This window comes from Doryrhamphus excisus, chromosome 20 (genome assembly GCF_030265055.1).
Source record: "Doryrhamphus excisus isolate RoL2022-K1 chromosome 20, RoL_Dexc_1.0, whole genome shotgun sequence".
Lineage (NCBI taxonomy): Eukaryota > Metazoa > Chordata > Actinopteri > Syngnathiformes > Syngnathidae > Doryrhamphus > Doryrhamphus excisus.
Window position 1 is genome coordinate 11,848,534 of NC_080485.1, and position 72,089 is coordinate 11,920,622.

At 41.5% G+C, this 72,089-nt stretch overlaps 2 protein-coding genes across 2 annotated transcripts; both read left to right on the forward strand.

Annotated features, from left to right (window-relative positions):
• Window positions 1-6,502: 6,502 nt before the first annotated feature.
• LOC131108084 (SLC35A4 upstream open reading frame protein-like) lies at window positions 6,503-8,378 on the forward strand. The gene is made up of 3 exons (XM_058058839.1): window positions 6,503-6,593; window positions 7,001-7,099; window positions 7,451-8,378. Exons 1-3 carry the CDS (start codon window positions 6,579-6,581, stop codon window positions 7,643-7,645), a joined length of 309 nt encoding a protein of 102 aa, XP_057914822.1. The 5' UTR covers window positions 6,503-6,578; the 3' UTR covers window positions 7,646-8,378.
• A 334-nt stretch (window positions 8,379-8,712) lies between these two features.
• On the forward strand, window positions 8,713-40,445 carry srbd1 (S1 RNA binding domain 1). The gene is made up of 21 exons (XM_058058835.1): window positions 8,713-8,853; window positions 9,122-9,183; window positions 9,364-9,703; window positions 9,769-9,975; window positions 10,463-10,629; window positions 11,239-11,356; window positions 11,438-11,576; window positions 11,693-11,789; window positions 11,871-12,060; window positions 16,968-17,071; window positions 17,194-17,301; window positions 17,897-18,054; window positions 18,272-18,362; window positions 18,500-18,607; window positions 26,624-26,715; window positions 28,985-29,067; window positions 34,541-34,647; window positions 35,413-35,580; window positions 36,015-36,158; window positions 38,551-38,735; window positions 39,763-40,445. The coding sequence occupies exons 1-21, from the start codon at window positions 8,830-8,832 to the stop codon at window positions 40,053-40,055; spliced, it is 2,985 nt and encodes a 994-aa protein (XP_057914818.1). The 5' UTR covers window positions 8,713-8,829; the 3' UTR covers window positions 40,056-40,445.
• Window positions 40,446-72,089: the final 31,644 nt, after the last annotated feature.

Genomic DNA, 72,089 nt, shown 5'->3' on the forward strand with positions numbered 1-72,089 from the left:
GTATTTTTTTTATAATCAATTAGACTGTTTTTGAAGAAAAATGTTTTGACATTATTAGAAGACAACATTTTCAATCATATAATTGCTTTCTAGAGCAAATCCATGGCTCATCTCCAGACAGGCACAAAGAGTGTTCACTCTGTGCTAGATTTCAGCCACTGAAATTGCTTTTGCTTCATAAAATAACAAAGTGAGCCCTCTTTTGTCAGTCATACACTCTCTTTGTCTCTGTGAGGGGAGGCGGGGCTGCTAGCATACACACAGCAGAAGAGGAGTAATGCAAGGTAATGTAGTAGAAGTCAGGAGGGAAAAATAGACCATTTGGGCTTCAAACTAAATGAACAAGGTAACAAAAAGGCAACACAACAGCAAAATTACCCACGAAAACCACCGACCCAGTTTTCCCATGAGGAATTGAGCGTTTTTTGGTGTTTGGTTGACAAAGAGAACAGCTCAAAATGGTGTGCGTTCACAGAAAGTCTACTTTGCTGCATTGCAAACAAATGCTGCTCTTTAATATAGTAGTTGAAAAGTCAGCATTTTGAGAAATGCTGCAAATGTTTGACAGACAGTACAGTACAGTACAAATTGCCCATGAGAAAATACTTGCCACAGACATCACAAAATATTACATTTATATATATATATATATATATATAATTATTAGGATATATTATCATGCGAGTGGGGCCGAGTGGTTAGCGCGCAGGCCTCACAGCTAGGAGACCCGAGTTCAATTCCACCCTCAGCCATCTCTGTGTGGAGTTTGCATGTTCTCCCCATGCATGCGTGGGTTTTCTCCGGGTACTCCGGTTTCCTCCCACATTCCAAAAACATGCTAGGTTAATTAGCGACTCCAAATTGTCCATAGGTATGAATGTGAGTGTGAATGGTTGTTTGTCTATATGTGCCCTGTGATTGGCTGGCCACCAGTCCAGGGTGTACCCCGCCTCTCACCCAAAGACAGCTGGGATAGGCTCCAACACCGCCCGCGACCCTCGTGAGGATAAGCGGTAGAAAATGAAAAATGAAAAAATTGATAATGCGAGTGGTTTCAAAATGCAATTGTTTTGTAACTCAGTTAAATTAAAAAGTCTCTTTATCCACTCATACATTTTTCATAGCAATTTTCTTAAAAATAATGCTAAAATCCCGTCTTGTAACGTTCTCATAGGCCTAATCTCATGTATCGTCTCAGTGTCTATAGTGGCATCTTTACTCCTTAGTGTACAGGAGGTTTGATGCCTTGCTTAAGAGCACCTAAACAGTGCTCCGTATCTCTCCAACAACCAGTCCCCCGGTTTTCCAATGATTCAAGCCATGAAAGACACCAACCATCCTTTTACTTACATTTTTACTATTTTATCTGCTGCTATTGTTCATTTCCCCGTTTCTTTTAAGTGTTTGCTGCCACACACACACATACACACATACACACGTGCACACAAAGCAGAGTGGTGCAGTGAGGCTGCAGTCTCGAGCTCTCGCTTTACCTCCTTTGCCCAGATGTGCCAAGAGAAGCAACAGAGCGCAGCAAAGCCTGCAAGTGTTAATTATCCTCCTCAAGTCTCTTGTCTCTGTCCAAACCCGACTCTTTGAAATAAATCACAGCAACAACCTGGAAGAAGCTTTGGAAGAGTGCATGCAAATGTATTATGCACAGCTTTCACTGCTTAACATGTTGATGTAGTGCTGCACTCGCAATGTCACACAAGACGTAAAACTCTAATGCATGGTGTCTGAAGACGAACGCTCTCTTGAGGCGTCACGTAACACTGCTTTATCAAGTAGTTGCAATACTTTAATAAGTCTAGCTAGTCTCCGTTTGTGCACTGTTAGAAATAATTGGCTGCAAAGAAGCAACACAGCTTAACTCTGTGAAATGGAAAATCCATTTTAATGACCTGGTCTCCACCCTCTGCTGTCAGTATTACAATACCAGCACATTCAACCTGCATGTACAGTATTACTAGATTGCCACATGTGGTTTAACAGTGATTATGCAATCACTATCTGTTCATGTATTATGGTATGTCGACAATATAGTATTGAGGGGTCCCCCTTTTTATGGTAATGGTAATGGTAATGGTTTAATTTCATTTGAACATGCATCAGATTACAATTGAATGCATCACATAATCAGTTCACAGTTCCACATGTCCGAAAGGAGTAGGAAGAAGCAAAGCTTATTAAATCCTACCCCTCCATCTGGTACTTTTACAATCAGTAACTGTTACATTTGTTCACTTCCTGCTTTCTTAATATAGTTTAAGGTTGTTTTTTTTATTTTTATTATTTTTTTCCCGTACCGAAGTACAATGCGATATGATCATACAATGACATAATGTGTACCATAGTAGCTGTCAATATCGTGATATATATATATAGCACATCATGACTGGTTCAAGACTCTTCATCCTTGTATTTAGCAAACATCAACTGCTTGTATTGTTTCTTGAATTGACTCATCGTTGTGCATTGTTTGATTTCCTTACTCAATCCATTCCATAGTTTGATTCCACATACTGAAATGCTATGGCTTTTTAACATAGTCCTCGCATATACGTAAGTGTTTCAAATGTAGTTCTTCCCTGAGATCATATTTCATGTGGAATATTTTTGTAGTTACAACCTTTTAAATTTTTTTAACATTATTAGAGCCCTCTAGACATCAAATAACACCCCTATAGTCACCTTTACAGTTGTATAACCCAATATAAGAGACGTAATAATAGAAAATAAGGCATCTTAGACACACTCCCATGTTAGCATTGACAGCGTACTTCCTGCGCTTACAAAATATCTTTGTGTCATTAATGTAACATTACCGACAGCTAGTGACCAGTGTAGAGGTAGCTAGCTGCTGTTGGCCACAAGTCAAAGCAGTCACTGCTTTCTCCACACTTCGAACCAAAGACGCTGCTGTTAACACTCAGTGAAACACAGTAAATTCTCACCGACTGACGTCACATACTTCACTTCCCTGGTCCCGCTCTTTAATGGCACACGCAACAACTCAGATATTACACTAAAACAGCATTATCTTTATAAAGGAAACAATTTTGTAAATCTCATTAGAATTAATGATGCAGTTAGTATTTGTTTATGCATTTTTAGAATGTACTAAGGAGGGCTGCTTGAAAAAAAAAAACATGCATAAATAAATCAGCCCAATTCATTTTTCATCAAAAACAATGCTGAGTCATCCATCAGGGAGCTTCACTCAAGTCCTGCTCTCTTTTATTCAATCTCGTTGCATCCACTCAACAGTTATGTACCGCATCGTTATGCGTCTGGCATGCAGGCTGAATGCTTGAACATGAGCCAAGCCAACAGAAAAGCCCTAAAAAGAAACCTGCCATGTTTTATGTGACGCAGAAATGCATCTACTAAATGAAAACCTTCCATTCCATTTTTTCCCCCCCACCATCAAACAACATGAAGCTCAGGGAGACATTTTTACGACAGTGTTGCCGCTGGAGTTAATAAAGCTAGTATGTGTGCGTGTGTGTGTGTGTGTGTGTGTGTGTGTAAAGGAATGAGCAGCAGAGATGATCACACATTAGATAGCATCAAGGCGAGCCCCCTGAGAGGTGGCATCTTATGAAACTATATAACTTTGCTCTTATGACACAAGAGGCACTTGGGAGAGAGTTGGTTTCCACGACCAAGTGAGGAAAACAATCCATACCTGCATATCTCATGTATACAAGAAACACACAAAAGGGACATTACTGAGTTTGGAAGCTTATATAGAATGGACAGTTCAATGGATGGGGAAATCTACACTATTCCAAGAAAAAGAAGCAGCTTTGAAGCTGAAATACTGATTACGCAACACTACGTTCATTAATACTAAAGATCCTAGTGTCAAAAATCTACATCATTTGATGTAGAAATTCAGCCTTTGTAGAGATAGATGGATGGTATTGAATATTATTACTGTGCTTGTTTGCAGTGGCCGCACGGTCAGGAGATCGGGAAGACTTTGAATCTCTGCTTGGGCATTTGGAGTTTGTCCGATTTCCTCCCACATTCCAAAAAACATGCATTTTAGGTCCTCCATAAGTATGAATGTGAGTGTGAATGGTTTGTTGTCTATATGTGCCCTGTGATTGGCTGGCCACCAGTCCAGGGTGTAACACATCCGAACACAGCTGGGATAGGCTCCAGCATACCCCCTTGACCAGGTGAGGATAAGCGGCATAGAAAATATATTTTGCAGTAATCTGTATAATTCTGAGAGCAGATTCTTATATATTGGTTGATATCGTCCAGTAATTCATTCCCACGACCGATATTGGCAGCTGCTCTTCCCTCATATTAAATAATGTCATGTAATCACCACCCTATTGCTTATTTTACTGTGATGTTAATAGAAAAAAATACCATCAACAAAATAAAAAACACCCCGATCAATAGTCAATTATAGTAAGTCCTACAACTGTCAGCAGCAGGTATGCATTATGGAGAGATGCACGTTTCTATGCGGCACAAACATCGTGTAAGGACAAAGCAAACTGCAAACTATAAAACGTACTAATGCATGATTCATATTAGAAGTATTACCAGGGCTAAATAGTCATTAGAAATTACATATTTACAGTCTGAAGGCGAAACTTGGAAATAATGCCAAACCATTGACAGACTGTTTGGAGCACGACTCAATCTGATGTGGTCTATTTCATGCACCAATATCAGAATATATCATATAAAAAAAATGTTGATATGATGCAATATAGTATTCAATCCAATGCATAACAAATACATCTATGCTAATGTTAAATCATATTGTCTTGTATTGATCCCATTACAATGTACAGGTGGCATACAGTTCTTAAAGTGATAGCACAACTATGTCAATATGATACAGTACCTCCATGCCTCGCTCCTGAAGTCCAACTCTTCACAGCTAGCGGTCCAGAGGAGGAGTGTGCGTCCTCGTCTTTCACTCCAGGATGTACACATCATTAAATACTCGGTGATAACCTTGAAGCAGGAGGTTAATGGACATTCTGTCCCGTCGAGGATTAAAAACCTCTTGTCATTTTTTAGAAGTTATTACATTCTGTATTGTTGTGTTCTTGTCTCAACTATAGTTGTATGTCAAGTCTCTCAACTTCTCTGGCCACTCTTAACTTTCACAGCCTTTCCACACATCACACAGCTCAGTTCACAATGCATTCCGTCAAAAGTGACACACCAAAGGCAGCATCATCAAGGAAAAACTTTTTTACTGCATAAATCCCGATTCCTCCGTGTGCAGGTTATGATCTGTTATAGTCGGAAGGAGAATTTATCAAGCATGTGCCTTCTTTTTACACCCTTTCTCACTTCCTGATGTCTCATTATCCACGCTTGCTCATGCAGAGCCTCCAGCAGCAGCAACCAAGCACAGGAGGACTCCACTTAATTAGACACATTTTCTTCCCAACGCAACTGCAGATATGGATACTGTATATTCTTAGGTGGACATACGTATGATCAAGTCTTTACACCATGGGTGGCCACACTTTTTCCTCTGGAACATGAAAGGATGGAAGGGACACTTTGATATTTGGTCAAATATTTCAAGATAACAAATGCATTTCAGCTTTGTGGTATAAAACATTTTTCTCATAATATTACAGGTTTGTTCTTGTACTTGTGACCTTTTTTTTCCTCATTGGATTTTTTTTCTACTAACATTTTGACTTTATTCTAATTACAACTGTGACTTTCTCTGAAAAAATATGTAAAATATAAAAATTTATAATTTATTTTACTTTATTTTTTTCAAATTGAGATAAAAAAAAATTAACTACTAAAATGACATTATTTTCACTCATAATATTCCGAGTTTGGGTTGTTTGCCTATATGTGCCCTATGATCGACTGGCGACCAGTCCAGGGTGTACCCCCCTCTTGCCCGAAGACGGCTGGGATAGGCTCCAGCACCCTTGTGAGGATAAGCTGTAGAAAATGACTGAATGAATATTCAGAGTTTGTTCTCATAAAACTGTCATTTTTCAGAATATTTCAACTTTATTCTTGTGCATCCCTGCTCTTTCCCGTTTCTGCTTTTGCATTTTACATATATTTTAACTTTCTTTTAAGTTTTTTTCTTGTGATTATGATTTAAATTTCACTTTATTCCTGTAATATTTACACTTTTCCCCCCAACCTAGTTTTCCACAATCATAACTTAATTTGCAATGCAGAATATGCTGTAGGCTAATGAAAAACCAGCCACAGACCGCAAATGACCCCCAGGCTGCACTTTGGACAACCCTGCTGTACAGTTGGGCTAGGCTCCTGCACCAATGAAGACAAGCAGTGTATTAAATGGACGGTTGGATGGTTATTTTAATAGATTACATAATATTCAGAAATGTTTAAGGTGGTTAATGTTGACCATTGTTTTTTATTGTATCAAGAATATCTAATCTAATGTTGACCATTGTTTTTTATTGTATCAAGAATATCTAATCTAATCTTGATAATATCACTTGATGATACCACAGGTAACCGCTAGGAGGCAGTATGGTCCATTATCGTCATCCGGACGGCAGACGAAGAAGAGGTCCATCCAAGCTAATATGGCAAATGACAAGGTCGGTATCCCTGACGTAATAAAGTACACAAACGGTTGTTTTTAGTGGCCGTAAAGACGCTAATTGTGTTTAAAGTGGGCGAATAAGCGTACAACGTTATACTCGTCACTGCTGGTGAGCTTTAACTAAAATGGCGACATAGCAAGCTGATGTAGCCGCATTGTTAGCTACACTTAGCCAGCTAACAACCGCTGTTCAATACCGGAGAAACGTGTAACATTGTAACATTTGTTTTGATAACACTTGTTAATTATCGATGGTCCAATAGTAGACAAACATAGCCACCCTACATGTGAAGTGAATCATTAACCTTTTGACCGCCTGCAACAAGTTTCTGCTAACATTTATACTGTGTCAGCTGGCGTCTGGTGGCCTACTGTATTAATGTTATTAATAAATATGTATAGACGCCTCTGGGACAGCTCAAGGACCTGGTGGAGCTGAAGGATCAGCTGGAGGACATCCAGAGGCGTATGGAGGATGAGATACAGGCTGGAGTCCCTGCTGTAAGTTGCCCCTAAATTTGAATATCCTTCATTTTTGTGTACCTATGGTCCTCATTAAGGTCACAGGTGAGCTGCAGTCTATCCCAGTTGGCTTTGGGCAAGAGGCAGACCCTGGATGCGTACTGTATACAAACAACTATTCATACTCATAAACATACACACATTTTTGCAATGTGGGAAGAGTACCCGAAGATCGTGCAAACACTGATGCCCGCATTGAGATTCCAAACCTTGATCTCCTGACAGTGAGACCAACATGCTAACCACTTTGCGGCCCCAACCTTTAACATCTGCATCCACATTTCCACTTTAAACAATTGATCCAACTTCCTGTCTCCTCCTCATCACCAGGGTGGCAGTCTGCTGGCTTCTCCTTTCCTGAAGGGCTTTCTGGCCGGGTACATCGTGGCGAGGTTCCGCTCGTCTGCACTGCTGGGCGTAGTGGTCGGAACGTGTACGGGAATCTATGCGGCACAAAACTACAAGATTCCCAATGTTGAAAACACGGTGAAAGACTACATAAGCAGTCTGAAAGGAGGGCGCTAATGAGAGAAGAGATCAGAATGGACATAAATGAGAGGAGAAGGCGCCATTGGTAACATATTGCAAAGGATTTGGGAACTAAACTGCTTCATTTTGTGTTTAGTTGATGGGTGTCTACTCTATTTGTCCTCTTTCTCGTTTCTCTTTGTTTTTCTGCCCCCTACTGGTCAGAGGTCAACTATAGCAGCACTCAGCGCTATGCACTTTTTGCAGGGCATGTGTATCCATCCCTACAGCTGTCCTTATAGGTCAACTTGGAACTTGAAACATTTTTGTCTCACATCCTGCACTTGTAAAGTCATTTTTCTACATGTATAAATCACTGTTTATGAATGACTTATTGATGCTATGCAAGCTGATACTGCAAAAGATGGGGAGTTCACAAGTGCAGCAGTTTATCAAAAGAGAAAAATATATATGCCAAAATTTAAATAGTTGTTGATATGTTGTAAGAAATACTGCACAAAAACATTATCTGATGTGCCTTGCCTGGTGTGGTGTGCAATATTATTCATGTTGACATACTGGAACATCGTTTATAACATACACTTGTTGGGATTTATTTTCATCTTGACTGGAAAGCCTCAGAAAATGTTTAGTTGCTGGAACTTTTGTGGATTTTTAGTTTGCTTTGCATGCTTATTTTTGTTGACAATTGAATATTTTATGTAATTTAGGTTCATGTAAGACGCAGGATTATGGTGCTGCATCTCTGCATTTTTAAATAAATGGGTACTTTGATTTTCAAATGGTGTTTTTATGTGATCTGCATTGTATAAAATAGTTAAAATGTATTTCACAGGTTGGAAAGATTGCCAAAATGAGAATGCATCCTAAAATGGCCACTACAATTTGTTTATATACATTTATATACAGCATATTATAAACCGATTCAAAGTGCTGCACAAAAAAGCACTTAAATAACTAATTAAAATAGTACTAATGATAACATGACTTAATTCTCGAGTGTGTGAAATATACAAGTGCAAGTTTAGCTCACTTTTTCATACCACTCAATATATTGCATTGCACTTACAGTATTGTTAAACTGCCACACCTCCCTCCGGGCCATTAGTGGGCGCTGGTGTGCATGTAGACCCAACTCTCTTCTCGTATTCGATATTAGATGAAGTCGGGACATTGCTCGTGTTGTTTCCCTTTAACCAACTTACTGCCAAGCGTGACTAATGTCAGCATATCGAGAAACAAAGGTAATGTTTGTGATATTTCCTATGACACACTGTCAAGCGAAAACGCCGAGCCTAAGTCGTTGCTTGTCGTCATGGCGGTGACATGACGCGCCAAATTTGAAATGAGTTAGCTTGGTAATGTTCAAGCTAACAAACAGGCTTGTCTGACGTTTGCGCTATTAGCAATATAAACAAACGTTTCCTGGTAGTAATTAATATTACAAATTAGCCAGCTATCGTCTGTGGAGTTTATGATATTCTCGTTATCTTTGTTTGCTTTCTAAAACAGATGAATCGACAACAAAGAGCGACTGTCAAAATTGTGGACTATGGAGAATGTGAAGATGGCCGGTGAGCATTTTATGGTTAACATTTTTGAATTCCCGCCTTTTCCCGCTGCCTTATTCTAATAGTTAGTGATGTCAAGGTTAGCTTATGTCTCTCTTGGCTTGTTTTTGGTGCTCCACATGGTTCCTATATCTCATACAGTACAGTATATCCTACTTTTTACTTATTTTTATGCCCTACTAGGGTCAGAGTGTTCTCTAGCGATGACCCCAATGAAGAAGAATGGAGGCCACCTGAGCCGAAAGCTCGCTGCCAGAACCCCAGAGCCTTGGTTGCAGGTGAGAAGTCAGCCGCTGCCAAGAGAGCCTCGAAAGCCAAGGAGCCTAAAGCAGCCAAAGTGCCTAAAGTTAAAGAAGCGCTGCAAAAATCTGATGCCAAAAGCAAGGCACCCAAAGGTCGGGCAGAGAGGAAAAACAACAACGACAACATGAATACAGGTGGAGGCAAAATAGACATTAAAAAAGAATCACCGGCCAGTCAGAGAGCAGCAGAGAGTGGACCAAGTGTCAGAGCAAAAGAGGAGGTATGATAAACACACAAAGATCTCATCAGGAGTTGATATGTCATACCTGTTTTTTTTCCTTACAGAGGGTTTCATTTACTGTGTCAGACGCCAATGAAGGCACATCATTTGCTGGCTGGACAGCAAAGAAAGAAGAAGCGGAAGACTTCACCTTTGATGAACCTGCGCTGAAGAAACAGAAGACGGGCACAGACTGGAAATCTGCTGTTCCGACAAAAGGATCTCAAGCTGTGGAGAAAGGGGACCTTAATATGAACTGGGACATGATAGAGGTATTAGTCTCCGTCGTCGTCTTCTTTCTCTTTCGGCTCTTTCAGCCAAGTACTTCTTTTGTGTATGTTATCCTTTTTACACGTACACTGTGACTCTGTACTTGTCCAATGTAATACATGCAATATATCACAACAACATAACATGGAGTGGCACAGGAGGAAGCAAACTTTAGCAACGCTTATATCTATGTGAGCGAACAGGCTAACTTTAGTCACATTTTAACAGCAACATTCTGCTAGGTTAGTCTGTTCGCTATAGAAAAATCAAAGGCCCAAACTTGTACGTAGCTTCCATGTCTGTAGGTGACTGAAGGAAATTACCAATTGGTGTGTATTTATCATTCACTCTTTTTAACATACTTAATAAATTCAATGTTGCATCAAGGCTGACCTTTAGTATGTATTTTCACTTGTACGTATCAACCCATATCATAACATCTTTTCCCGCTATATTCTGCAACTGCATTCATGACTTCTTTTCGCTCAGGTGTTGTCCACCCTCACGTGCGTGGAGCGATGGGTGTGCAGCAATGTGGTCACCTTACTGCGAGAAGAGAACACGGTACCTTTTATGGTGCGCTATCGCAAGGAGATGATCAACCACATGGATGCTGATGCCGTGCGGGACGTCCAGCTGGTGTACGAAGAACTATGGTGAGTAATCTTTAACTAGGGTGAGTGGCCGGGTGACTATAATTTAGGATATTATTAAAATTACGAGCCGCACGGTGGTTAGCATGTTGGCCTTACAGTCGGGAAGACCTGGGTTCGAATCTCCAATTGGGCATCTCTGTGTGGAGTTTGTATGTTCTCCCTGTACGTGCGTGGGTTTTCTCCGGGTACTCCGATTTCCCCCCACATTCCAAAAACATGCTAGGTTAATTGGCGACTCCAAATTGTTGGTAGGTATGAATGTGAGTGTGAATGGTTGTTTGTCTATATGTGCCCTGTGATTGGCTGTCCACCAGTCCAGGGTGTACACCGTCTCTCGCCCAAGGACAGCTGGGATAGGCTCCAGCATACCTGTGACCCTAATGGAGGATAAGCAGCGTACAAAATGGATGAATATAATTATTCAAGAGACTGTCATTTTCCCCAAATGCACAGTTATTATTTCCAGAGTGTTTTTTAAAATTTGGCCACTAGGTGGAGCCAAGGGACAATTTTTATTTTTATTATTGTTAAACGTTGCACTCTCTTCATCAGTCTATAATAATATTACAGTGTTAGTGTGTATGTTACCTGTAGTGTATGTTTTTCTAGCTTGCTGGCAAAGAAGACTCAGTCTGTGGTTAACACCCTGAAAAAAGATGGGGTCCTCACTGTTGAACTTGAGCAAAGCCTGAGGACCTGCCGTTCCGCTGATGAACTGGACCATGTGGTCAGAGTTTTACAGTCTTCATCTAATTATACATAGACACAAAAAAAAACCATGTGATTGACCCTTCTTCCGTTTTTGCAGTATACTCCTTATAAAAAAGGCTGTAAGGTGACCAAAGTCCGCAAGGCCAAAGCTCTCGGCCTTGAGGCGGCTGCCACCGCTCTCATGGAGTCTCCGCACAATCTGGATTTAAGCGCATGGGTTAAACCTGGAACCGAGGGTAAGAGACTTCTACAGTATGTTAAAACTGTGTCCACACCTCGGCCTTGGAAATCCGTCCATCCATTTTCTACACTGCTTGTGCTCCTTGTATTCATTTATTTCCGTATGCATCAGGTCTGTCATCTGTGAAGGATGTGGCTACAGGCGTTGAGCATATTTTGGCCTACACAATAGCCAAAGACCCTGAAACGCTCAGCTTTGTGAAAACATTGTGAGGTCACATCCACGTACACACATCTGCGCTGTCGTCTTTTTCCTCTGTTGCATATCTGCCTTTTTAATTCATGTCTAGGTGCGAGAACAGCATGGTGACCCTCCACTCGTCAGTGACCAAGGCGGCTCTCAAGGAGAAAGAAGAGCAGGAGAAGTCGGGCCAAGGCCACAAGAAGCCAGGAGTTCAGAAAAAAAAAAAGCAAGATGTTGACAAGTTCCAGCTCTACTTTGACTTCACCTGCAACATCAAGCGCATTCAGCCTCATCAGGTAGTCCACCTTCTAATTTACTGCAGACTAATTCACCAAAATATCATTGAATTTTATGTTAATCCAACGAAAAGTTATATCATGGCATATTATGAGTATGGCCTATGGTTCCTATTTTATTTTTTTATTTTTTTACAAATACTTCAAGCGATCGGCCACCGATCAGTATGGGACGATATCAGTGAACAAGCACGATACTGATCAGAGCACTGCTTTTTACTAAATTTACAGAATTTTATTTATTCTCATAAAATTGTGCCTTTTTTCTGAAATGAAATCACAGAGGACATAAGTGTTTTCACTTTCAGGACACATGCCCCCATACCAGCACATGCCATCTGTTTGCCATCGCTGCCTGCCTCGTGCATTCCACCATTGAATGTTAGCCACGTCAGATGCAGTTAGCCCCACGCCCCCCCCAATTTATTTACCCCCATCACCACCACCTTCCCTCTTCCCCTCTGTCCCCCCAGTGACTGGTGGGTTACTCAGAGTTGGTCCTGGGCCTCATGTGTCAGCACGGCTCCCATCACCCGCTGCCTCTGTGCCACACAAACACTGTGTGGCAACCAGGCTTTGCCCTACAGTCTTTAAATCACACACACACACACATCCAGCAAGTCCCCCTCGTTCTCTCCTCTTAACATATGTGACATGTCCCCTGCCGACATGCCATTGGATTAGAGCACTGTGACTGACAGGTGTTCTCCGGCTGTGACAGCTCTTGCTGCCAGGCCCACAGGCGGACCCCATCACCAGGAGAGAGAGAGAGAGAGAGAGAGAGAGAGAGAGAGAGAGAGAGAGAGAGAGAGAGAGAGAGAGAGAGAGAGAGAGAGAGAGAGAGAGAGAGAGAGAGAGAGAGAGAGAGGAGGAGTTGGAGGAAGGGAGAGAGCGAGCCCATATGAAGGAGGAGGATTGCCCATCACTTATCTCCATCCTTCCCTCCTCCCCTGCTGACTCAAGCTCAGCTATACAATCCCCCACCCCACCCCGTCCTCTCCCTCTCGCGTTTAATTCGATGATTCGCTTTTGTCACAGAGTGTTAATCCACAAACCGCCGTGACCCTGCTAGCTGTCGGACTGCGGCTAAAATGAACCTTTTCTAGCCGTCAAGTCGGCGGGAAGCGGGAGCAGGTGGGGGATGTGTTTTGACAGGAGGCGTGTGTGTGTGTGTGTGTGTGTGTGTGTGTGAGTGTGAGCGGGCGTGCAGACACTTGCCCGTTTGCTTCATCGCATTTTGGTAAACTCCAGCCCAGCCGCTTTCTTGGAGGGAATGATGGGGGGTGCCTTAAGAGCGCAAGAGTAGAATAGTTACTTCTCTATCAGTTTACTTGATTGGAAAACATTTGCCATTTTTAAGCAAATAACCTTAAAATCATATAATCCAAAAACTGATGTGAATTTCACAGGCTGGATTTGATTGTATTAAGAACCATATTGATAATCAAATTCAAAACTAGTTTTCATTTTCATTGATTTGTTTTTAATCAAATTTGTATGAATTCTGTATTATAAAGTGCTCATTAAAGCCACACTGAAAAGAACATAAGACAACAATAATGTCATAGTTTTGACATGAGCAGTCAGTTTAAAATAATTTGACAGGAGAAGGTAAATGTAATATTGACTGAAAAAAGGTAAGTTGTAATTATTGTATAATAATTATATATGTAATTTAATATGGTCAAAGTAAAGTCATAATTAAGTGGCTTTTTCAGAAAAAATGAAATTGTAATATGGTGAGAATAAAGTAATATTTTTTTGTATTTCTAAGCACTATGAATGGTGCTCTACAAATAAGCCTGCCTTACCTTGCCCTTGCCCTTTTCATAAAAAAAATATTAAGACAAAAAAAAAATCCATAATGTTTCAGTGTGGCCTTAACACATGACTTTATATTGTGCTATAGAAATGTACATTTTATTTACTGTTTTTTTCTACATTCAAAACTCAATATTATTCTCTGTAAAGAGAAAGAAAAAGTTTTTACGCGCCTTAGTGAATACTTATTGACTGAGCAGTTTGATAATCTAATCAATGACAATCCACTGATAACACGTCGGCGTCTTGAAGCAGAACTCTCTTGACATCTGTAAGGACGCTGAGCTCAGACTTAATTCCATCAGATTTGATTTTAAGGCCTCCATTTGAAGTGTACGCATTTAGCTCATAGCTATTACCAGCCGGCACACTTATGCGTATGCCAAGATGGATTTGTGGAGGCTGCGCTGGGCTACTTTTTGATGCCACTTGCGCGTCACTAAGCGCACCAGTCAGGGGCTTGCCTGCAGAGGGACTGGGGATAAATGGAACTGTTTCATCAATTAAACACTCCTATTTGATGGACAGGTGCGGAGAAACAAGTTTGTTTGGCTTTGTTGCATACAAGCAGCACTTGTTTGATGTGTTAGTCTTATACACCTTATATCATCATTTAAGAAATTTAAGATAGTAAACAAGAAATAACATTTTTGAAGTTCTTAGATCCCTTTTAACAGTGTCAGTGCATTTGTGGGTTCGTTTTTAGGGGCGGAATATGAGTGTCAGGGTCCAAACGTTTGGACCGAGCAAGTGTGGTATATGTGTAAAGATGAGTGGGCCTTGCCTTGCTGTTTTCCCTTGTGATGAATCATTCTTCCTTGTGCTTGTTTATCAACAATATAATATGTCAACACTTTTACCTTAGTGAATCTTTAATGTTTTTATTGTGTTAGAAAAAAACAAAACAATGTAGTGCACTAATTTAAGTTTTAATACCACAAGAAATGATATAGAAATGCACATTATCTTTTTGAATATGGCGTCCTTAGAGTTATTCTGTCTGTAAGAGCGGTGTCCTGAGACACCACGAGATAGGGCAAGATTTTAACATTAATTAAAAAAAAATCAAAAATATGACTGGACACACACAATAAATTATATTGTCTAAATTTTTTAGACAAAAAACACTCATAATATACAATAATAATAATCAAATATATCGTAATAATGCAATATTTATTTTAATATCTTTCAGTCTATAAAGTTGTGGAAGTGGTGTTTGTGACATGTATTTTCTCACAGGCAATTCATACTGTCTAACGTTTGCAGCATTTCTTGAAATGCTGGATTTTCAACTGTATTACCAAACGTCTCAGTGAGTATTGACTCTCTGCATCTCCTTGTGTAGTTTTTTCTCCTGGTGGAATGGATATATTTGATGTGGGCAAGTCTGTTCGTCCTGCACTAATTTGGTAATTATTTACTTCACAACACTATATCAATTTTTTTTAGGAGAAGTAAACATGGACACAGAATGTGTGTTTTGTTATCCCTAATCACTTTTTTGTGTTGAAATTGAATTACTTGTAATTATGGTAATTTCTATACAACTGTGTAATATCTGTATGAAATCCAATGAAAGTTATGTCTCTAAATTTTGTGAGATTTTTAATCACCGAAAATGCTTGTCGCCGATGTGCAGTATATTTTAAACAATATTTTTCAAATGCTTGAAAATTTAGTTGTATGAGATTTTTAAGTAACCCTGATGTCCCAGTTGTACCTCGGACACTGTGTGTGTGCGTGCATGCTTGTGTGTTTGAGTGTGTGTTTATACTTGTTCCATGGTGTGGATGGATGTGTTGATGACAGTATTCCTCTAAAGAAAGGCTGAGAGAGACAAGGAGACAGATCACTTGGCCCGCTGCCCTCCCTCCAGGGTGGTGGTAGCTGGTGGACGAATGAATGAATGCATGCATGTGGTGGTGATGGTGGTGGTGGTGATGATGATGGTGGTGGCGGTCTGTCTGCTCTCGTCAGGCTTTGGCCGGTACCTCGCGATCCGTCACTTTTGGCCTGACTTAATGCACAAACACACACTTCTGGCTGTGTCTTGCATCACCTCGTCTCGTATCGCTTTGTGTCTATGATTGTTTATCTTTGACAGTCTCACTCTTAGGCCTGTAGTTGGCCTGAGAAATATTGTTGCAGTCAAGACAAGCGCTGGCAGCAGCAGCATGCCAACAGAGGAGAAATGTAAATTTCATTGTAATTCAAGCAAGATGCATTTACCCTCACCCTGGCCATGCCACGAGCTGTGCTTTTTCATGTCGTGTGCGAGGGTGCTGCTGAGCGGTTAATGGTTGTAGCACGACACGGCGCGTGCGGGCCTTTGTGGGGCGGGGGGGGGTGCAGGCCCCTCGGTGCTCAGCGCTGATGGTGGCACAGCGGTGGCATTTGTCAGCTCGCTTTTTCCACTTGGGCTCCAGATTGACGTCTTGTTTCTTAGCCCTGTGCTGTGGCGGGCTAAAGGTTCCCCGCTGAAAAGGTCAGACACTTACTACTGTTTGCTTAACAGCATGTAACAGTTCCTTTGAAGGGGTGGGGGACAATACGCAACACAACAGGCCTGACCACGGGACATACCCCGAGGATCATCACTCTCAATTGTGTGTGTGTGTGTGTGTGTGTGTGTTAGTGGAGAGAAGGTATTTTGTTTTCTGTATGGTTGTGTATGTTTTGGAGGCACTTTGCAATGTTCGTAATGTTTCCTAATTTAATTACTTCTGGTACTTGGGTGATGTTTTTAAACCTTAATGCTGTTTCCTTTACTTAACCTTTTAATATTTTTTCAAAATAATTAGCTAGCTCTGGAATGTCAGTACAAAATGAGCTGCTGCTGGAACATGAATGTTTTTTTGTATCATTGTGTGACATAGGTAGGAGGAACCGAATCAAGCAAGCTTAACATTTTTGTCTGTAAAAGAGATGAAAGATGCAATAAAAACCATGGCCTTGTTATTTCTAATCAATTTACACCACATTAATTGTGTGTGAAAAGCTTAAAGTGTGCCTTGTATTCTGTTCAGTAAACCGATAATTTTGATCCATTAATCAATGGTGTTTACTTGAATGTCTGTGCACAGACTTTGGCCATCAACAGAGGGGAGAGTCTGAAGATTTTGACAGTGAAGGTGAACATCCCTGACAGTGTGAAGAGTAACTTCACCTGGTGGTGCGTCAACATCAGGTCAGACACAATTAAAATGCACACAGCATATCAAAAGGCACTTTAATTCTGCATGTTATTAATAAGAAGAATGTCAGTAAAACTGTGTTGACATCAAATGTTAACCTTATTTTCCACTGCAGATGGAAACCAAAGACGTATGCGAGAGAGGAGCATCACGCACTCATCAAGAGTTCAGTGGAGGATTCTTATAAAAGGCTTGTTTTGCCTTTCCTCACGAGGATGTACAGGTACATGAAGACGGGTTTTCCTACCAAAGCATGGATGTGTATGTCATTTGATTTAAAAAAAAAAAAAAAAGTTTTCAAAAAGTAAAATTATGAATAACTAAAAACAACAGATGGATCAACCTGTTTCTCTAAGATACTCGCTAGGGCAGTTAAGATGTTTGTGTCAGCACACACATGCAGTGGGTGACGCATCCCGGAAAATATTTGGGAACATTCCATAATTTAGTTACTTGACTCTGGAGCTGCAATTAATTATTTTCTTAGTCAATTCATCTCAAGGGTGTTGTTTTGATTACGTAATCACTTTAGTAATTAATTAGTCCTGAGACAGACCAAATCGATTAGTGGTGATTAGTGGTTATCAGGAAAGAAGCAAACATGTTAATCACTGTTTGCCTAAAACACAAAAATAATAGATCTGCTTTCATGGATCACTAAGGAAATTAAAAGTATTCACAAAAAGTATGGAATTTAGAAATGTCAAATTCTCAGGAACCCTGCGCTGACCTTCATCAATAATACAGGACTGTGCTTTTTTTTGTTATTATTGTTGTTCATTGTATCAATTGAATTTTGTTCTCGCTCCTTTTTTTAGAACCAAACTTACAACAGTAGCAGAGAAGGAGTCAGTCGCCATGTTTGTACGAAACCTACGCCAGCGGCTTTTGGTGTGTCCAGTTCGAGGCTGCGTCATGATGGGGGTGGACCCTGGCTTTGCACATGGCTGTAAGCTGGCAGTCCTCTCCCCGACTGGTAAGACAACAGTGGATGAAGGTGTGTCACATTTTATTAATGTGCATATACCTTTCAAATCAGCAGCAAATGTAAATACCTGGTATGTTGTACAGTATATGACCATTATACTGCATATGATCCACTATGATAGACACCTTGCTTTAAGTAAACCTAATGTAGATAGAAGAACTGCCCAGGTTTGTCTTTTAGCCTGTCCTTGTGTCTTTGCTGCCAGGTCAGATTCTCCATACTGACATAGTCTACCTGCATGGCTCCCGCAACAACAAAGAAGCAGACAAACTGCGTCACCTAATGACAAAATACAGGTACTGCAGCATGTCTATCATTAATTCACTGCCACCTGTGTTGTTTAATCTCATTTAATCTACTCTGGGTGTTACTACCAGCAAAGGTATACCTTTTGTTTATCTCACTCTTTGATATCCTCTCTTGTCAATACTAGCTGCAGCAGGGTCGTTATTGGAAATGGGACAGCGTGTCGCGAGACCGAGTCCTTCTTTGCTGACCTTATTGCCAGGCGCTATTTTCACCCACTGGATGTGTCATACTGGTAAGCTCTCCCATTAGGCATTATATCCTGCCAAACATTGATTTTGTTTTGTTTTTTTCCCCACAAAGTTTAACTTTGAATTTTGACAACTATATAAATGTATTTGTTCAGTCTGTTCTTCTAAACCACTATATGCTAGCTGGTAGTGTTCTTTTATTTATTTTTTTGTTTTAGAAAAGTGTAATTTGGAGCTGAAGAGGGACACCGCCTTTAAGTAGATGAACATACTGTATATAATAAATAATAGTGAGGAAAGGGTGAGGGAGCAGAGGGGTTAAGAATGTAGAAAAGCCAAAACATGGACAAGAGAGAGAGCGAGCGAGAGGGGTGCATGCGAATCGGAATGTGTCCCCCCCAATGAATATTGTCTATTAAAGCCATCTGGACTTTGTTTCGCTTTGGGCCAATTAAGGAGACGCTTTGCGGTCCACGTTGTCTATAACCAAGGCCCAGTCCACACTTCGGCATACAACACCGCGGGAGTTTGGTCCAAGCATAATAACCACTGGTCTCACTTTGCTCCGTCTCGCTCCCTCTCTCTCTCTCTCTCTCTCTCTGTTTGTTGACTTGGAGGTTAGCATTGGGACCGCAGCCTGAAACCATGTAACCGGAATGCGTGTCTCCGGGTTCATGTGCACTTCAGCAGCAACACCTTTGCTCTAATAGCTTACTTTGCGTTCTGTTTTCAAGAGCAGCCTGTGAAAGTGAGGCGTTATTATATTAAGGTGATTATTTTGATTAAAGATGTATTTTCTGTTGAGTTGCAAAAGCTATCTTCCCCCTCCTCCTATGACTGGCACTATTTTGACTTTTCAGAACCGGCACAAAAGTTTGGGACTTTTTCTGATGTGGTTCTGGCTTCATGTGCTGCTTTACCCAGCAGTAGTAAAAACTACTTAATTATGCCACTGTGACAAAAAGTCTCATATGAAGCCTTTGATGGTGTCTTACATTTTTCATACCATGATAGTTTGCTTTTAAGAATTCAAATATGAATTACTCTCCATTAATAATAATTTAAGCGCTTTTGTCATGTAATTAATTTGCCGACCTTCTTGAATCAAGACACCATGAACATATCCAGAGGGGAATGCTGCCCTGCCAGTTTAGACCACTACACGGTCCCTCAGTGGTGGATAATGATTGGGGTGCACAGCTCCTTTGGCGCTACATTTGCCGCTAACTATGACCGTCGTTCTTCCCTGCTGACTGACCCGCAGCCGACCTCGGCGTGCCTCGTTACCCCAGCAATAAGCAATGATGTCAGTGACATGCAATAACAACTATGCAAGCGAGATAAGCAGCATGAGGTCTTGGGCTCGCCGGGACTGCCTTCATTACAATTAAGTCACCATTTTTTCTGGAATGCTTTGTGACACTGTGCTTCTTCTCAACAGTCATCATTTTTGGTACACTTGTAGAGTTTAATGGGAGGGTCGATCTGACCGTTATTACTGTAAATAATGTCTCATAGAAGTGAGTGCATGCCCTGCACTCTTGGGCCTCACCATTAGTCCATTCAAGGCTGCAGCTTCATTTGCACCGTCTGCTTCCTGTCTCAGTGTGTGTTCGCCACCCTCTCCGTCTGTCCTTCTGCTTCAGTGCTCAGCTGGAATGGCGGCCAGAAATGGCAGCCTGTGGGCAATCCTTACTTATATTTGTGTGCGTTTGTGTAGTTTTAAGGGCCTTTTAAAATCAACCGATTTTATGTGGTCAGGCAAAAACTTGATCTTTTTTATATTATTCGGAACAGCATTGTGCTTATTATGAGACAGCTGATTATACAGCTGATTTGCTACATGCCCACTACTTGAATAATGAGCTTGTCACTCGAATCACAGTTTAATTATTAGGTTGCAAAAATTGCTAGACCTGGACTCCTTATCTCACTGTTAGGCTTATAACACCTTTTACATGACATGATTATACTTGAACAAGTTCTTGAGGAATGAGCAGTGTCCCGCAGGACATTTCGGCAGCGTGGGCTATTATTTCTCTGACAAGGTCTGTCTGTGCCCGCGACGGCCCCCTTCTGCATCCACATTAGCTTTCTTCGCCGTGCAGCATGGCCCCCAATAATATGACGACCTCCTGCTGGATGTCAGTTTGTGACACACCCGTAAAGAAGAGCACCACTTTTTTTTTTCTTTTTTTTTTTAACCTTTGTGGGGTTTTTTTTGTGTGTGGCTCTTCGATGGAACTCAGCAGCATGACCTTGTCTGTCATTGTGCTTTAGCGCTGACTGGCAGAGCACACACTGGCTTTGTCAAAGCTCATAAAACAGCTCAGGCAGTGCAACAACCGGTGCAGATGTGCCTCTGTGTGAGTCTGTGTGGGTGGGATCGACGAGGGGTGGGCACTTTCTGAATCTTTGTGTTGGGCTAATTGGTAACGGACGCACACGCTCAGCATTGTGCGTCCCTTCTTGCTCCATCATTACTTGCTAAAATCGTTTTTTTTTTTTTTTTTGGAGAACATCACACTAATTGCAGTAGCCTTTAGAATTGGACCCCCTCACTTGATCCTATTGCGTTTCTTTAGTTAATTGTCTACACTTATAAGTGTTTGTCTTCACTTTCCTCTAAAGAAAATAATCTCACATCGTAGTTGCTGGCGTCATTCAACCCTGTCTTTAGTTTATTTGCACCACAGTGGATGTACTTTGTGTGTGAGCGTGTTATCGGGGCTGTGTCCAGAAAGAATGACAAGTTGACAGTGTCTGGCCCTAACAAGCTGATGCTAATGATATCAGAGGGCAAAAATATGGCGGGTGGAGGAGTTGCGGATGTGGGCTGGGTCAGAAAGGTCTTTGGGCAATGGTGATGATACACACACAAACATGAGAGCTCCAGGCCGGTAAAAATGACTGATTTCTTGGCCACTTGCTCTGTGACTCCTGAAGGCAAGAGGCCAAATGACCCTGATAACCTCCCCATCCCACTCTTTAATAAGCTCCCAGAAAGCCAATGGAAGTGGCTCACTCATTTAGAATTGTAGCATATTTTTTTACTGTACTTGATCTGCTTTGTTTCATGGATTGGTTACGTTTGTTTTGGACATGCACCGTTGTCTTCATGTCTTTGCCTCAAGTTGTGCCCCGGCTGACTTTAAAAAGTGGCAGGCCATCTCTCTTTCAAGAAGTAGTCATCATCCTCTCCTTGATTGGCTCAACTGTCCGAGAGCGACACATGAAGCTGCAGGACGACACATGCCTGGATCTGGAAACTGGAACGATACGCCCTTGACCGTGTCGCCCTGAAGCACACACTGGGATGAGATCTTTTTTTTTTTTGTTTATTGGCTAGCTGATGGAGCTGCAGGACAGCCGGGTGCAGAGTGTATTCATGACTGCGTGTGAAGGCGGCGGTGTGTATCCTCTGACATGTCCGGTGTCCAGGCTGGCTCCCAAGGGCCAGGCTGAGTGAGTGATGAACATGCACTGGCAGAACCAGTGTGGACTGTGAGGCCGATCCAGGCACCCGGGCCTCACCCAGGGATTCAGAGAAAGTAAAGCACAGGAGACAAGACGCATTTGAAGACAGTGTTTGCTGCATCTTCATTTCAGAGGCATGTTGTATCACTCAAGGGTAGAGTGGAAAAAAAATATTTGCAGGACCTTTTTCTCATATTGTACTGAGCAGCCAGAACTAAGTACCACTTTTTCACAGTATGTGAGGCTATATCGCCATATGTTTTTCATTCAACATCGCTGGCACCCTTCTAGGCGGCATCACCAAACTAAACTAAACTCCTGTGGAGTTATTCTCTTCTTGCATGACAACTCTTTGACCTATTTCATTTCTGTGCATCATCAGACATATTTTTCCGTTTTTTTTTTTTTACTTATTGTACCGTTTGCGTACCGCTTTTGCTGCTACGCTACCACTATGTCCGCATCATAAGCAGCATATGTTTTAACAAATTTTGTGAAATTTTCACTTGGCAGTTTGTGGCTTTCCCATCCTCTTCTATGCCACCAATGAGCTGTCCTGTTGTGTCTTACTGGGGATCCTCTTCTGTCCCCTCTTTTTTTTGTCATTTGCATCTGCCACCCAAGCCAATGAGTCCCTGTGAAATGCCATATGTATGTTCGGTCTTTAGTGTATGTTTGTGTGTGTGTGTGTGTGTGTGTGTGTGTGTGTGACACACACACAGTCCGTCCTGCAACACGATTGACATGACTGACTGTGAGGCTTTGCTCTTTTCAGACGTGCCTCACACTGGCAGTTGGAGTTTTTGTGTGTGCATGTTTGCGTGCCTGCCTTGCCTGCCTTCTAGCATCTTTTGCTAGAGACTGACGGCCCTTGACACCTGCCATTTGGACGCTTTTCTCTGTGAAAAATGTCATCGTCTTCAAACCCGACGTGTGTGTATGTGTTTTGAGGGAGAGACAGAGAAAGGAGGCATCCCTCATTTTATGTCCCTGAGGTGAAGCTTTGCAGCTGACTGAACAATGGACCAGAGCTGTTTGATCAGCCGGGACAGAGCAACTTGTGTGTGTGTGTGTGTGTGTGTGTTTGTGTTTGCTTTTTGTGAACACGTTTTGGAGTGCTAATTTGTGACCTCACAGCTACTTTTAACACACTTGGAAGGGGATGGTGCCAATCGAAGCATTTAATTTATTTTCAACATGCATATATATTACGTTGGAATATATCACATATTAAAATTCAGATTTCCACATGTCCAAAAAGGAGTAGAAAGAAGCAAGGCTTATTTAATCCTACCACCTCTTTGTTTCACATCAATTGCTAATCCTGTACATTTGTTCACTTCCTGTTTTCAGCATGTATCATCATCACCAATTGTGAAATAACATAAGAAAATGATAAGGTTGTATAACACTGTGCTACAATAGGAGTTAAGGTTTGTAAATCAATACCAATAATTTATATAACTTTTGAATCATTAATAAATGTACAGTAGTAAGTAATGAAAGTCTTTGACAGAAACACAGCTGAGTGAGTACAAAAGTACCATAGTAAGTGCAATACTTGTTCAACATAGCATCGTATGTACAATGTGGTTCAAGATTCTTCTACCTGATACTTTATAAACATCAACTGCTTGTAACGTTTGGCTCATTTTTAGTGCGTTTTTCGAGCTCTTTACTCACTCTGGTCCATAATGTGATTCTGCATACCGATATGCTTCAGGCATGTTATTGTTTTAAGTTTCATAAGGTCATATTTTTCATCTTAGGTGTCGGACCAATGCCTGTTTACGACTTTAAGTGTATTTTCATCACTCTGCATGCACTTGTTGGCTGTTGCGATAGATACTTTTTTGTTGTTGGATTTCAAACCTCGTTGGTGCTTTGCACTGTGGCTCAGAGAGAGACTTTTCATTCTGCTTAATAATCCACCTGTGTTACATACATAATTGTACAGTATATGCTGACTGAGCAAAACAGGCCAATTTTCCACATTTGCCTCAGTCAAAGTCAGTAATGCATGTGTTTTATGTAGGCGGTAGGTATCTAGGAATTAAGGTGCACAATTTATAGTAAATTATCTTTTAATTATTGTCAATCTCTTCTGCTGCTCTCTAGTACGGGTGTTTTATCGTTTTGGTAGTCTGGATTTTTTTCCAAAGTGTCCAAATCTTTTGACAGCACTGAAATGGGGGAGTTAATCCCAATGAAGGAAATTGAAATGAGTCACCAAGATGGCTATGTCTTACAGTTAAATATCAATATTAACAATGACGTCTTTAGGAAAGACAAAAACTTCACTTTTGTCCTCTGTATCAGATTAGTCAGTGATATGATTGCCCCTCGTCTTTTCTGACTGATCTGATGCGCTGTTTGTGATTTGCATCAAGGCTATGCGTGCACTCTCCCAGGCTCTAATGAGGTATCAAAGTGTGTATCCGTCTCCTCCCATGTTAAGCCTCGAGAAGGCAGGGGTCAGTCATTTTGTGTGTGCATCAGGCCCAAGGCTGTGTCCCTCAGTCCACCAGTCAAAGAACAGATAGCGTAGCCGTCTTGTGACTTTGCCCCAGGGAGGCACGGAGGTCTACTGGCAGGCCCGTGTGTTTAGAGGTTAAGAGGGCGCGAAAAAGATGGAACCCCCCCCCTCTCCTTCCCCATCCCACAGGGCCTCTAAGTCATCGCTTTACAAGCAGAGGCAACCAATGACTTTGGCTGTGTGTGTGTGTGTGTGTTAGCATGTCAAGCATGGATCCAGAGAGGCCTCAGAGCTGGCCAGTAGACAACCTTCTGCTGGCTGCCAGGCTGATACCCTCGTCGTAACGACGGCCAATGATGCCACGGCACTGAGGGCCCAGAGCTGTATCTGTGACTGTGCCGTTACCCAGCAGCCCCGCTGTCGGCCTTAATTCACTTCCACATAATAAGACTCCCTTATTATGCTTTGTGATATCTCTTCATCACTTGCACCTGTTTTACTCATTCTTGATTGAATTAGGTACGTCCCCCCCCTCCTCCATTGACCAAAATGGAGTGTTTTTTTTTTTTTTAACCTGCTGACCTCACTGCAGCCTTGCCTCATTCTGCATCTTTGTGGAGATGTTTTTGTAATTGATATTTAAAAGACTTTCTTCCTGTCTCATCACATTTAGTCATCTTGGTGAGTGTGAATGTCTTGTGTCGTGTGTCGTTGGCTTAATGACCAGCTCTGATTTGACCCCTTTGAAGGTCATGTGCCAGTGCTCGTTAGTGGCGTCACCATGGCGATATGTCAGCTGTCAGCACGATGGATTGGAAGCTGACAAAAAGAACAGTGGGGCAGTGTGGGGGGTGGTGGTGGTGATGAATAGGACACAATGACGAGTGAGCACGAGTCCTTTTTTTTTTTAAATTGTGTATGTGTGTGCGTGTGACTGAAAGAAGGTTGCATTCTAAATTGTGGACATGGAGGAGGCACTGACCTCGTCACGTTGGAAGGCCCTGAGGACATCCCCCACCCATTTTGCTTTATTCATCAGAAGGACTAAACAGCGACATGACAGCTTCATTGTACCTTGGTGGCTTTTTGTATACTGTTTATTTAGTTATCATCCAAACATAATCATCATTACATTGATTTAGAAGTTGTTTATCATTAATTTAATATTGAGACTTTTTCTACAGAACACAAAATTGCACATTAATTCCCTACAGCTTTCATGCATTCATGAATGAATGATTCCCTGCATCATATTTTTGTGTGTGTGCTTGCCATTTTAAAATCTGCAGTATTTGATTTGTCAGATAAATGAAATCATTGTGCTTTTTCGCACACAGTTTTGTTTAAAATATGTTCTTTGTAATTTTGGAAATGACCTAAAGCAAGATAAAGCTCCGAAAATGCTATCAAACTACAGATCTACATGCACAAACGTCTCATCACCTATTTGCAGTACACCACACTGACCACGAGATGGCAGTAGTGTCACATGAACAGAGATGAAACGTTTGACTCTTAGTATGGGCGTGTTTAGTCATTTGGGGGCAAGGCAAACCTACCTTAGGGGCCTTCTACATCCTTTTACTCCACATTTTTACAAAAAGTGAGTATGTAATTTTTCATGCTCATGAAATCTGTTTCTTTAAGTTGCTTGTTTCGCAGTCATGTTTACATACTCCCCCACAAACAACACGAAATATTCATGTTTATCATATTTTGACAAGTGTGAATATGAGAAAATTATATATCCTGAACTAATAAAGTCCTTAATATCCTTAAGCAAGAGTGTTTGAATACCACAAAGGACCTAAATCAGGCCATAGCTTCTGCAGTTACCTGAAGAAGAACCCATAAGATGTATTTATTTAACACTTCCTAATTGTACTGTTACTGTGAAGCCAGAGTGGTGATAATTTGTCCATAATGTCAGATTGAATGAATGAACATGTTAGACTGGTCATCTGCTTCAACCACTGTATGTTGTCTTCCTCTCCCCTCACTACCTAAAATTCCCTATTTGACTGCTCTTCTTCATCACTAGCGTGTCAGTACTACAGTATTTCCTCATCTATTGTGTTGATGAGTTTGTCTTCCTTTCCCACACCAGTATTACCAATGAGGCTGGGGCATCTATCTACAGTGTTAGCCCCGAGGCGGTCAAGGAGATGCCAGATTTGGACCCCAACCTGAGGAGCGCAGGTAATGGTTAACTCAACTACCATGGTGGAGGATGTTCATTTGCGACAGATAATGTGATTAGTCAGCAATACAACTTAAATATATAAACACCATCAATTCAAATATTACAACTTCATCTGTTACACAAAAAGTCTATTTCTCACAAATATTATTTGTAATTTGGAAATGGTTTATGGTAGAGACGTAAGGTAGAGACATAACAACTCACCAGCAATGGGAAAGTAGCTTAGCCTCCAATTTATTCATTCCAAAAATAAGAATGGGTTTGAAATTGAGGAAAAGGGCAAAATAGGCAGCCAAAAATGTACCACTTCCACACGGAATACCTGGCTATAGTCAACCACAAAAGAGGAAAACTGCAAAAGAGTGAGTGAGCGATATTTGAACCGTGTTGTAGCGAGGGCCGACTGGTGGACTTATTGCATGCTCCTTCAATGCTTAAAACATCTGCAGCATAAAGCTGCACATTGTGCAGTGGCCTTTTATTGTGGCCAGCCTAAGGCACACGCTGTCTCACGAGCATCTTGCCCCACCTGTGCTCACGAACACGGATTTCGACAGAGTTTTGGACAATACAGACCTTTTGTGTACATAGAAAATGACTTAAACCTGTGAAACATTCACAGCAAAAACAAGTGTTCATTTATATTTTTCAGTATAAACATGTCAGTAGTTTTACTAGCACTTTTGTGTACAAAATGTACTTTAGCATTATGCAGTGATTCTATAGATTCTTTTGCGTTTGATTAAATTTCCACTCCAGCAGAAAAAATGCCACTATACCAGTGAATATCTGGCTTTGCCATTAGATTTCTCATGTCTCTGTGGCATTCTTCCACGTACTCCATCACTGAAAACACAGCAGAATAAAAAAACACTTTTGCCCAGAACAAATGTTTCCAACAGACTTCCTCTATAAAAGCCTTAAATCAAGAGAGACGGAATTATTCCTTACCAGTTTCCTGTGATCAGCAGCACTTCTTTTTTTTTTTTTTATACCATTGAGCCAGCAGCTGAATTTGGACTGCAGCAGTGACACTGTGGTAATATACTTGAACCAGGCCACAGAGGGGTGATGGGGCTGTTCTGTGCATGGAGCTTCCATCCCTCCCACCTACAGTTGAGATAAAGGACACCTATAGCGGTACAGGACAATATTTTAACTAGTCAGCAGGAGGACTGTTTTTCTCCTCACTTCTTTGTGCACGTCTCCTCTGCCAACCCCAACCCCTATCCAAAGTCCAGAATGTAACAACAGGACATGGAAGGGGAGGCTTGAGATGAAGAAGGTCACTCGTTCGTACCCTCCCCAGTGTTTTACCTGGTTGCCACAGGTGACAGATGAGTTTAATCCAGCGTTCTCTCTTTGTCTTCAGATAAATAACGACACGCATGCAAAATGAGCTTTCTTTTTTTTTTTTTTTTTTTAAACGCACACGTGTCTCTTACTTCTGTTTTTCTCTTGTATTTTAAGTAACACAAAACTATAGTGCCCATAAACTTTTAATAAGTGCCGAGATAGACTGCAGAGAAAGTATAGGAGCTAGCTTTTGGTTGTGCACTGAGCAAGGGCAGGTTTGAAACTCCATTCCTGTCTAAATATTATCTCAGGCTGCAGCCTCCCACCACAGCGAGAGAAGAGAGAGGAGAAGCCATTGATTCCAGACATACTCCCTCCACTCTAGCACATCCTTCTTTTTTTCGGCCTCTGCGTCTCATCCTTTCTAACAAAAATGTTACCACAAACACTACTAGCTCCATGCATTGTCACAGGCTATACAATTCAGGAGTTTTATGCTGAGATTGTTAAAAAAGTTAAAAAAAACATGGTCTGTGTGCCATTGTGATGTCATATAATGCAAGTGTTTGAAATAGTTTATTTTTTTGTCAATTAGTCTTGTCAGCATCAACATGGACAAATATATTTGCGGCACAAGCACGCTAACGAATGTCTTCAGGCTCAGCCCTGCATTTGCTACAAATGTGTTATCTTTATTTGCGCTGGCTGATTGAGTGCTTCCAAAGGTGTGTGTCTTCCACATCTATCTAAATAACAGATGTAGCGCCTCTAATTTAAAGCCACCTTTAATTATTATTGGGTTGCAGGAACGGTGAAATTGGATTCGGCCTAACCCCTCAGGCACACGTTGTTAGAACATTTGCATTTTCACTCATTCTAAATAACACAGCTGTGAATATTCCAATAAGCATCGTGGATAGTTGAAGTTCATGAATCTCAATTGATGTCTTGTTGGCGTCTTATCTGCAGTGTCCATTGGAAGACGTGTCCAGGATCCATTGGCTGAGCTTGTGAAAATAGATCCAAAACACATAGGCATTGGAACATACCAGGTAAGATACTTGACCTTTCAGCACTTACATGGGAATTATACTTTAAAAAAAACCCATTTGACAGATATACTGCACACTACTAATTTGATTGTGTTGATTAGGCCTATAGTATTTGAGCCTGAAGGGAAAAAAAGTAGAAGTAATGAGTCTGTTTAATAGATAAATTAACAGTAGGAAATACATAGAAGAGGCAAACAGATCAACCATAATGGAGGCCTGTGTGAATAGATGACGTTTATGGTGGCTGCTAACTTGATTAATGACCCTGAGTGACGTAAGTTTGTGTGTGTGTGTGCATGCTATGTTCACAAAAACAAGTTATTTCACTGCACTTTTCATCATACCACTCTGCAGCCATCTTAGAGGAGACAAAAGTGACAGGAAAACAAATCATGCTTGACAAACAATTTTCATTGGCTCGCCTAATGGATTAATTGTGAGTCATTGCCCCTAAGGGGTCAGGAAGAAGTCCCATATTGACTTTAGGGAGGGAGGAGAAATATGGGGATTAAGACAGGACAGCAGATGGTGACAAAAGTCAGTGGAAAAAGCGACAGGAACATTGACGGGTCAGTGCAGAGTGAAATTTGATGAAAGTCCATAGGTCATATTGTGTAAGTGCTTGTGTGTGTGAGTTTGTTAGGTCACAGGCCTGCGTCTCTCATCACATGGCTCTCCGGGGTGCCGGGGGTGCAGCACCTCCCACCCTCAGATCATGTGACTAGGTCAACAAATGATAATATACCCGGGTAAATAAACCCCGGGTGCTGACAGATATGAGACGGCACATCACTTTGACCCGTGAGCGAGAGCTTTCTACACGGTGTGTGTGTATTTAAAGCCCCCCGTATGTCAAAGTACCGTACAACTTTGCGTAACGTTATATTTTTTTGCATGTTTTCCTGTGTGGTTTGTGACATTCTGAGGTCTCTTTCTGAAAGATTATTGCCCATAAGGCCCAAAAAGATGGAGGGCAGATGTAACTCTAGCATCGCTGGCACAGCGGGATCACACTTTCACTTCTCCCTGCTTTAGCCCCGGTTGAGTGACAGCTCTGAGAGAATAGAGGAAATGAGCTAAGGGTGAAAAAAGTGAGGACCATTAAAATCAGATTGAGTTTAACTATTGCTGTGGGAACAACGTTTTTCACTGCTGCAATGCTAGCACAGGCAAAATACTTTGTTAGACATCAATGTCCACACAAATGTCTTTATGAAAACACGATCACATATAGTGAAATACATGATGATATAGTCATTTCAACAATTTTAAGTTTCAAACTGTGATTTAACCCCCAGACCCTTATTGGGTGTGGTCTTTGGATAGCTTCTTCATCTGTCAGTCTCTTGCCGTTTCCACACTCACACATGCAGAGTGCTGAGTAAGAAAACATGGCCGGCCCATGCCTGCCGGATATTAAATCCACTGCCACTGCTCCCTTCATTTGTGTGTTGTCACCCTCCACTGTTTACGGAATTCAGGATTTCTTGTCTGGATGGATGGGTGTTGCATACCCTTGATTTACCCCGTCTTTCGGAGGTGTTAGTCGTAGCTAAGGGGGACTAAGCTAGGTTAAAGAACAACTGACTTGAAGTGCCTCAGACTTGCTCCTGCACCCGCGTGGATTTTTCAGGATGAAATATCAGGCTGAACTTAAAATGCATTATAACCTTTGTAGATGAACTTAATCTGACCTAAACTTTTGAATGCAAGATGTCCAACTGTTCAATGTTTCTGGACTTTTCGCACAACATTCTCTTCTCTAACAAGAAGCTGAATGGCAAAATTCCCATCGGTGTGTGATCCCTGAAAAGACGATAGATTTGCTCCTTCAATTACAATTGGAATACAATAGTCTCTTGTTTGTCGTGGTTAATTGGTTTCATACTCGACTGCATGAAGTTAATTTCTGTGAAGTAGGATTCAATATAAAAATTTTGAATATTTTTGGGATGTATGACGTTTAGAATTACATTCAGCAGAGTCTGTATAAAAGCTACAAATACATAAGGGAAGATGAACTCATTCATGATATTCAAATTTTTTGTATTCATTTAATGCAATGTGTAAAATCACTTCAGCTAAGTTGAAAGGCTGCAAAACACTTAAGCTTTTTAGTGTGCATGCGGGTATGAGATGCAGCCTCATTCTACACAAGTAAAACAAGATACTGATAAGGATTTTAATGTAAAGATTGCACAGTGCATTTCAATGAAGAGCCACTAGGTGACAGAATATGCCTGAGTTTAGCTAGACTTATTTTTTTCAAATAGGTCAGGAGTAATTAACTTGCATATGACCTTTTCAATTTGTCAAATGCATTGCAAACATTCAAACATCAACAATCAAAGGTTTCGTACATATTGTCTAATGTTTCTGGCTTTTTTTTTGTTGTTGTTGTGATTATTAAAATCCGCACATGTCAAGTCCACAAGACTGCGAGGACCTAACAGTTGGCTTCTGTAACATTTACAGGCCTAAGGCTCTTCTTAGTGTCTGCAGCCTGCGTGGCTCCAGCAATATTCCAGTTGCCAAGCTCATCATTGGTGAAGGGTATTTTCGTCTCCTGTCATCATCGTCCATCAGCACATCACATCTCAGCAGTTGACTTATTTCCTTTTTGCTTTGTCTTTCGGCTTCCTCTTATTTACAGTTTGTGGCTGTTTATCTAATGTTATACTGGCAACCGCTGTTCCGTACGCGGTTTTCTAGCAGGACAAAGGCAAATTTTGAAGCTTATTTTAGTGTACAGTATACAGTTTATCTCAGCCCTGATGTGGTAACTGCGGCATTTAAGCAGTCAAGGTGCAGACAGAAGGTCTGCCTTGAGGTCTGCGGCATATAGGTTGCCTGCCTACGGCTAGTTTGTAACCAATCAAAATACACACTTGATGATTTGGAGAAAACCAGTGACTCTGGCAGAGCTGCCGACTAGCCCAGACTGACGGAAATTGCACTTGCCTCTCGACATCCTGAAGGGCTGAAGTTAAAAATCTCCCAGATTGGGATGTTTTTGCGTGGATATGAAGTACTTTAATTTGGTAATCTGCTGGATCGCACACACCCAGCACGGCTGTAGGTAGGATGCAGATGAACAAAAATATTTTTATTGTTTTAATACCAATTGTGAGTTACGGAAACCAGCGTCTTGTTAATGACACAAAACAAGCTTATCGAAGTAAGCTATGAAAATAAATGTTACAAAAATGAGTAGCTCTATGCCATTTTCATTTTGTAAAAGTAGCTCTAACAAGAATAACGTTGGTTTCACATGTTAAGACATCTTCATGCACAAGCGAGGAAGGAAGTAAGACGTCCAAGAAAATGACAGAAAGGAAAGCGTAAATGAGGTGTGGTATGCTCATTGTGAAGGAAGATGCCCATCAGTCAAGATGGAGATATACCGATACAGAATGACATGCTCCACTGATATATTTAGTGCTTACTGTAAACCAAGGAGGGTACCATGAGGTCTTGGATGTCATGACACACTGAATGGGTTTAATAGGGCAGAACTGCGCCTTTACCTCTCTTCCTTTCTGCAACATTGACCTGTTTCACAGTTTTTTTTTTTAAACACTCAGTTGTCAGTCATCAATGACCTCTTTTTGTGCTGTTGTTTGACCGGTTATATAAACCACTGTGGGGTCCAAACAGGAATCACACACTACAAGTTTAAAGTCGGTTTCAGTTGAGCACATTTTTTGAGTGTGTCACAGGAAGTGCCCTATTCTCACCTGCTCTAATGTTTCATTAAGAATGTGGGAACACTTCATCGGTGCCTTACTGCAGGTGAAGACTCACCTCCACCTTTTTTTTTCTCATGTGAAAACATTCTTCTCCGGTGTAACGTTACAGGTGATTTCCTCCTCCACTCTGCTAACTCTCCCTTGACACCTCCCACCTTGTGTATCCCCTCAATCGTAGTCATAAATCATTCATTTCTCCTGCATGGGCATGCCTTGTTTGTTTTATTGTCCTCAGGTCGCCTCCAGCTGTGCTGCCTTTCAGGATCCTTCTTCATTCGGCATCAAATGGTTCTGTCATCACTGGGCATGGGCGTTTGGATCAGTTGCCTTCGTTAATGATTGGGGGAATTAATGCTATTTATTTTAATTGAACTGTTTTTTTTTGTACTTTGCATGCATTTTGACACTTATTAATTATGCTTGTACACTTTGCTGCATTTTCTTGCATTTCGTCAATTTCAGTTTCACACACTGGATTGCTCCTCCACGTGCAAACTCTGTTGCCTAATGTGACACGCACATCCAGAAAAAAAAAAATCAAACCTAGTGTTGAGGCAACATGGATCGTAAAGTTGTGATTGGTCATTTCTTGTGTGTGTATGACTCGTTCAGTACAGTACACCTCCGTGAACACCTGGTCCTATAATTTTGGATTAACATTCACAATAAAAATGACTGTTGAAAAGCAGCGAGTACGTCCAGCTGCAATAACACGCCACTTCTTTCTTTAATTACATTTGTGCACTTGCGATGAAGGAAGCTAACATGCTAAATAGTCCATAGTTGTAGTTGCTCACAGAGTTGACATCATGCCATAAGTTGCACGCTGGCAAAGAGCTACGTATAAGGCAGTAGTGTGCTACCCAGGGACCATGTATGTCCTGTGACTTGTTTTTCCAATTGGCTCGAGGCACATTGTACAAAAATAAAGTACGGCAAAAGGCATAATGTCACAAGAAAAAACTGAAATGATACCAATAATGAATGATACACAAACACACATATATGATGTTTATTGGCCTTTTTACAAATTGAAAAATACAACTCAAACACAGCCTGACTGTGTTTAGTCCTGACTCTGGGCACCCACAGGAGTGCAGAGACCCGAGTATTGGACTAATATGGTCATATTTTCTTCTAGTCAGGACTCGAGCAACAGCAGACTAGCACCAGTACGAGCCTGGAGTTAGCCTGTCAGCTAATCCTTGAGCAATTGCTGAGGTGTCCAACTCTTTGGCCATCATCAGACTTGATCTAATCTCTCCTATCTTTTTGCTCGCTACTCTGTCTTAATAAGGAAAACATTCCATTCCTTTTTGGACATATTTCCAAATTGTTGTTGGGTTGGTGGCTGAGACCGGGTTCAATTAGAGGAACTTTATCGATTGCCAAGCTAAACATTCACTGTCTTTATGCCCTCTGTATGCTTTCCATCTGTCAATCAGCTCTGTGATTTTTTTTTTCATGTTTCTTTTTACAGTCGTTGTCAATCAAATGTTTCTCGGTGTGTCAGGATTTGCTTTGGCCCAGCTGCTGTTAATCTCTTTTCAGGATGAAATTTAATAATCCTCCCAGGGGATGTTGTGCCTACAAGTTTTGCCTAAATTCCAGACAGATAGATATATCAAAATATGGTTTATGAAATTCTGTTCTGTGAAATGGAGCTTACTTGTTCTTTGTATCAGTTTTCCTTCTAACATTTCATTGTTTGTGTGTGTTTCCAGCATGATGTTTCATCCGGAGCTCTGAAGGCGGCTCTGGATGCTGTGGTGCAGGAGTGTGTGAGCTTTGTCGGGGTCGACATCAACATCTGCTCTGAGACTCTGATGAGGTAAATGACACGCTCACGCGCACCAAAAATAAATGACATAAATGCACATGCCTTTCCCTCAAACGCACGTAGACAATCAAACACGGTATGAAACGAGCTGGCGTTAGGCTGCCAGGGCCGCCATCAGGTCATCTGTTTACCTGTCTGCGCTGCAAGTGAGCTTTTTTCGAGCTCTGCCAAGAAGTCATGCTAGACACACATGCACACAAACCCTTACAGACGCGTTGATGACTGAGGTATTATGTGAAGTGTTGACGCAGCAGCGTGTTTAAGAGTCAGTGAGTCACAGGGCTTCAGATCACCTTTCTGTATTGCTCAGACAAAACTGGACAAATGCCCTCAAATTTGGCTTTATTGTCTTTTGTTAATGTGTCCATTTAGTTTTCACACACACATTCATTTTCTACCGCTTTTCCTCATGAGGGTCGCGGCGGTGCTGGAGCCTATCCTAGCTGTCTTCGGGCAAGAGGCGGGGTACACTGGACTGTTCGCCAGCCAATCACAGGGCACATATAAACAAACAACCATTCACACTCACATTCATACCTATGGACAATTTGGAGTTGCCAATTAACCTAGCATGTTTTTTTTATGGAATGTGGGAGGAAACCGGAGTACCCGGAGAAAACCCACGCATGCACAGGGAGAACATGCAAACTCCACACAGAGATGGAATTGAACCCGCTTTCACACACTGACATTTTTTTATTTCTATGATTCAAATTTAATGCACAGCATTTCTCTCGTTTCTCTGTTTTCTTCTAGGCACATAGCGGGCTTAAGTACGAGCAGAGCGCAGAATATTGCCGAGTGGAGAGAGCAAAACGGCCCCTTCATCAACAGGGAGCAGCTCAAACTGGTCAAAGGCATAGGACCAAAGAGCTACCAGCAGTGTGCCGGCTTCATCAGAATCAACAAGCAAACCATGCACAGGTGCATTATTTGTTGGTACACTAATGGTACACTAATCATAAAGTGGGGTTTAAAGTGCAACAATGCAGACAAGTGAAACAGAGTTTAAACAGTGTGTTTGAATACCCAGTTGAAGTACAGCATTAGTAGCTTCCCATCTCTACTAACAATGGTGACACACTGCTTTTGTCTCATCCACCTGTTTTTGACAGTTTACGTATTTCACCAGGAAAAGCCAAGTGTTCCCACGCCGGAGATTTTCTAACTGTGGCTTCTCACAATCCAAAAACTAATCTACACTGTATTTGTACATTGCCATCCCTCATTCAGTGTTCTTTCTACTGGCAAATCTGCAGGGATGTTTTATTATTTGTATCCCGGGGCATTTTACTGTAGAGGTTTGTAAATGATGGCTTCCTCATAGGACTTTTATGCATTTGTCATGTCAACAACAGCGGCAGGTCTGCACCTCATCCAGCAGCCCCGAATAAACCAGCAGCAAAGAAGGTTAAAGGAAAGTCCAGTGTCATCATACCAACACATTTCAACCCTCTGGACCAGACCTGCATACACCCAGAGTCCTACGATGTGGCACAGAGGTACATCACATACACAGACACACAGCGACACACAGACACTTGGACATCAGCCTCTCCCACAGGCTGAAGCATGTTTGGGCAAAGATGGGGTTGATTAGGACAGCGTCTCACATTGTGCTGCTTATTCTGGCGCAAGGATTCATGATGTGATTTTCACAGAGTCGCTTTCCACTGTTGCCGTTGCTCGTTACTGTGTCTTTGTGAGCATCTGTCTTTGTAGGCGCTATGATTGTTAGCAGGGCTGATGCAGCCACCAACAGCATGTCCAACAATGTGTGTTTCATGTGGCATGGGCGAGTGTGGGGGATCCCACTCTGCTACAGCTGTGGTCACTCAAGTGTGTTTAGTCTACATACATTCTGACACTAAAGGCTCTGATGTGCCTTTTTAATGGCCTCAATGCAAGTTTGTGGCTGAATGTCTCCCTATGCATGTGTGTGAAGATGATGCATGTATTTTTACTTGTTGCCAACCGATTATTTCCAATCACTTTCTCTCTAGTCAAATTCAGTTTTTTTTAAATCTATTTAAATCAGGGAAAAAACTACCACATGGCCAAGTATTGTAAATGTAATACAATATAAAATACAGTCCATAACCAGAGAGAGCCTAGCTGAACGGCATAATACAATTTAAAACTGCAATAGAGGATGGTTTAAGAATGTGCGTGTTTGTCTGTGTCTGTGTGAGGCGTGTAAGGAATATCATTTTCATCACATCAGGGAAACGGGATCCTCCATAACTGGTGAGGGCCCACACATCGCCCCCCCACTAGTAACTGAATACAACACATACACAGGGATGAACACGGAGGCACAAACATAACTTAGTGTAGCCTCGTGTAACCCACATTCCCTCTCTTATAGACAGACAAAAATATTATATTGACATGATCAGTAATGGAGCAGGTGCGACCATTAAAATGTCACTGAGATGACACAGAGGTTTAAATGGATGTATGCGTTCATTTCTGGGAAATTTTTGTTAGCAGTTCATTGCAGTGTGTGAAAGTTATCCTAAGTAATCCTCCAAATTCAACATGACAAATGATACAAGAGACTGGGAAAAAATCAAATAAGCATGACAAATTATTGATGTTTTTAGACAAAGAAAAAAATAGTTTTAAAAAATAGCAAGATGTCAATGGAAAATCTTTACATTTCTCCGTCATACAGCACGTCCTCACAGTAGGCCCTCTGCCCGTCACAGCTGTCTCATACAAATTTGTACACAAGCCGTGTCCTCTTACATCCGCACTTACATCCCCTGCTACTGCCAAATAAGCATTTCTCAACAACATTTTCTATGAATCAACTTTGTGTGTGCCCACCTGTTCAGTCCGTCACTGGGGCAGCGGGTGGGAGTGGGTGGGACAGCTGGGGAGTCTGTTTGGCGTCAGGCTACCAGTGCGCGACATCCATCACAGACACCACCCAGCTGGTCCACGCTCGCACACGCATGAACGCACACACACACGCACATATATACAGGCTAATACATTCCCATCTATCACCAGATGTGGAAAGTGTAAATAATATAAACCCTTATACCAGGGTATCGGCAACATTTACCATCAATGGAGCCATTTTGCCTCCTTTTAGACTGGAGTTGCAAAACATTACTCAGCTTAGATTTTTTACCTCTTACAACAACATAATTCAACAAACGCAAGTGCAGTAAATTAAAATAAAATGTAAAATGCTCTCACAAGGCAATATATCCCTTGCACAGCAGTGCACAACACACTTTTTACATTGTGGTGCATTTCTCTAAACATACAGTATCTGCTTTATGGGACCTAGAAAAAGTGTGTGGCTGGAATTTCAAGAATTTCCATCAGGATCAATAAAGTATCTCACTAACCCAGGGGTCTGCAACTCTTTTAGCCTTCTGTTGTGGCTCCAGCTGGTTTATGCTTTCCATGTAGTCGGATTTCAGTCTGGTGGTCGGGGACCCCTGTGTTACAATACATTTATTGCAAATGTTGATCTGAAGTCATTGATAACCATGACTAATTGCCAGGTGGCAACAAGTGTGGCTCATCATGCCACCAGGAGGAACAGGAAGACAGAATACGCTGAAGGAAACTATGTACCTGTATGTAGCGTTGCCTTCAATTTATTGGTCAAATAGGTTTTATAGCTCCAAGTAGGTTTGATTTTGACGGAAACAGGTAAATATATATATTTTTTTGTGGCTTGTTTGTTTCTAGAGGCCTTACAGTAGGAATTGACGAAACATCCTCACCCAGCTTTGCTTTTCAATCATCCTGTACTTATTGTGCTACCTACATGTCATTCGCTTTTTGTTCACCATTAAACATGTGTCCAGTGTTTGTGTTAACCTCATGTAATGACACATTTTATTCTGCACCTCCCTCCTTCCTCTCCAGGTTTCTTAGCCTCATTGGTGGCGGTGCCAACCAGATTGGAAGTGCTGAGCTCAAACAGTGTGTAAACAGGAAAGTTGGCTCCAGCAGCGTCGAGGAGCTGTCCAAAACGCTGGGCACCACACCTGAGACCCTCCAGCTCATCATAGACGGCCTCACGCAGCCCCCAGGGTTTGACATACGCCAAGGTACAGTAGGTCCTTTTCTGTCATGCAGAGGTCTTGCAGACTCACATTTTAGGATTCAAATTTTGTTTTAAAAGATGCCATAAATAAAACTTAGGTTTATCAAAGTGATGTTTTAGATTTCATATGCATTCCTAATGATGAAGGAACTAAACATTTTGCCGAATTTGTTTGTCAGTGGGAATTTTAAATTGCACAATGTCTATATAATGACACATGATATTAAAGCATAACATGTAGCTAACTCTAGACATCTTCCAAAACTTAAATAAAGAAGAGTTATGCTTGAGTTATGCAACAAATACTGCACTTAATTTGTAAACATTATATAATCTTGTTGAATTAGAAAGCCCATTAAACTATGAATTAAAATACACACATATTACACAGCAGAGTCAACAAAATAAAGCATCATCATTATTGTATGACATGAATGATGAGGTGTCACATTAAAGTGATGTCATCTCTCAGCATCACATGTATTTAACGAAATAATGTACATAGCTGTAAAAATAATGGAGATTTCACATTTCCTGACAAGTCACTTAAAAGTAAAATCCTTTCCACGGCTTTTTACCAGCACCTTCTTTCTTATGGTCTCATTTGGCAACCCACCAAAGGTATCCATGCAAAAATGAAGGAATGTTCCATCCAAAAAAAAAAAAAAAATTCTCACATCCAATATCTTTGGTTGCAGAAGACCACACTTGTCCTCTGAGTCGTGTTCAGCTGAGTAAACAGACTAAAACGTGCTGTTGTTAGCATTATTGGGCCCGGCTGTATCCTTAGGTGCAAGTCTTTGTTTTAAAACTACAGAAGGGGGAATAGAAGAAGTCTCATGTACAAGCTGTATGGACAGATGTTTGGAAGAGGAAGATGAGGAAGCATGTGTAGACCAGTATTTGGTTACTTTGCGAAATGTAATACCCTTTGTCATGTCTAACATGCCCCCTCAATTTCCCTTGTTCTTACCCCCCCAAAACAGCTAATTTTATGTCATATTTAAATTTTCTCTCTTTACCATCTCCAGATTTTGGGCAGGAGGACTTTAAGCGAGGCATTGTATCCATTCATGACATCCAGGTGGGCACAGTCCTGACAGGCCGGGTGGAAAACACATGTCTATTTGGGGCTTTCGTAGACATCGGCGTTGGCCGTGCTGGTCTCATCCATAAGAGCAACATTACTTTGGATAAACTACCCGTCACTCAGCGCCGCCGCAGTCTGGTGTTGGGACCTGGGGAGAGGGTGGAGGTCCGGGTGTTAAATGTGGACGCTCAGCGGGGACGCATCGGCCTGGACCTTATCACGGTTCTGCAGTGACTTTCACTTTATTTATTCGTTTTTTGGAAGTGTTACATTTTCTAATAAATAAGAGACTAACTGGACTACATAATTCACTCTAGATTTTTTCCAATGATGAAGCGGCCATGATGAAGCCGTAAGACACAGGACATGTGGATTGATGGAAGATAAAAGAAGACAGCCATTAAAAAAAGTCAAAACATGTAGTTTTGACTGTAGTCAATACTGACAGTATTCCAGGGGGACAAGTGTAGGTTAGAATTGGAGATGCGAGGCGGGGAGCACGAGTCTATTTTCTAGACTGCAGCAAAGCCTGGAGGCTCTTTAGGCACGGTCCCAGACATAATTATCCCAGGACACACATGCTAATCAGTTGCTTCAAAATTAATCCCAGGCTCCCCATTCACATTATCTCATTTGTTTGTTTTTATAAAAGCTGGAGTAAATAGAAGATGCAAAAAATATAATATGGTTCAGAGAAAGCCAGAGGTCCCCTGTGCTGAACTTGATACTGAATGCAGAATACCTAATCACCGTAAGGGCCTCTGCCTCCCCTTGGGCTACAAATAGAATACATTGTAGACGCACAAACACAAAGAAATATTTGATCAAGTTTAATCACATGTGGCAATTTGCTTTCAGATGGGCTGACAAAGCTCGACTTGCATAATATAGCCACTATTTGCACAATCATTTCTTTTTTTTTAGAGAGAATCGCATTTTCCTATCTGCATGCCTCATTCCGTGTGACGCTAACTTCCTTTGACATTGGCTCGTACACTCCAAATCAAAATATTGAGACGACTTGAAAAATTGCAAGAATGTGCATTTTGCATTGTTGGCTCTTAAAAAGGTTTCAAGTTTGAACTTCAAAGTGTAAAATGAAGGAATGGAACGAAACATTTTGACACACTTTTCAGGTCTTCCATTTTATTTTCAGGCCTTTATGATGCAGCTCAAAGCTCCAAAGATGAAAAGCGTTTCTGCCTTTGTCATCACAAGGTATGACAGAAAATGACATTGAATCCACATTTTTCTGCAAATTTTGTTTGATTTTCAATGCAGTTTTCAACAAAAGCCAGCTCCAACTTTTTGTCTCATGCTTCCCTTTCTTCTTTTTTTATTTTGAACCTTAGCTCCAACAGTGCAAAATGCATATTTTGGCAGTTTTCCAACCGGTCTTAAGATTTTGACCAGGATAGTACTGTATTTGTTTTGATCCCAAGTACTGCTGCTTAACTCAAGCTCTTGGTTCAGCCTTCCTTTCCGAAGAAGAGACATATGTTTACAATTGCATGCAGCTTCCCTCAGCATCCTTCCTGCTTTTCTCGCCTTTCATTTTCCCTCCCTGTCCTAAATGTGAGGGCGCAAACATTCCGCTTTCACTGCCCCTCTGAGTTTGATTCTGACATAGAAGAGCAGTACAAATCAGTAACAACAGGAGTGTGTTTGCGGTTCTCACTTCCTACCTTTCAGCTTTTTGTGATCCAGCCCTTTAAGCGAACGTTTGGCTATTTGTTGTTTCAAAATTCATGTTCATCTTCCAACGTCTCATTGCTTTTCAAGCTCATCCTTCTCTCTAAGAGACTAACCACCTGCCTGTGAAAAAGCAACACACGGATCAAACTTGTGAAGCTGAAGCTGGCCGCATCCAATAATAACAAACATCACACTGATGATATAATCAATGCTTTTTCCAGAGTTGCTACAGGCGGATCTCCAGCCACAACACTTACACAGCCCATAAGGCTTAAGAGGATAAGATCTAATACATGGTCTTGCAGGGAGAACCTATTTATTAGTCCTTAAGTGTATCAAGACTTTAGGATTGCATAAGGCCCGCATTTCCATTAGTGTCCTCGCCACATTGTGGTTCGAATTTCATCAATCAATTGTCAAGCAAAATTTTTTTTGCTTTATTTTGCTTAGAAATGGCTAAATGAACTTAAACGGAAATCTAAGGCATTGCAGTATAATAAGATGCATTCAAATTGTCATTATGTAGTGTTTTATACTGTTCACTAGGTGTCAGTAATGTTCAGTGAGACCTTATTGCAGGTTTAAATTATCTCACAAAAGGCATGATAATAATAACATAAGCATAATAATATGGTCTAAACTCAACGCCAATCTCACTTCCTGTCCACACATCCAGACCACATTTTTTGCAATGCATTCGAGCATGAGTTTTATGTATTTATTATGAGTTTTGAGCTACTCTATAGGGTAATATGAGTGGTAATGTGACGACAGTATATTAGTTTTAGTTCATGTCCAGAGGGGTCCAGTAATGTCAAAACCTGAAATTAGAAGGTTTTCTATGCTCTTACTGAAAATATTCAATTTATAAAGAAGTGCTACTGCTAAAAATTAGCATTTGAACTTTATGTGACAGCTTATGCAATCAAAATTAACACTACGGATTTGGCTGTATTAAAAAAAACTGCATAAGGTAGGTCAAACTTGCAGTCTTCTAATTTTATACGCCTGTGTACATGTTTACTCATACAATGTAGCTGTTTTCCACAGTTTTTGTCAGTTTTTTTCTCTACTGTCAATTGACACCTGAAGTCCTGTTGAGAGAGGGTCGAGGATGGAGGAAAGATGGATGGAATGAGGCAGGAAATGAAAAGGCTCTCTCCAGTTTCACTCCCTGTGACCTCATCAGTGTGATCATGGGTTTTATGAGCTTTCCCTCTCGACGCCCACACACCACCTCACACGTGCCAGGACGGACACACACACACACACACACACACACTTGTGGCCATATGTATTCACCCCACCTGTCCAAAAAGATTGTTGTTTACAATCAGGGTCTTATATCTCTTAATGACCCATCAGTATGCTTCCAACTTTGGGGAAAGGCTATTTTCCATTACTAATGCATCAAGCAAGGCATTCTTGTATGGGATTAGTGTGGAAGACCTTTGAAACACCTCACAAATGTTCTTCTGGGTAAATGGACAACAGTTTGGCAACCAAGAAGAGTGGAAGCATGTATCCAAACCAATAGATGCAACTTTTCAGTTTGCTTTTGATTTCACTTCCAGACCTTTCTATTTGACTGTGGCTCATTTTTAGAGAACTATGGTTAAGCCAAAGTGTGTAGGCAGGATGGCGATGTCTCGCATCTTCATTAGTGGACTCTGCTGATGCAGCCCAGTGGACGCTGTCAATGTCAAATGCAAATAATCCAAAAAATATGGACTAATTTCTAGGTTGTATATGAAAGGGCCCTTGAATTGGTACATACACGTTTGGTTGTGATGCCATTGACCTTCGACTGCAGACTGCAGACTGAAGGACGGACAGAGATTGTAAACAAACAATGGAGGGCATCCAGCTTTTGGTGGGTTTTTATTATGAAAAGAAATGTCTTTGGTCTTCTTCCCAGTCCATTTTTCTTTTTCTTCGTTTAACCTGTTTTTGGTAGTTTAGCCATGCATTATGTGTAGACAATCCTGTCGACCAATTGCCGTGTGTTTAGGTACCGTATTGTTGTGGTTAGTTTAGCCCAGTCGAAGGATGCTAAATAGTGGCATATTGTGGGTCTTTTGTTTTTACTTTACATTCTGGTTTTGTTTTGTGGAAATGTGGTTTCAGTAGCTGACAATTTTCTTGTGCTTACTTTCGTGTTGAGGAAGTAGGAGTTCTGACTACAACCATGTGTAAACTGACATTTTTATTAGTGACATGATGAATATCTACTTATTTTTAACCTATGACATTCAGCTTTTGGTGTCTTTTTGTTTGGAAAAGCTTAACTTTGTTTGAGAAAACATTGATTTCATCTTCCTTCCAGTCCATTCTTATCACAGGAGTGACAATTCTGTCAACCAATCAGTGAACTGAAGTGTGTTTAGGTATTGCTGTGGTTGGAAGCCCAGTCGAAGGGTGTTATCTGGTCTTGTTTTGTAGAAATGTTGTTTAGCTGACAATTTTCTAGGGCTTACTGTTCCAATTTCAAAGTTCTGAACTACAACAATGTCTCAGTTGATGACCGTAATATCTTTTCTTAAACAAAAGGCATCCAGCTTTTGGTGGCTCTTTATTCGAGAAAGATTAGCTTTGTTTCAGAAATGATATCTTTGTTTTTCTCCCCAGTCCATTCCTGTCACACTGGATTGACAATTCTATCGACTATTGCTGGGTTTCGTACCCAAATTGAAAGATTTTAAATAGCGGTATGGCAAAGTTTTGTGGAAATGTGGCTTGGATAGCGGACGGTTATTCTAGGGCCCCCTTCTCGATGTAGAAGTCTGACTTCTCAAGCATGTGTAAGCTGATATAAGAGCGAGATTAAAAATGTCTACTCCTGTACTCCCACCCCTTTTGGCTTGAGTGCATGGTTAAACACACACATGTCGCTCCCTCCCGAGTCACACAGTGAGATCCCGTCAGGGACAACAAGGCCTCTTCCTGTTCCCGGGTCGTGACCGTGGTTGGTGGCTCGAAAGTGATTGACAGCCGAGTGTTTGGGTTTTAGGCTGCCACCTCTTGGGATTCAACATACGGCAGTTGCTTGAAAGGCATCCAAATACTTGGGCCGGGAATTCTCCCACACAGAGTAGTATCAGAGCAGTGGATGTGCATATCTCACATACATATCTCATGTCCATCCCACGGGGAAGCCCAGTCTGAGACCACGGTAACATTGTGTCTGCTGGGAGGAAGGAAGTCAGAACTCGGGGGGGCGGATTTACTTGCATTTAGAAGCTGCTAAGTCATGAAACAATACAAGAAAATACAGGATCATGATGATGATTTCTAAAATCTGTACAGAGGATGTGGTATTTCTCATGACTTTATGAAACCTATGACATTCATATTCATATTCCATGTATGTGTCTGGAATTGACTTTTTCATGCTTGCTTGACTTTGACATGTCAAACACAAACTAAACAACAGTAGTCGGTAACAATTACGCTACAACTCTTTTTGTCTCGGCACTCTCGTACACTCAAGCTGTAGTCGTTTGTAGCTAATGCGCCCCCCCCCCCCCCCCCTCAGGGCGAAGGCGGGGGTTTAGCGAGCTTTGGCACTTGTTTGTTTAGCTGTGTGTTTTTTTTTTTTTTTGCGAGCTCTTAATACCGACGTGTGATAGTTGCTTTGAGTAGCATTAACGCACGTGGGAGCAATTTCCCTCACCCTGAACGCAGATTAGACAATAAGTTACAATTGCTTGAAATGGATTTAACTTCCTGTTGAAATCTTATAGCAAACTTCAAGAGGCTGTGAAGATAACTGAATGCATGGACACATCAAGGAAAATGCACTTTTTAAATCAAATCAACTTTATTTGTATAGCATGCAACACAAAGTGCTTTACAGAATTAAAACAATTACCACAATTAAAGGGAAAACAAAGAAACAAAAGAAAGCCCCTCCCTCCCACCCTCGATACTAGACACACACACACACAATCACACACAATCACACACAATCACACACAATCACACACAGTAGGGAGACATGGCATGGCACTGAGAATTAGGAAACGCCACCTTTGGGGCCGTCCACACTGGGAGGAGCCGCAGGCCGTGCCATCGGGGGACCAGCACCCGGGTCCCCCGACTCCGACAGACGTGCGGACCCCCACATTAAAGGGAGGAACCCCCAGCCGGCCGGGTCGAAGGGACCCAAGGATGGCACCCCCTCAACAGACCTGACACAGCCCCCAGTGTGGAAATACTGGATTTAAAAACTAAAGACTAAAAGCATAAAATAGGACTAAAAAAAGATAAAAACATAAGAAAAAAATGTTACTTTACCCATCATCTACAATCCTTATGTGGGACATGAACACATGTCTTTTCTATGCATTCTAAAGATATCAAAACAACTAAAAAGTGTCAGTTAAGTATTTCCTTTTCTCATACATATTGTTATTGTTTTACTCTGGTCTGCATAAATGTCTCTAAGTCTAATGTCTTTAAGTAACGGTGACCGTTTTTTTTTCTTCGGTCAGCCATTAATAACACAAATCATGTTTGGGCTCGTTCATGTCCAATATAAACCTGGACGTGGAAAATGTGTCAATTCTACATAACATGAAGAGAGTAATGCATCCTGAGCCTTTTATTCATTGTGTCCGTCTCACCTGCCTGTGGACCCCCACCCCTCACCCCCCCTTTCATGGTTTGGCCCACTTCCTAGGGAATGTACTTCCTCCCCGACGCATCTGTTCCACTACACGGCACCCAATCAATTGCAAACTCGATATGTGTGTCGATTTGCCAGCTCGCCGTTTTCATAGCTCCAATCTGCGGTCATGTGATGCTGTGGAGGCAGTTGGCTATTTGTCATGTACACTTAAATGTATAATTGCGTGTGCTGTGCTGTGTGTGTGAGTGGTTGTGCATGTGTGAGGCGATGCATTCGACTGAGCGGCATTGATCCTATTTGACAGCTCACAGCGTTTGTATTATGTAGACGCATGTGTTTGCACATATCAGATTGCATTTATTATGACACACTGTATCCTTTCTACTGTCAATACTTTGAGCGGTACTCGACTTTTTTCCCTAGCGATACATGGTTGAAGACACGTTTGTTTAGTGCATTTCCAGATTTCTATTTGACATAAATCAGTACAAGCAAGTGTTCTGGACGGACACATTAGTTGTGAAACAAACCCTGATGTTGCATTTTTATTTTATTTTTTTACACTTAATTTCCTCTTTTCCTCTCTTCTCACTCACTCACTCTCTCGTGTTGTTGTTTCCACTTCCATTTGCATAAACCGTGTCTCGCGTTAGAACCGGCGTATGTAACAGCGTGTCGTTTTGCCCGCCATTTCCAAAGCAAACAACCTTACCATAACAGTGGAACAGTGGTCAAAGTTCTCAGGCTGCCACCGTGAACAGCTGCGATGTTTGGAACAGAAGGGTACAACCCCGCCAGTGTGGTGTAGGAGTGGAGACAGGACAAGAAAAGCAGAGGTTGCTGAAATATGAAGGGGATTTTTTACACTTTAACTTCACTTTTTGTGGTGCGAATCGTTGGAGGGGAACATAAAGTGGGGCGGTGTCTTGTACTATAATATTATTCACAGTAAATCACAACAGGTTACAATATAGATTACAACAACATGTGTAGCGAAATTTTTTCTTTTTTAAGAATTGCTGTTTATGGACAGTCAAGTCTTGCTAATCTAATAAAGTCCCTCGAACATCGCTTCATCACTTTTTTAAGTGCGTTTTTTAAAAACTAATAAAAGATCACACTTATTACCGTATTTTCCGGACTATAAGTCACACTTTTTTTCATAGGTTGGCTGTTCCTGTGACTTATACTCCAGAGCGACTTATCAAAAAAACACTGGACACCTTTTCTGTTCATGTTTATTTTTTGTGTAGCTGAATAACCAATGTGTTAGCATATCTTACATCTATTCAGCCTGTTCTGTATTCTTTTATTCTTCGAACTTGCCGTCCAAGATGATGTAATGTCTGTTTGGGTCAAGTAATTTGTAAAATAAATTATTCGCACAAAATGCGACTTATACTCCAGTGCGACTTATGTATGTTTTTTTTTTTCTACCTAATTATGCATTTTTGGCCTTGTGCGACTTATAGTCCAGAAAATACGGTATTAGTTTCTAAAAACTTAAAATTTTATGTAAATTTTAAGCATACTTACCGAAAGCTACGGTCGTAACCGATTCTTTGCCCGTGTGATTTTTGGTGTATGAAGACGTACGAAGTGCGTTCTTACAATCAGGAAAAAAAAATCTTTGTTTGACAAGCCAGTGTACGGCACGAAAATCAGCACAGCACATGCACACCCTCCGTGCGTTTTTTGCATGTTTTTTTGCGTGTTTTTTGTGTGTTTTTGCACATACACTGGCCATAGAAGCCTCTATGACCAGTTGTTAAAAATGACTGAACAAAAATACAAATATAAGGCGTTCAGAAGACGTATATGCCGTCTTATATCTGGAACGGGACATGGGTAGTGAATAGTGGTATGTCGGGTAGCTAGAGTTGACAATTGTTTAGCTGATTGTTAGCATCGGTGTCTTTGGTTAGCGGTGTGGAGAAGGCAGATACCGGCGTGAGTTGGGGGCCGACAGCATCTCCTGTCAACGTTCACCGCATATGTCTTCTCTGTTCTTTAATAAAGTGATTTAAGTGAGTTGTTGCTAAACCACAAACGGTATTCTACACTGGTCACTAGGCGTCAGTAATGTTACATTGACTATACAATAGCCAGTGTCACTAATGTCTGAGTCTACTGTATTGGGTCATTTATTTAGAAGGTCATAAACAATTGACAAAGAGGGAATTGTAATTTGCCTACTAATTCACCTATCACGGAACCAATTAACCATAATAACGGATTATTGTACGGTATATGCTAAACTGAAGATGTATTTCTCATGGGTTTATGACCATAATTATGTCATTATTATCCTGTTCAGGTTCAACCCCCGTCTATTATTTTTGGTTCATTGCATTCAAATCCATTTCTAACTGCAACTTAAATGCAGCAAGTTTGTTTCATAACCGTATTGATGGCTGATAAAATGATTAGATTGTGCACAAATAGGTCATTTGACTTGTTAATTAACTTCATTGTACAAAATCCTTCTAAATTCTCGTGAGAACCAGCGGTGAGTTTTTCACAGTTGGGCTTGTTCACCTGGGAAAGGAAGCATTGCTGTAATAGACACCCCCCCTTTACCTCAGGCTATGTATATATACACACATGCGTAAAGACGCGCATACTTTCACAACTATTTCTATGTTCTGTCTTCTTTCTTTTTTTAATCTGTAACAACCATGTAAAAGACATTTAGTTTCAAAACTGACCTGCAGGGTCATCAGACCTAATATTGAAGTCTGAGCCTTCGGGGGTGCATGATGCCACTAAATGAATGAGTGGAGCAGGATTCAAACGTGAGATTAGTTTCCAGGCCTTACTTGACAGTGGAATTGGGGGCAGGAGGGAGGGGAGGGGGTTGAGCCGTCACTCAACACAGGATTTGAGCACCTGGTTCCCAGGACCTTTTCAGCTCAGGTGAGGCAGGGCACAGGAAACAGCAGAGGTGGGAAGCAAGTCGGTGTTCGGCGAGTCTCAAGTAAAAATGGACCCACTAGAGTTGGGCCTGTTGGTATCGTTTATAGGTCAGAAAAGTAGAAAAAGCCGAATAGATCCCCTTTAAGTGACTTTCTTGATTTTTGCTTGATGAAAATGGCCTCTTTAAATATCAAATGTTCTTATGGTGATGTTTATAACCTGTAAATTCTGAAGTCTTACATATAGTCAATAGTAAACGCCAAAAACCAAACTGCTATTGCGAAACCACAAAATACAACACGACCACAAGTCATCCCCGTTCCAAATTCGCCGAATAATAGAAGGCGTGTAAATCAATCGTATGTTTGTGTGTCTGTGCGGGGATTCCCAGAATTGCATTGACAGTGTCGTTTTTCCTGCTCATGTGGTTGGCGATCAAGTTACCTCGACCTGCTTGTTTGCTCGAGTGTGCCCCCCTCATGCCGTTATTGTAGTTTCCGATGTTTGTGCGTGTTAATTTGCTTCAACCTGCGGCACGGGCACGGGGATTTTAACTAGATGTGTCTATTTCAGCGAAATTATATTTAAACGGCCAGTGTGTATTTCGCCTGTTCTGTATTAAAGCTAGTGTCCGGTTACGATGGGCCCTCAGCATCATGCTCTCCCTGTCGTCATGGCAGTGAAATGTGAGTCCCCCCCCCCCCCCCCTCGTTTTGGGTGTTGTTCGTCATGCTTGTTTTCACAGCCGCATCCTCTCCTCCGTCCTTCGTTGTCTGCAGTTTCTAGATCAGGGGTCTCAAACACGCAGCCCGCGGGCCAAATGTGGCCCGCAGGACACTAGTTTGAGGCCCCCGCCTTGATATGAAAGTTTAACGTTAGTGTGGCCTGCGCAAGTTTGATATGGATGCTGTATGGTATCATGTACCCAGAAAAAATTATTACGTTTGATTAATGTTCATGTTAAAGGTTAAATAACTGTTAACAGTTATCCTCCCTATCCGTGTGGAAGTGGTAAATTTTTGGCTATTTAAGTTTAAAGGAAATAACTTGAAGGCTACCGTTTAGGTCGCTAGCTCTCTAGTTTGCGAGTTAGCATGTGTCTCGAGACCCTGCAATTGCACAATATGTTGTAAATAAAAAGAGTATAAATGTGACTATAGTCGTGTTTTGTCATGTCTACAGGGCTCTAATAATGCTTTGTTCATTTTAATCTGAAACAAATAATTTGTCTACCCACCAACTATATGTGGTTTCTTAAGTTTTTATTATTTGCCGTTTTATTATTATTATTTTATTTATTTATTTATTACTGATTGATTGATTTTCTTTATTTTTGATTTGTTTATTTATTTTTCATCTTATTTTGTGTAAAAAAAATAAAAATTAAGATCTTTGAGAACAGTGGAATGTTTTATCTGAGCTTTTCTTGTAGAAAATTGAAACCAAAGCAAAGTTTATTAATTTTTCTGTTTTTAATAAATGCGTTTTTTTTTTTTTTTTTGGAAAACCTGATGCGGCCCAGTCTCACCCAGACCCTAGCTCCAGTGGCCCCCGAGTAAATTGAGTTTGAGACCCCTGCTCTAGAAGATGATGAGTGATCTTGAGATTAAGGCTACTTGTGGCTTCTTTTGAGGCACCATCTTCCATCCTTCCCCCCCAGTGAGGGAGCCATGAATCTGACTACTTGGTGTACTCACTCCCCAGGCTCTCCCTTGGCCCTCTACTTGTGTTAATACGTACTTCCTCATCTGGACCACAAAGTGAACTTTTACCCACAAACAAGAAGCCTTTTATTGGGTTGGGTCAAGGGATTTAGGCCCAGAGTAACAAACCCGACCCTGGTTTCAACTTCTATTGGAATCCTTCATTGAGGATCGTAAGATGCAGCTTCCTTTTTTTTTTTTTTTTACATGCATTAGCAGTCAAACCGGTTTACATTCAGATCGAGTAAATCTCACTTCAAGTCTAATTTACTTTTCACCCCCCACTCGGATGTCATTAATACTTAAGCACAGAACTAGAAGACTGTTCACCGAGGACAGGTATGTGCGTGAGTCAGGTGTGTGTACCAGGTTTCTAAAAAAGCTGTCGGGACAGGACCATCCTGGCACAGCCTCCTGTTTCTTGTTGGATGAACTCTCCGTAACTTTTGGCTGATTATGTCAGCGCTCGGATTTAGAGCATGTAACAACACACCTGGGTGGAAATTAGGTAACAATGAGGAAATGCAGTCGATGTCGTAGATTGGCTTGGACAAGAGAAGGGAAGCCTTGACACATGCAGTCACACCTGTTTGGGTGTCTCAAGCACCGAGTTGTCCCAGGTTGTGGTAAAGGTGGTAACTCCAGCCACAACTGACATTTGTGTGTCTTGCAAATTGTGCCACATGAATTACTTAAGTCTTGTAGTGAGCAGTTTTATAACTGTTGTGTCGTTGAAGTATAAAACACACTGGACTGTACTGTACTGTATATGAGCAGAAATACATGGTTACATTAGTCTACCACTACATTAGTTATGCAAATATAATGGTGCCTTGGTTAGCGTCCAGAAGGTCCGACTCTAACCAAAACGTCCTCTAACCAAAGCCAATTTTTCATTCATTCATTTTCTACTGCTTATCCCCACAAGGGTTGCAGGGGTGCTGGAGCTATCCCAGCTGTATTTCGGGGTGAGAGGCGGGGTACACCCTGGACTGGTCACCAGCCAATCACAGGGCACATATAGACAAACAACCATTCACACTCACAATTTGGAGTCACCAATTAACCTAGCATGTTTTTGGAATGTGGGAGAAAACCCACGCATGCACGGGAAGAACATGCAAACTCCATACAGAGATGGCCAAGGGTGGAATTGAACTCGGGTCTCCTAGCCAAAGCCAAATTTCCCATAGAAAATAATATGAATCCAATTATTGAATCCAATCCAAATATTTAAACATAAAACACATTTTATAGACAATAATTTTACTTTTACTGGCAGAATATGATACATGGACATCGTAATCAAAGTTACTCTTCTTTCTCTATTGAATCTATTGATTTTATTGAATTGTGGCCACTTTTTTTTTTTTAGCTTACACAGTCATTTATTTCTTTTAATTAATTGACAACAATTTGTCAGTTTTAACTTTGACATTATAGGACATTATAGGACCCTGTTTTTCCGTATTATTTTTTTCTTTCATTACCTTGAATGTGCTGTATGTGCCTTGCAGGCTGCCGTAGCTAAGGGCGACTTAAATATAGCTAGATTTCATCTTTAGGCGTGATCCAAGATGGCTGTGTAAACAAAACAAGCACAGATACAGCAGTTTTGTATCATGTGACATGCCTGCAATTGCACGCTAACCATTGAAAATACACTTTTCTTTTTTCATTTTTTTTTTTTTTTTTTACCATTTCTGGTACAGTATTTGTTTGTGCTTGTGGCCCCAAATCCACCACTGCGTTTCCTCAAACTATGGTATGTGCAGGTGGGGATGTTTGTCCAAAAAAATAGTGCTGTTAAAGGAAATGTCCATTAGAGTTAATTTTGGGTGGTGCCTTACTTGGACATTAATTGGCTATTATGCCTTTGTAGACGACGTACCAATTAGGTACCTTTCCAAACTGATAGCCAGAACAACCACACCAATTTTGTGGAGAAAAACGACGGATGTGTTGACCCTTGCCAGTGTATAAGATAAGATATCAGGACCACTTTTAGTTGAACCGTCATGTGCATTTGGACTACTGTGATACACAATACACTTTTTTTGACTAGTCCTATAATTGTGTTTACTGTGCCTGCAGTTATAACTCCTGAAGTGGTGTATGTACTTCAAATGTCTACAAACTGACTTTTCCAATGACATGTAACACGCCTGGACGTGCAAAACAACCAAGGGCTTACATTGAAAGACATTACTCCGCATTTACATACATTACATACACACACATATATACACACTATAGCTTGTTAAATGGCCGGATAGTGTGTCTACGTCGGCATTTATGCGTCTCCCGCTGTCCCATGTTGGCGGCATGTAGCCCAGCTGTTCTCACGTCTAATCTCCTCCTGGTTGAAACCACTTCATCATGCTAAGTCCGCCACTTTAAAACGCGTTCACACCCGTGGACATGACTTGGCAATGGTTGGACACACTGAAACAATCAGCCACACTAATGTGAAGACTGTTTACTGTTTAGTAGTTGAGCTGTTTATCCTGTGTGTGTGTGTGTGTGTGTGTGTGTGGATAGCTCCCATTTAATCTGGCTCTCGAGGCTTTGAGTGAACTTGTCAGGACCACGCTCACTTGCGTGTGTGTTTGTGTGTGCGTTTTGTGCATTCATGTGTCAGTGGGCTTAGTGGCATAGTGACAAGTTGTCATGTTAGTGAAGCTAAGTGGCGACATTATCAGCTTTAGGAGCTCGGTAGGCGTTGGGGAAGCTGAGGCTAAATGTGCTACATTGGGGGGTGGGGGTGGGGGGGTACGTGCTAGTATATTTTTAATGTCGTTAAACGCCACACCTTATCGACACTTGATTTTTAGAGTCTACACTTTTACACCCAGACTTTTTAACACGGGGACCTTGACAATTATTTGCAATCTAATACTTTGACTTTACTGCATGCTGCTTATCACAGGACCGAGGGGAACTGTGAATACTTTAAAACATCATACAGTTCAGGAAGTGGACATTTTTAGGAAGTCTGAAGAAAGTTCTGTAGATGTTTTTTTAGTTTATGTTTATTCTGTCGTTAACCTACACTTGTGTGACACTTAGCAAAGAGTGTTTCAGAATAATAATAACTGACTGAAGTCTTCCTCAAAAGTGTCGGAAGTGAAGTTCATTCATTCATTTTCTACCGCTTTTCCTCACAAGGGTCGCGGGGGTGCTGGAGCCTATCCCAGCTGTCTTCGTGCAAGAGGCGGGGTACACCCTGGACTGGTGGCCAGCCAATCACAGGGCACATATAGACAAACAACCATTCACACTCACATTCATACCTATGGACAATTTGGAGTCGCTAATTAACCTAGCATGTTTTTGGAATGTGGGAGGAAACCGGAGTACGCCTCCACGCATGCACGGGGAGAACATGCAAACTCCACACAGAGATGGCCGAGGGTGGAATCGAACATTTGGAATGTGGGAGTGTTTTTTTTATTTTTGCCGAGTGTAATTAATGTGATCGCTTCTCCCTGCGTCCATGCGACGTAGAACGAAAAATAAAAATAATGAAATAAGGCAATTCCGGCTACATGGCGGTTGAGTGGCTAGCGCTCAGGCCTCACATCTAGGAGACCGGTGTTCAATTCCACCCTCTGTCATCTCTGTGTGGAGTTTGCATGTTCTCCCCGTGGTTGTTTTTTTGGAATGTGGGAGGAAACCGGAGTACCCGGAGAAAACCCATGCATGCACGGGGAGAACATGCAAACTCCACACAGAGGTGACCGAGGGTGGAATTGAACTTGGGTATCCTAGCTGTGTGACCTGCGTGCTAACCACTCTGCCCCCCCCAAAAAAATATATATTTTTTTTAGCTCGGACCTTTTTTAATGTAACACAAATAGCTAAAAAATGACAATTCCCTGGTCTCCTAGCTCAGAGGTCTGCACGCTAACCACTCGACCGCCGTGCAGCCCTCAATTAGTATTCTAATATTTATAAATAGCAGTGAAAGCGTCATCAAATATGCTTGATGTGCTGGAGTCCCTTTTTTTAAGGAGTACAGTGGTTTTGTATTACTGCATAGATTTCTACAGAACTTTGCCCTACAAAGCTTTCTTCTTTGTCCCGTTCCGTCACACACGCTAGAGCGCCTCTGTCAACAATCCCTTCTAGTATATCTGCTTTCGGAAACCATTGGAATTATTTTGATAATTTAAAAAAAGGGTTAACGGTAGTATAGTGTGCCTTTGTTTGGTCTAGCCTGACTTTGCAAAGAGATTAAAAAAAAAGAAAAAGTTAAAATGGTACGGGACAGAGGCGTACGGACTTCCCACACGGTCCTCATTCAGTGATTGACATAGTTTTGTGTCGACGCAGCTAATCGTGTTGCATATTTATGCGTAGGCCGTAAACGTGTCATGTGTTTAATTGTTTTGATTTACAGAGGTCAAAAGGGCAAATGAGGGTTTGTGTGGGAAAGGCAACCACTTTGGTTCGCCTCACCTTATTGCCGGAGGTCACACTTAGTACTTCAGACTTGAAAATGGGATTTTTTTGCCAAAAAAAAAAAAAAAAAAAGGTCTCCGTCGGTCTCTCATCTCCCGCACACAATGTGACCTCAAGTAGTTATTTCCTATGTATGTCGATTCACGGCTCAACAATGTTTATCGCTCTGATACTCGACACTTTCGGATTAATGACGTTATGACGCGCGATCCACTTTCACGCCTTCGTTTGTGCCTCAGCAGGCTCATGTGAGCAGGTGTGAAAAGGTCAACGTGTCAGAGCAGAGGTGACGGGGAGGTGAGAGATGCGTGAAAAAAGGTTGAGAATCTAGTGGAAGATGATGTTCCTGTGCCGCAGGCTAGTGAGTGAATGTGTGTGTGTGTGTGTGTGTGGGTTGGCGCGCTGGCTTCAGGCACAGCATTAGTAATAGGATACGTCTGCAGTAGAATGCTGGAAACTTGTACCTCCTTATCTAGAGGGCAAGTCAGCCTCTGTGTGTGTCGTTTTTCTCATACATACCTGATGTGGATGAGGATAAGATCCACCCTGTGTGTGTGTGTGTGTGTGTGTGTGTGTGTGTGTGTGTAAGCTTTCTATGGAGTCCCCCCTCAAGCAGCCAACAATTGGCTTTTTAGGCACATTGCAGGGGCGTGCACGTGTAGACATGTTTGTTGTGCGAGAGACCAGAAAAAAAACATGTTAAATAAATTTTTATGTAATACTAAAGGGCTGCACGGTGAAAAAGTGGTTAGCGTGCAGGCGAGGAGTCCCAAGTTCGATTCCATCCTCATCATATTACATTTGTCTCATAAAATTATGTTTTTTTTTTGTTAAATGACAACTTATTTCACTGAATATTTTGACAATATTCTTGCAAAATTATAATAAATTAAAATTGTGGACTCCCATAGAGCAGTCACACACAATAACTTGCCCAGAAAGCTTTCTTGATCTTACAGAATCTGCACTTATTCCAGCTATATTTCCTTGGATTTCCAAAACGTTATGTTTTAATTCATTATTTAATTAATTTAGGGCACACCCAGCTAACAGCTTGTACACAGGCACACCCATATAAGGAATTCAAGAAAAAAGTCGTTCAAAGTCAAAGCCCAAACTTCTTTCAAGGCTCATTTCTGAATGTTCGATTCCATCCTCGGCCATCTCTGTGTGGAGTTTGCATGTTCTCCCCGTGCATGCGTGGGTTTTCTCCAGGTACTCCGGTTTCCTCCCACATTCCAAAAACATGCTAGGTTAATTGGCGACTCCAAATTGTCCATAGGTATGAATGTGAGTGTGAATGGTTGTTTGTCTATATGTGCCCTGTGATTGGCTGGCCACCAGTCTAGGGTGTACCCCGCCTCTTGCCCCGAAAGACAGCTGGGATAGGCTCCAGCACCCCCTGCGACCCTCGTGCGGATAAGCGGTAGAAAATGAACGAATGAATAATACTTAAGAGCACATAGTACATTAAAAGTCATAAATTACTTACTGAAAAATTCAATACTTTCCACAATCATGTAGCTATTGAATCAGACAGTTGACTCCTTTTTAATCAATTTTTATTTTTTTAATACTTGTTGTAAATGTCTGCAAAATAAGAAATAATATTAATCAGGCAATTGCCATACCTACGCTAGGTTGTGTTTATGGTCCTAATAAAGGCATATGTCATTTACCTTTGCATGTGCAGCCAGATACCATTTTTTTCCATCAGCATCATGTTAAAGTAAAGTATTAATGGGTTTTATTCAATAGGTTTTTCATTAAAAACATTGAAATATGTATTTTTTATTTGAAATAGAAAATTTAGTTGTTTTGACTTAAAAATAAATAGTTTGATAAACCTTTCAGTGGCTTTCAGGGGTTCAGTGCAATCGTATTTTTGTAAGATCAATGCAAATGATACTACAGGGAAGAAATGAATCCATCTCATCGTTTTTTTTCCCTCTCATCAGTCAGGAATCTTCCATAAAAGTTTCTCTTGTCACCGTAGACTTCATTCTTGCTTGTTTATTGATCGTCGCAGTCGTTCCCTTCTCTCTCTCCTCTTCCACTGCCGTCTCGCTACTTGATACGGCCGTCAGGAACGTCCGTGGCGGTTGTCCGACACAGAGTCGTGAGTCATGCTTCTATTCTGAAGCGTTTGCCTCATGAACCGCGTCGCCGTGTTAGGTTACTGCACAAACAAACTTTGGCTGGGCAGAAAATCCATTAGCGCTATCGATAAACACAGCCACATGCATTAATGCCCACGGAGAAATGTAGACACTTTATTACAAACATATGGACTAAGGATCCATGCATTGAGTGTCCTGCGCTCAACAGGCTAACCTTTTTAAAACTCAAGTTAGCATCATTCAATTAGTAACGCTTGTAAATAAAGATTAAGCGGAATATGCTAACAAAACATAAAAACCTTTTTCAGTATAGTCTGGCCTGGTAAGAGAAGGTATGTTTTCAAAAAATACACCCTCTAAAAAGTCTAATCTGAATGAGTTAAAAAGAAAATGGGGCTTGGTATGGAGCCTTGTGGTACACCGCAGTATGGCAATTTATTCTTCTAACGTCTAATGTCCAGATTTGGCCGCCGAAGACCAGGGGCTCAGAGTACAGCGGCTCAGTTGAGGTGGCTCGGGCATCTAGTCCGGGTGCCTCCCGGACGCCTCCCTGGTGAGGTGTTCTGGGCATGCCCAGTCGGGAAAAGGCCCCGGGGCAGACCTAGGACACGCTGGAGGGATTATGTCTCACAGCTGGCGTGGGAACGCTTTGATGTCCTCCCGGTGGAGCTGGAGGAGGTGGCCGGGGACCGGGAAGTCTGGGCTCCCCTACTAAGACTGCTGCCCCCGCGACCCAGACCCGGATACGCGGAGGAAAATGGATGGATGGATGGATGGACGTCTAATGTCAAACTTTAAGCTTCAAAATGTGGTCCCATCACTCGGACTACATGTTGTACACATTTCAAGCTAGCTAAATATTCCAGCTTATTTCTGGTCACATGTCAAAGAAGCGGGCCAATCAGTTTCTTCGGAGTTCCTCAGGGTGTACCCCACCTCTCACCCTAGGTCAGCTGGGATAGGCTCCAGCATACCCACGCGATCCCAAAATGGATAAGGAAATGGATATCAAAGTAGCTACCTGTTGACATACTGACTCTATCCGTTACAATCCCCCCCCCCCCCTCCCCCGCGTTAGCGCTTCATCATTACCATTCTTCTCGACATATTAGCACTAGCTTCTCCGACTTATCAAGTTTTGCTTCCGCAGATGCACAAATTTTTCCCGAAGGCCTCAACAACAAATAGTTAAAAATATCTTGTGTATTCAAGGTTGGTTGGGCGCACATGACAGCTGTGGGCCAATCGGAGCGCTTCAGTGGCGAGTATTGAGTTTCCTGTGTTGTATTTATATCAGCAGTGAAAGTGTCAAAGCGAGAAGGTCAGGACTTTAGCGTTTTTACTGGTACACCTTTTTCAACGTCAACATACGGACTTCCAAATCCAGCCATGTTTCCACGTTACTGACTTTTTTTGAATGTTTTTTTTTTTTTTTATTGACAACACAGCAGGTACGCAACGCGCGGTGCCTCGCAAATTAACGCTGACTTGTCGGTTACTCAAGTAACTTAACTGACTCATCGGACCATGCAAGCAGCCATGATCGGCACGCTGCTGCTACTATTTAGAGCGCTTCACATTGGCCCGGAATCAAACAAACGCTCCTCCCGCTTGTACACAACCGCTCAGACCTCTGTCGGACAATCGAAGAGCCACATGTCGTTTTGGAATCCGGGCTGAACTTCAGACATGAGAAACAGTTTCGGGAGTGCTGCGGTGCAAAATCTGGAATTGCACTCAAAAATCCAAAAGCAATGCAGCCACTGAAATATTTGCATATTCTGCCAAAATATAAAATAGTCAAATATTTGACTAGCATTGTGTTGTCTGCAGTTTATCCAGTGTATTATTTGCCACGGCATCGCTTATTAGAACCATCAACCACCATGTTTTTGTACTTGTGGTCAAGTGAGGCTGCAGATGTTAGACGGTCTTTAGAGAGTGAAGCGGAGAAGGTAAAAAAAAAAAAAAACAGCAAAGGTGGGAGGATTTGAACACTCGGAGAGACGCGGTGTCAGACTGAGAGGCGAAGAAGTGGGCGGACAAGAAGCTCCCTCAGGAGTCATCCGCATTCACAACTTAGCTTAACACGGCGTGACCGTATTTAAACGCTCGGAGGCTCCCTTAAGACCAAAAGGCTGACCTCCACGGCCGCCGGTTCAGAGGTTAACGTCATGGCGCTCTCATGCGGACCTTTTCATTCTCGAACTGGAACATTTCACCTTACTTCAAATCACCTTTGAAACGCCAAAGATCGAAATGAACAGAGGATAGCTCTCAGGTCAAAGCTGATTTTTATTCCACAGGAAGTAATGGAAGGGCGGCACGGTGTACGAGTGGTTAGCGTGCAGACCTCACAGCTAGGAGACCAGGGTTCAATTCCAGCCTCGGCCATCTCTGTGTGGAGTTTGCATGTTCTCCCCGTGCATGCGTGGGTTTTCTCCGGGTACTCCGGTTTCCTCCCACATTCCAAAAACATGCTAGGTTAATTGGCGACTCCAAATTGTCCATAGGTATGAATGTGAGTGTGAATGGTTGTTTGTCTATATGTGCCCTGTGATTGGCTGGCCACCAGTCCAGGGTGTATCGCGCCTCGTGAGGAAAAAGCGGTAGAAAATGAATGAATGAAAGGAAGTAATGGAAACATTCTATTTTAGGGTCAAACTGTCATTGCCAGTTAGCTTTTGGAACAAGTAAATCATAGTGGCCATTTTGCACATCTTTCTAGTGATACAAGTGTAAAAAGAAGCTAACTCTGCCTCATGTCATTGTGTTGCTCGTATTCAGAGTAGTATGACCTGGACTTGAGGTGTTTCTATGTAAATATGTACATACAAGTTTAGATAACTTTGTATGGAGTTGCATTAAGAACACAATAACAGACTAGTAATCTAACAACAAGCTTGCTGTGTAATGGTACAGCTGCCACCCTTCTAAGGCAGAGGGCACGGCTTCAATCTTCAAAACCCCAAAGAGCCTGAAGTCAGCTGGGATAGGCTCCAGCATACATGAGACCCGAGTGGGGATAAGGGTGTAGAACATAGATGGATGCATAATATATTGAACAGATTATTTCCCATGTATTCGTATTGCTCCAGAACTAAACTTAGGTCTAACTAAATTTAGGCTCAAAAACAAGTGTAAGAAAAACTCGAGGAAGTCGGTATCACGTGATGTTGATGTTTACGCTTTACTGTGCATGCCCCATTGACTATTCTGGTTGATTATAGCGGAACATGTAGACAGGAGATTGGAATATTCCTTTCCATGTATACCATTGTTTTCGGAAAAATCATACGGAAAGATTCCATTCGGAAAGAGAAAAAACCTCATGTAAACGTGGCTATTGCCATTTTTAACGTGAATCCGAAATAGCAAAACTTAGCATTTTTAAGTAACTCTGGCTGTCATGTGAGCTTCGTGTCTCCCCGTCGTCCTGAGTTAGGAGTCACTGAAGGTTTTTCTGAAGGTTTCTCCAAAAAGGATGTGCGTCATTTTCGCGATTACCGCTAGTAATCGCAAGGACCCAAGTTTGACCCCAAATTGACGCCAGAGTCAAACACGTGATAATATCAGTGGTTTCACTTTATGTCGGACTTGCATACGACGTCTTTGTGTTTTATGGCGGTTGGCGACCCCTGCGGTAAGTAAGATGCATGATTGGGAGGATTTGGACAATGCATCATCAGAGCGAGCTACACGGCTATGAGGGGCTTTGGGTTTTGGGCCGGCATATCCTGTTTCACTAGCTGTCATTTATACTGACGAGGAAAGGCCGAGGAGTCCCTTTATGGGCCTGCAGCAGACTTCAAACAAAGCCCAGTGGAGAGACGGAGAGCAAGAGAACACGTTTATAGAGCCAAAGACGGGCGGGAGAAGGAAACAATTGGACAGATGAATGAGCAGGCAGACAAATTAACAAGCGATGTCGGAACGCGTCTCGAGTTGAGTTTCGTTTTGGCCGCTCTCTGCCAAATAGGCAGTACTTTTTCCTTCAGGAGCTTCACGTCGAACAATCGCTGCTATTGTGTCAACAAGATAAAACTGCTCCTGTCCTGAAAGTCACCAGGAAATCAGACACGGGGAATGGAGAAACAGTTCACTGACATTTTCCTAGCAGGATGAACATCCATTAAAACACATGCAGGTTGGCGACAACTCATTTAACCCTCCTCTTGTGTTAGGGTCGGCATCGAACCGTTTTACATTTTTTTTTCATCATTTTTCATTTTCTACCGCTTTTCCTCACGAGGGTCGCCCAGCTGTCTTCAGGCGTGAGGCGGGGTACAACCTGGACTGGTGGCCAGCCAATCACAGGGCACATATAGACAAACAACCATTCACACTCACATTTGGAGTCGCTAATTAACCTAGCATGTTTTTGGAATGTGGGAGGAAACCGGAGTACCCGGAGAAAACCCACGCATGCACGGGGGAGAACATGCAAACTCCACACAGAGATGGCCGAGGGTGGAATTGAACCCTGGTCTCAAGCTGTGAGGTCTGCGCGCTAACCACTAGACCGCCGTGCCGCCCTCCGTTTTACATTTTAATGCATAAAAAGAATCACATAACATTTGTTTATTGCATCACGGCTTTTTGACTTTGTTTAGGAAACTCTATTTCAACCAAAAAATTATTTTTACGCAATTTTAAAATATTCTGGTTGAAATTATAACCACTGTATTATAAGGGTCGGTTATAATAATATGACTATAAAGCAATATTTTGAGCCAAAACTGAAATCATAAGAGTACAATTAGCCAACACAATAACAACTAGCTTCTCTTCTCATCATGTAGGCTTCAGGGGATTCTCATTTTGACCGTTTTTTCCAATGTTTTTTTCCAGAAAATAAATAAAACTAATTGATTTAAGAAATATGATAACAAAAGAACCTTCAATTTATTGATATGATTCTTTTGAGGTTCATTTTTTACCATTTTTGGAAATTAAAATCGAGGGGTATGGTGACAATAAAAGGCCTACATGCCCACACCAAAAGTATTAAAACCAACATTTTAATGGATGGGGAAGCCTAAGAAGCAAATTTGATGGTTATTGTTTTTTAGTGTATTTTATAGCTGATTTAATACATGGGTCAAAACCGACCCGTTAACATAAGAGATGATACCAGAAAGCTAACACAAGAGGAAGGTTAAACAAGAATCACACGGCACACCGGGACACTGGCTTCCAGAGCCGCCCGCCCTCTTCCGCCATCTTTGATTGGACTCTTTGACTTTTATGAGCTCTCAGAGTAAATCCATCTGGAAAAGCAGTTGTCTTGTCTCTCTCGCTCTCCCTTATGCACAGACAAAAAAAACGTCTGTGCTCGCAACCTGCTGTCTTCATTAGATGTCTTGTTGTCAAATAACGCTCATCTATCAATACAAGAACTGAGCCGTGGATTCTCGGATCGATTAGGAAGCTTCCAGTCACATCAGCGTCAAAGTGGCTCGCTGGATCGCGAGCTTTACCAAACCAAACAAATCACCACGCCATCGGCCCGCTAATGCAGTATATGGGAACGCAGGATTTATTTTTCTTTCAGGGATACAAATGGTCTTGGAATACATTTTCAAAAAGTATCCAATGAACGGCCGACAAAGCTAACACGGGAGGTGTTAATGTAAGCTGTTGTTGTTGATGGGTGAAATGCATCTGTATTTATTTATCCTGAACATGAGTGAGGAAGAAGGACAAATTAAGCCGGCAAAAAATGTACCACTTCCACATGGAATGAGGCTGTAGTCAACCACTAAACATTTTGAAACACAGCGATAAAATGAGGGAAGAATATTTGAAATGCAGTGCAGTAAGGGATGACTGCATTATGACTTTTCTTACATTTTTAAACTTTTTTTTAACTCATATTACATTTGTGTCATAAAATTATGATTTTTTTTGTTAAATGACAATTTATTTCACTAAATTTTTTGACATTATGTTTGCAAAATTACTGCAGATTTTGAATTATGCTCATTTTTGTCCCTTTGTATTTGAGTTGTGAACTCCCATAGAGCAGTCACACACAATAACTTGCTCAAAAAGCTTTCTAGATCTTCCAGAATCTGCACCTATTCCAGCTGTATTTTCTTGAATTTCCAAAAGGGTCTGTTTTAATTCATTCTTTAATTAATTCTGGGCACACCCAGCTAACAGCTTGTACACAGGCACACCCATATAAGGAATTCAAGAAAAAAGTCATCCCAAACTTTTTTCAAGGCTCAATTCCTAATGTGAAAACCTTATTATCTGAAACCTTGGCGTTGTTTAACACGGGAATAAAACATTCTAACTACATTTATAGGTCAGAAAAATTGAAAAATAATAATAGGTCCCCTTTAAATTGTATTTTCAGAATGTGCAACAAAATAAATTGGACCCCGGGCCACACTTTGGACACTCAGCAATCAATGAAATCCAATTTCATGACAGCATGTTTTAAACTAGCATCTCCACTGACCACCAAAACACCTACTTTGACGTACCACACCCATCATTAATAACTGTGGCGCCCCCTATCTTCAAATATCTTCAAAGTTTGACACAAATAGTCAAAGATTAAAATTTTACACACATGTTTTTGTCGGCCTTAGTCCCTGTGCTCCCCTGGCCCCACCACCACCACCCCCCCTTTTCCCCGGGCTTATTGCAGTGACTTGTGCAGTGTTCACAAGCTAAAGCAGCCTAATAAACACCCACAGGTCACAGCCATTTCTAAATTCAAACCTGTAAACACAACAGATGAGAGCGCTCGATAACTTTTCTTCGACTGAAATGTCGTTTTCATCCAGCGGCGCTAAAATGCGGACGCGTTCCCTAAAAAAAAATAAAATAAAATAAACCAGCGGCAGCACTTGGCTGAGTTCTAATAGGAGAGGTTTGCAAATAGCGTGTCTGAAAAAACACGTGGGTACTTTCACGTCCGCAAACAAATACACACGTCAGCTGCTGCAAAGTGAGCGTGGCCGTCAGTGAAAACAAATATACACACTTCTAAATGGCTAATGTCAATGTCGGAGTCAAGTGTGAAGAGAAGTCTGTCAGTAACACACACACACATACATACACACACACACACACACATACAGGGAAAATAGACTCTCGACTATCACGTCTTTTTCAAGTCCAGCCAAAAAACACAAAGCTGCAACTGCGAAAGACCGACGTTTTGACTATGTTTTCAAGAGCCCGAAGTAGATAAACATAATAAACACGAGGATTGACATCATGTTCCGCTGAGTCAGGAAAAAAAAAAAAAAGTGACCGAAAATGAACAAAGGTTTATTTTCATTTGAATTAAAACCTACATTGGGATATTTCATGTGTGACGTTGACTTTTTGCGCTTGTCACACAGATGATGGGATTCACGTCAAAACCTTTCGGTGGGAAATGTCGGATTTGAACGTTTGACTTACATGAAAAGTGCCAGCGTGAAACGTCCTCCAGATCTGTTTGAGTCCACCATTGATTTCACATGGGGGACATAATCACACTTTACTGGAGACTCGATGGACATGGATCCGGTTTATTGTCACTCATATCTGTGTGTGTTCGTGTAGTCCCTTTGTTAGATTGTTTACAAACCAGGGAATAAGTACCTGGATGTAGGTGGGTGTAGGGGGCAAAAAGCCAAATGGTATGACCCAAGTGATAGATCCTTCTGTATGCTATTGGGATGCTTGTTAATGAAAAATGTTGTAAAATGACCAAAAATATTCATTTATTTTCTACCGCTTGTCCTCAAGAGGGTCATTGGGGGTGCTGGAGCCTATCCCAGCTGTCTTCGGGCAAGAGGCGGGGTACACCCTGGACTGGTGGCCAGCCAATCACAGGGCACACATAGACAAACAACCATTCACACTCACATTCATACCTATGGACAATTTGGAGTCGCCAATTAACCTAGCATGTTTTTGGAATGTGGGAGGAAACCGGAGTACCCGGAGAAAACCCACGCATGCACAGGGAGAACATGCCGATTCCCTGAAATAAAAGTGAAAAAATGATGGATTGCCATACTTTTTTTAGTTTTGGCAATCCATCCATCCGGTTCCATTTCCTGGTTCATGGAAAAACTTGTCAAACGTGAGGATTATGCTGGTGAATATTTTTATTCATCCTGGTCTTTGTATTCTCTAGGTAGTCAATCGATCGCAACTTTGACCGTTCAGGTTGGCTTGGACTTTTGGCCTCTCATCCGAGCAGACTTCCTCAGTTCATGGTCTATGATCTAGTCTAGACTCCAGCTGTCCTATGTAGTCTGGTGTGTCTCCCACACCAGTCTTTGACCATGAACTGATGAAGCCTGCTCGGATGAGAGGTGGAGCGTCCTCTAAGACGGGTTGGAAAATGTTTTGACTCGCGGGCCACATTACTTTAACAAAATTTATGGGGGGGGCAGACTATATATTATATATACACCTAACAGTCCACCTGGAAGTATTGTATCTGTAAAAGTGTGTGTTGTGTCCCTTTTTTTTCAGGAGTACTTTGTAAACAGCAGACCACATCAAATAACGAAATTGATAACATAGCATAGTATAGCATAACATAGCATAGCATACTACATAACAGCTACATAAAGTATCAATAGGTTGGCTCAAGCCATGATGGCAGGTTGTACGTTAAATTTAAATTAAATACTTTAGAAAGAACGGGCGGGCCGTATTCAAACATTTGGCGGGCCAGATGTGGCCCTCGAGCCATAGTTTGCTCACCCAAGTTTGATTTGTATATTATCATGAGACAAATGGTCAATGACTTATAGACAGTCGCTAAGTCCCGCCTGGCTGTGATTGGCAGGTGTTTGAAAAAAGTCAAATCAATCCAATTTATGGGGTCAAATTTTTGCATTTTTTGCAAGATATAAACAAAACATAGCAAAGCATTGAAACATTCATCACGGCTAACCCAAACATATTTACTATTTCCCCCAATGATGCATATTAGCTGCAATGCCATCCTGTGTGCTGTGGGAATGCCGCAAAGCAAATTAGGGCTCAACTTGCAATCCTAATTAGCCCATAAACACATGCAAGCTCTCCCTCCTCAGATGCATGCACACACATGCAGTAAAAGTGGTCCGCCAGCGAGTACTCGCATGCTATATTTGTGTAGTCCAACTCACACGCACACACAAGAGCCTCATTTAGAGCGGCGTTTTAAGGCAGGCTGCGGTATTTGCTGTGGTCGTTAATGATGGATTGTAAAGATCGCCGCTGCTGTGTCACAGCTCCTATAAGTCATGTTACACGGATATATGATACCACAGCGTCTAGACCATCCCGCGTTGCTTTTTATGTAGCCGTTTATATAAATACATATACCGTGCTGTGTTTTTTTACTTTCATTTTGAAGCTGTGCAAGGTTCTACATGTTGTCATGATAACCGTTTTACAGGAAAAGGAACTTAGTGTGACGACTGACGGATGCTGTACTGGTTGCTAAGTACGATTTGGCTCAACGGAAGTCAACAGGAAGAGAACACCAGAGCAGTGGTAGTAACCCTACAGTTAAGGGTGAGTACGCATTTTTTAAAATTGTAGTACATTTTACACTTGTATGACAGAAATATACCTTTCTATTAAAGAGGGATTCTCAAATCGTGGGGGGCACCCCCCCCCCCCCCCCCAATAATAGTGCAGAACATGTCATACTCTGCTCTCCATTTTGTTGCCGTTCGCTGGTTTCTGTTTCGAGTTCAGCCTGGACAATACAGAGGAATAAATAGATTTTTTTTTATTTTAGAGATTGTATTTTATTTTTATTTTTTTTTACTTTATTTTAGAGTTTCTGACCAATATTTCAAATTGGGGGGGGGGGGGGGGGGGGTTGGCGCAAAAACATTTCTCTCCCCCAGTGGGGGTGTAACAGAATAATAATAACTGCAGCCTTAAAATCACATGTCATCAAAACAGGCATTAGTTTTTGTTCATTTTTATTTAAATTTATAATCAGAGGTTAACTTCTTTTTGCACTTGTATGTCATTCAGGAGTGTTTAAAATGTGAAATGCAGGGAGCAGACTTTAAGAATGTCGTTCGCTCTTCCCTACACAACTGAGTCTTTTTGTTTTATTTTAGTTTTATTTAACTTAGTTTCACAATATATTAGAAACAGCGTATACAGGTGTACTTCATGAAATTATAATTGCGTTTTATAAAGTTCCCATTAGATTTCATTTCAACAGATAATCAGTCTATCTTTGCTTTTATTTTTTTTTTATTTGCTCCTTTTGTATGTCACAGTATTCCGGTCTCGTGTTGCAGACATGGTCTCAAAGGGAAAGCAGGCGTGACGGACACACAATATCACCGTGTCGGGTTCCTCACTTGGCCTGAGCTGCACTCTGCAGTGTTCAAATCACAGACGACAATGCACACACACACACACGATGCACACCTCGATTCGAGTATCATCAAGTGAAAAAAAAAAAAATGAGCTGACCGTGTTCAACGCCGCGCCAGGAGACGCGCGTGACCGTTGACAGATGTATTTACTGTTGAATTAGACTTTGTTGTTTATCTGCAAAGGCTCATAATGTGATAGAACTGCCTTGTTGCGGTTGCTTATCCTTGCAAATTTCCTGTGTTATGAGCGTGGGCATCTGTTTGCGCTTTAAACATCCTCATCGCCTCGCCTCACATTTCAGGATGTAATCTGCTGTAAATTGTAATTAAATGTTTACAAGAGGCCACATATTCACTTCAGTGAAAAGCAACGTTTTTTTTTTTTTTTTTGCAGTCTTTGTAAATCTAATTCATTTGAGTGGATTATTTTCATCAGTTGTTATCCTGCCTTAAGACCCCCGCCGCGTGTAAAGAAATATCGGAGCAGAAGGTTTGGAGAAAGGCAGATTGGCTTAGATTAGAGGCAAGTCTTTCACAAAGGGCACAAGGTGCGTAATTCTACCCAGCGCCCGCTCTCAGCTTCAATTTAAGTGAAAAACCTTGCCAGTCAGAAAAAAAAAAAAAAAAAAAAGACCCTCACCGCCTGCCTGTAAGCGAATACATAAAGCGCCTTAAGCCTCTTTCAAACAAATTTGCAGGAATCAAAGTGGCACTTATGAATAATTGTGTTTTTGGGGTTGGGATAATAAGGAAAACAACAATTAACACAGCGGGCCTTACCTTTTTTTTTTTTTTTTTTTTTGCCCCTCAACCTTTTCCGTCTTGTTGCCCCGTGTGCCCTGATAGCTCGGGGAAGTATCTGTTTACTTAGTGATTAGAGACAATTTGAGTGTCGCGGGCTCGTAAATTCAAACCATTCACTCGTGCAGATTGGCCCAGACAACATCATCAAGCCACAATGTGCCCCCCCCTCAAAAAAAAAAAAAAACACACACACACACACTGAGTCAGGCTTAACCCGCTCCACTCAGCAAGCGCACAAGGCCCTGTTCTGGATCCGTGGTCCTGTTTCGCCAGGTTAGCCTCAAACTCAAATAAACCTTCACATATAATTACAGCCAATTCTGTATATTTTCACGTTCATTTCCTTGAAACACTCACAGCGATGGGCCTCTAAGAGCGCGGCAAGTGCGCCTTGATGATCCGACACGTGCTCCCGAGCTGTGCCTGGCACTGAAAGAGCGACATTTATTGATTTAGAGGTAAAAAGGTAAAAAGTCAACTCAACACAAGTCGTTCTGTCCTTCGCCCCGCCGAGCCGCCAGCGCCACCGTGTTTGGTCTTTGCAGTTCATCTGATGAAAACATTATCAGAGTCAATATTATGGGTGTGAAAAAAGGCTCTCTTACGCAGAATGTGGTATTGTGGTCTCTCCGTGGCTCGCTTGTAGCGCTGCCAGAAGCGGGTCACGGGGACACGCTGATGAAACTTTGACTGTTTTACCGACACATGGCTCCTTTTTTACTGCTAAATATCACTTTTAATTGACTTATTATATTCATTCATTCATTTTCTACCGATTATCCTCATGAGGGTTGCGAGGGATGCTGGAGCCTATCCCAGCTGTCTTCCGGAGAGAGGCGGGGTACACCCTGGACTGGTGGCCAGCCAATCACAGGGCACATATAGACAAACAACCATTCACACTCACATTCATACCTATGGACAATTTGGAGTCGCTAATTAACCTAGCATGTTTTTGGAATGTGGGAGGAAACCGGAGTACCCGGAGAAAACCCACGCATGCACGGGGAGAACATGCAAACTCCACACAGAGATGGCCGAGGGTGGAATCGAACATTCAGAAGTGAGCCTTGAAAGAAGTTTGGGATGACTCTGAACGCCTTTTATTTTGAATTCCTTATATGGGTGTGCACGTGTACAAGCTGTTAGCTGGGTGTGCCCAGAATTAATTAAAGAATTAATTAAAACAAACCGTTTTGGAAATCCAAGGAAATACAGCTGGAATAAGTGCAGATTCTGGAAGATCTAGAAAGCTTTCCGAGCAAGTTCTTGTGTGTGGCTGCTCTATGGGAGTCCACAACTCCAATACAAAAGGACAAAAATGAGCATAATTCCAAATCTGCAGTAATTTTGCAAGAATAATGTAATAATATTCAGTGAAATAAGTTGTCATTTAATTTAAAAAATGCAAAATCCACACAGAAATGGCCGAAGGTGGAATTGAACTCGTGTCTCCTTGCTGTGAGGTCTGCGCGCTAACCACTAGTCCGCTGTGCAGCCCTTGACTCATTACAATACTGTTAAATATACAAATAAATATAATATATATATATAATATAATAATAATATATATATAAATATACAAACATGTCATAATATAATAATAGTGCAGCAGTGCATGATGGTTTCCTTCCACTGCAGTGTACAGAGGTCAACTTAAGTTGTATGTTTTTGGTCTGTGGTTGTTAGCCAGAAAACCAATGCCATGGTCAGCTGGCATGTTTGAACCCACAAAAGCCTCATCCTTTCCTTGGCTCCAAGGTGTGTTTACTGCCTGGTGGTGCTGCAGCTGCCCAGTAGAGGGCAACTGATGCTACTGAAGGTTGGCCTGACCCCCCCCCCCCCCCCCCCCCCCCAACCCGCATCCTCTGTCGCCTCTTGTTGCCTGGCGGTTGATTGGCAGAACATGCGAGTGCGTGAGTGGCTACGGTGGCGCTGTGTGTGTGCACGTGTGTGTGATAGAGTGATCTGGATAGTGTCCATGTCGGCAGAAAGGGATGTGAGTAATTACCGATTCTCCAAACACGACTTTGCCCTGTTTAAACATATTACATTCCTCTCAGCGCCACTGCAGGCCTCTCCTGGACTACACAGCAACGCTTATACGCGATCACCGATTCAAAGTCTGGTCTGACTTCTCAATGTTGGAATATTGAAGCACGTTAGTGGACGATTCAACGTAAAAATATGTTTTATCTCACGTCATTTGTTAATAAGCAACTTGTTGAAGGGTGGGGCCAAAATGGGATGTCTCAAAGACGATCAAGTGCAGGGGGTGTATATCTATAAACGTCCACAACAGGAGTGTTCAAATGTTTTTCAATGAGGACTTTGATTTATTAGCAACACGTGGATATAATGCAAGAAAATAAAGGTATGGTGATATAGATGAAAAAGCATACTATTAGTATGGACTTCTGCGATTGGCTGGCAACCAGTCCAGGGTGTACCCCGCCTTTCGGCCAAAGTCAGCTGGGATAGGCTCCAGCATACCTCATGCGACCCTAATGAGGGATAAGCGGCATAGAAAATGGATGGATGGATAGTATGAACTTCCATCTTTACTCTTTTGTTTCCCATTTTTCCTGCTGTTTTTTTTATTATACTGTGATGAATTTATTCCCATAGCATAACTTTTTCCCTAATCAAATTCTCCAAAAATGACAACTTTATTTTGTTTCCTATAATATTACAAAAACATATTTTTTTCTATAATATTTCAACATTATGCCACTGAATTGACATTATTTTCATTGGTAATATTACAATGAAAGTAATATTTTGACTTTATTCTCAAAAAATTACAGCGGATATTTTTTCATTTCAGCTGCTTTTTTTTGCCCCAAACTATTTCAACTATTTCAACAAAAAATACTTCTTATAATTATGACTTTATTCCCATAATATTTTTACTTTATTCTTCTTACCAAATTGTGCATTAGTTTCTCCTAATATTCAGAATAACATATTTTTTCTTTAATATTTCCTCTCCAAAATGACACTTTTGGTAGATTATTTTTTTCAGTGTTTTTGTGAAATTATATTTTTAGAATGTGTTTCAAGCCAATAAAAAAATTATGCTAATCCAAATTTCATTAATGAAAATCCTTTCTCATATTACCAACTTTTATTTCTAATTTATTTATCAATTTTACTCATTGGTGTATTTACACATTGTGGTGTATGGGTGCAAATCTTTCCCATTTCAATATAATAACATCCATAATTTAGACTTCCATTGAATATGAATAAAAGCTAAACTTTAGAAGCATCTTACATAAAAATATCACATCCACGTATAGACAAAGACCGACCGCTGATACTGGGCAGCGTGTTGATGGCGGCTGATTAATCGACGTGTTGGGTAGGGGAGCGCATGTCGCACGGGAAAAAAAAGGGGGGGGGGCAAGGCCAGAGAGCCACACACAATCTTCCCCTGAAAACAAATCTGGATGAGGATCTGATTAGTTTAAGAGGGCCTCAGGGCTTCGTTAGAGTATCACAACAAACAATTAGCATGCCTGTGGACACATTCACACCCCTCCTCTCCCCTCCTGATTCATTTTTTTTTTTGCATG

Bases quoted from the DNA above. Each gene is read 5' to 3' on its own strand.
- srbd1 (XM_058058835.1), top strand. From the start codon at position 8,830: ATGTCAGCATATCGAGAAACAAAG. The intron at 18,608-26,623 runs GTAAGCTCTCCC...TTCCCACACCAG, and splicing joins CCACTGGATGTGTCATACTG to TATTACCAATGAGGCTGGGG. The intron at 38,736-39,762 runs GTACAGTAGGTC...TACCATCTCCAG, and splicing joins AGGGTTTGACATACGCCAAG to ATTTTGGGCAGGAGGACTTT.
- LOC131108084 (XM_058058839.1), top strand. The intron at 7,100-7,450 runs GTAAGTTGCCCC...CCTCATCACCAG, and splicing joins TACAGGCTGGAGTCCCTGCT to GGTGGCAGTCTGCTGGCTTC.